This window comes from Crinia signifera, chromosome 1 (genome assembly GCF_055691185.1).
Source record: "Crinia signifera chromosome 1, ASM5569118v1, whole genome shotgun sequence".
NCBI lineage: Eukaryota > Metazoa > Chordata > Amphibia > Anura > Myobatrachidae > Crinia > Crinia signifera.
In genome coordinates, this window is record NC_139217.1 from 470590335 (window position 1) to 470662423 (window position 72089).

At 49.7% G+C, this 72089-nt stretch overlaps 1 protein-coding gene and 3 non-coding genes across 9 annotated transcripts; all 4 read right to left on the bottom strand.

Moving 5' to 3' along the window:
- Positions 1-14186: 14186 nt before the first annotated feature.
- UBAP2 (ubiquitin associated protein 2) lies at positions 14187-58947 on the bottom strand. 6 transcript variants are annotated; one of them, XM_083155381.1, is made up of 28 exons: positions 58706-58947; positions 43891-44024; positions 42818-42895; positions 40489-40599; positions 40207-40360; positions 40053-40130; positions 39246-39303; positions 39063-39166; positions 38401-38453; positions 38074-38141; positions 37064-37253; positions 36606-36813; positions 35558-35847; positions 33680-33849; positions 31705-31915; positions 30210-30249; positions 28305-28494; positions 27971-28037; positions 25351-25543; positions 24408-24499; positions 22293-22343; positions 22031-22109; positions 18934-19148; positions 17424-17523; positions 17226-17348; positions 15836-15903; positions 15564-15755; positions 14187-14949 (listed from the first exon to the last, which is right to left on the bottom strand). In XM_083155381.1, the coding sequence occupies exons 2-28, from the start codon at positions 43981-43983 to the stop codon at positions 14854-14856; spliced, it is 3372 nt and encodes a 1123-aa protein (XP_083011507.1). In that variant the 5' UTR covers positions 43984-44024; positions 58706-58947; the 3' UTR covers positions 14187-14853. The 6 variants fall into 6 exon arrangements, with proteins under 6 accessions (XP_083011507.1, XP_083011509.1, XP_083011510.1 ...); XM_083155383.1 differs by having other exon boundaries at positions 22293-22340; positions 58706-58946; XM_083155384.1 differs by having other exon boundaries at positions 17226-17333; positions 58706-58946.
- On the bottom strand, positions 30022-30100 carry LOC146045751 (small nucleolar RNA SNORD121A). The gene has a single exon (XR_014465584.1). It is a non-coding gene; the product is annotated as a small nucleolar RNA SNORD121A (small nucleolar RNA).
- Positions 35298-35377, bottom strand: LOC146045739 (small nucleolar RNA SNORD121A). The gene has a single exon (XR_014465579.1). It is a non-coding gene; the product is annotated as a small nucleolar RNA SNORD121A (small nucleolar RNA).
- On the bottom strand, positions 35938-36018 carry LOC146045735 (small nucleolar RNA SNORD121A). The gene has a single exon (XR_014465578.1). It is a non-coding gene; the product is annotated as a small nucleolar RNA SNORD121A (small nucleolar RNA).
- Positions 58948-72089: the final 13142 nt, after the last annotated feature.

A 72089-nucleotide genomic window follows, 5' to 3' on the forward strand; every position in this document is an offset into this window, starting at 1 on the left:
TACATGTTATATATAAGTTCGCCAGTGGATGTCGCCTTTTCTGTGTTTTTAACACATTTGTGTGACAGGTAAGGTGGCCCCTCTTAGCTCTGGGCCCCATAGCAGCTGCCCCCCCTGCACCTATGGTAGTTACACCCCTGTATATAACACATGTAACTGTGACAGGGAAGGTGGCCCCTCTCAGCTCTGGCCCCATAGCAGCTGTACTCCCTGCACCTATGGTAGCTACACCCCTGTATATAACACATGGAACTGTGACAGGGAAGGTGGCCCCTCTCAGCGCTAGGCCCCATAGCAGCTGCACCCCCTGCACCTATGGTAGCTACACCCCTGTATATAACACATGTTACTGTGACAGGGAAGGTGGCCCCTCTCAGCTCTTGATCCCCATTGCAGCTGCACTCCCTGCACCTATGGTAGCTACACCCCTGTATATAACACATGTAACTGTGACAGGGAAGGTGGCCCCTCTCAGCTCTGGGACCCATAGCAGCTGCACCCCCTGCACCTATGGTAGTTACACCCTGTATAGAACACATGTAACTGTGACAGGGAAGGTGGCCCCTCTCAGCTCTGGGACCCATAGCAGCTGCACCCCCTGCACCCATGTTAGCTACATCCCTGTATATAACACATGTAACTGTGACAGGGAAGGTGGCCCCTCTCAGCTCTGGCCCCATAACAGCTACACTCCCTGCACCATTGGTAGCTACACCTCTGTATATAACACATGTAACTGTGACAGGGAAGGTGGCCCCTCTCAGCTCTGGGCCCCATAGCAGCTGCACCCCCTGCACCTATGTCATCAGAATCTCACTAACCTCTCGGAGTGTAAGATTATACCATCATCCTTATCTCCCTATACTGACATTCAATGGAGTGCTGCTGACAATGGTTGAGCCCCTGGAGGACGATGAGCATAGAAGATATTTTATGGTAATCTACATTCTCTCCCTCAAGCTCTAAGTGACAGTTAATTAATTGTGTGATGTATAATGAGATATCTGATTCCTGACTTCATTACATAAATAGTGCAGTGTCTGCTATCGCCCAATGGTGAAATGCTGCCCCCTGGTGGCTGCAGTGGCAATACTGTTGTTTCACATCTATCCTTGTCTTAGTGGAGCTTGTGATCTCTATTCCCTACAACACAGACAGGTTTATATTTCATCAGATGCCAATTAACAAATCAGTATTTTTTTGTGGAGGGCAGGGGTGGGTGTATGGAAACTTCAGGAGAACATACAAACTCCATACAGAAAGAGCAATGGTTAGGATTTGAGGATTTATACAGACCTAATCACTGCTCTGCTAAATTGCAGAGCCCTGAGATCCGTTATACGCAGCCCAGACAGAGTGAAATCCCGCCCTGTGTAAGCCTGCACGTTGCTTAGCACGGCTTGCGAAAATTAGCTGGAATGGTGATAAGCAGCCACTTCCCATGGAATAATTCCCCAGTGTGTGCAGTCTGTACGTAGCCGAGGACTTACTCAGCAGCTGTAATAGAAACTAGAGATGGGTCGGTCGTGAATGAAACGGATCTTTTCAATGGTTCCTTTTAAAGAGACTGTAAGCCATTGGTCACTAAAAGGTGAATGGTCATTCTTCAGTTCAGTTTTGTTTTCATTGCATTTGCCTGAGCACAGCAATGCCACACATGGTAGCTTAGAGGAACTGTACTGACTGACTGTCTGTAGTTCATCCAGCTCCGCAAAGTCCAATCCAAACTATGGCCCTTATTCTGGTTGGTGCGGATATTCCCGCTTGCGTACGGGCCGCCGATGTTTATCTTCTGCGCATGTGCAGAGGTCACTCTGCGCATGTGCAGGCGATTTCGCCGCAAGGATTCTCTATACGCCGCACAGGGGGCGTAGAGGGGCGTGAGGGGCTACTTATCCTCATTACCCTATGCATACGCCCCGCGTTTCATGGGCGTTCCCATGCAAACGCGGGGCGTATGCATGGTAATGAGGCCGTGACGCGTGGGTACGGGGCGGGCATCTGACATCGCCGGATGTCAGCTGCCCGCCCCCATACAAGATTTCACACGGACAAGTGTCCGTGTGGTCTTGTGTTGCGGGACCTGGTGGAGCGTGCGGCCCTGCATTCGATGTTCGGCGACCATCGAATGCAGGGGCTGCTCCCACCATGGAGGAGGCGTATCCCCGTCCAATTTCATGCGGATCGCCACATATCCGCGTACGGACGGCCGTGGCGATCCGTATGGAAGGCGGGGATTCGCCTGCACGGTCGGAGCCGCATATGCGGCTCCGGCCGCACCAACCAGAATAAGGGCCTATGTCTGAGCTCAGCACTGCCACCAGCAGTGCACATGGTTTTGTCCATCTAAGAAGGATTTTGTCAGAAAGAGTGAACTATAATAACCCCCTATGTCACTTCCTATATCATTAATATTAAACAAGGTGGGTCCCAGTATTGAACCTTGGGGACTCCACTTTGGACCTTACCCCAGCTGGAATGTATACCATTTACCACCACTCTCTGTCCCTGATTGTGCAACCAGTTTTCAAATCAATTACAAATTGTATCTCCTAACTCTAAATTACCTAGTTTCATTAATAACCTTTTATGAGGCACTGTGTCAAAAGCTTTAGCGAAACTAAGCAGTATTACATCAACAGATTTCCCTAAGTCCAGCCCCCAACTGACTTCCTCATAGAAGCTAATTAAATTGGTCTGACATTATCTATTTTTGACGAACCCTTGTTGAGACTTACTTATCACTTTCTCCTGTTCTAAGAAATTTTGGATACTATCTCTTATTATTCCTTCTAATATTTTCCCCACAATAGATGAATGGCTGACCAGTCTATAATTCTCAGGGTTAGTTTTGCTACCTTTCTTCCATATTTGTACTATGTTAGCTATGCGCAGTCCTTTAGTACCATCCCTGAGTTTATTGATTCCTCGAATATCAGATATAATGGTAGTGCTATGACAGAACTCAATTATTTTAGTATCCTAGGGTGTATTTCATCCGGGCCAGGAGATTTGTTACTATTTAGGTTCCGTAATCTATTTTGGACTATTTCCTCACTCAATCAAGAGTCAAGCATTTTAATCTGTGGGAGATCTTCTGAAGATTCTTCCCTTGTAAATACCGAAGCAAAAAAATTAATTGAATAATTCCGCTTTCTCTTTTCCTTCTATTACCAGGGTACCCTGCTTATTTTTAAGTGGGCCAATATTTTCCTTCCTTAACGGTTTCCCGTTTATATAACTGTATAATTTTTTGGGATTAGATTTGCTATCTGTGGTTATTTCACTTTCAGTCTCTTATTTTGCCATCTTGAATTCTTATCACATTCATTATATGCGCCAAATGATTTGGTTGTCCCATCTTGTTTAAACGCTTTGAATGTCCTCCTTTTTTTAGCTATTTCAAATTTGACTTTGCTGTTAAGCCACATAGGTTTCCTTCTGACATTTGTTCTTTTATTTACCCTAGGAATAAATTTATCAGTGCCCTCCTGCAGTATTTGTTTAAAAGTCTGCCACCTTTTAGAAGTATCCATACCTCTAAATAATTCCTTCCTGTTTATATACTTTAAGGACCAAATTTAGCTTTTCTGAAATTTAAGGACCTAGTTGCTCTATATAATTATCTTTGTTAAAATGTAAATCAAATGTGATCATATTGTAATCACTGTTCCCCAATGTCTCCCTATGGTTATGTTATACCTTTGATAAAGCTGTATTCTCCAAACAGCGAAACGTGTCAGGAGTCCATTCTGGACCGGATACTCATGCTTTAAAGCTTCTACCAGGATCTGGCTGTACCTGCAGTTACCAACTCCACACTTTGGAATCACTTGGCTTACTCCATCTGCCTACCACTTGTGAGCAATTTGGTTCATCTGTTGGCTTCCATTGCTTCCAGCTTGGATTACAATTACAACCCATCCTTCCCATTTGGCCGTACAGATCTAAGGACATTGCTACTATGCTATCCCGAGGGATTGAAGTCCTCTAGCGGCGCTGGGTAACTATTAGCCCTACTGGGGCATTGTAACTGATCTGCAATGTGCTGCAACTTGCACCAATGGTTTACTATCCACAGATTTGGAATTGAGACGGGACAGTCAGTACATTTTTCCCTGTACAAAGTCATCAATCTGGTCCAGACCCACTCATTAGTGGTTCAGCCATATTAATTTTTAATATATATATATATATATATATATATATATATATATACATACTATTCTTAAACGTATGTGTTTTCTTTTTATATGTGTATTTTAATGTTGTTATTAAATCTATAAACCCTTCATCAAACAAGCGCCACTTCTTTGTATTTTCTCTTTTGTGCAATTGGGATTGACAACCCCATTTTTAAGTGGCAGCTATTAGTGGAACACCCCTGGTGGCGCCTACTTTAGCTATCTAGGTAGCTTCCCCCTCGTTTTGGTGGTTATGTTAGTAAGAATGTCCCCATTGTTGCTTATCAAGAGATCCAGGATATTGTTATTTCTTCTTTGAGATCCATGGTTCCCACAGGGTGACATCAGGGGTTGTAGGCGGATCCAGAGAATCGTGGCACCAATCAGCAAAGGTTTCAAATATTCCCAGGATGCCTGGTCCCCCTTCCAGTTGATCATCCAACCATGGGAGGTCAGGTTGCAGGTTTCAAAGATTCCCAGGATGCCTGGTCCCTCTTCCAGTTGATCATCCAACCATGGGAGGTCAGGTTGCTCCTGGGTCTGGGATAGCAGAAGGAGGTTGTCCAAGTGAGGGTTAATGCAAACTCCCTGCTGGAAAAGCGTTGTTGCCATGGCTGCCATCACCTTTGTGAATACATGTGGTGCCTTGGACAGGCCGAATGGAAGAGACCAGAACTGAAAAACAGGGATTTTGTACTTACCGTAAATCCTTTTCTCCGAGTCCACAGGTGTCACTGGAGTTACACTGGGGAATAGAAGGCGACCACAGGGAGCATGGGCACTTTAAAATAATTAATCAGTGTGACCAACTCCTCCCCTTCTACTTCCCCTCCCAGGCAGTCATAAAGATCGTGCCCGAAAGGGAGCAGAAAGATATAACACACATCCGAGAGGAGGTTCATCACAACATAACATCATTCAATACAAATAGTAGAAAAAGAATGTATATATATGAAAAAACAAACAAACACCCAGAGTCAAACCAGACAAGACAGGTGTGTAATAACCATGTTTAAAAAACCCTGACAAGGGAAAACTCCAGAGGTTACCCAATAGGAACCTAACACTGAACATAACAGGTGGAGAACAGCGCTGAGGCGGGCGTCCAGTGACACCTGTGGACTCGGAGAAAAGGATTTACGGTAAGTACAAAATCCCTGTTTCTCCTTCATCCACTAGGTGTCACTGGAGTTACACTGGGGACGTCCCAGAGCTTTCAACCTGGGTGGGTGAGCGCTGAGATCCCCTTAAAACAGAGCGGCCAAACTGAGAAGCTGGTGCCGCAAAGGTATCAAACCTATAAAATCGCACAAAAGTGTGCCGACCTGACCATGTCGCAGCACGACAGAGCTGTTGCAGGGAGACCCCACGGGCAGCCGCCCATGAAGGACCCACCGATCTGGTGGAGTGCGCGTCTATGTTAGTGGGAGGCGTCTGAGCCTCAGCAAGGTATGCCTGACGAATAGTCAGACGGATCCATCTGGCCAGCGTCTGTTTTGAAGCTGGCCATCCACGACGCACTGGGTCGTAGGTAACAACAAGACATCCGTCTTGCGAAGAGAAGCCGTGCGAGAGACATAAATCCGCAGGGCCCTCACCACATCCAAAGACCTATCCCCAGGTGAAGCCTCTGTGAATGCTGGAACCACTATGGGTTGGTTCACGTGGAACGCTGAGACCACCTTTGGAAGGAAAGAAAGACTGGTACGGAGCTCCGCTCTGTCCGGATGAAACTGGAGGAACGGTGAGCGACAAGAAAGCGCACCCAATTCCGAGACACGTCTGGCCGAGGCCAGAGCCAAAAGAAGAACCACCTTCCAGGTGAGATATCGAAGATCCACCTCTTCTAAAGGCTCAAATATTGATGACTTCAAATATCTGAGGACCAACTCTAGGTCCCAGGGAGCCGTAGGCGGACGAATAGGGGGCTGAAGCCTCAGCACCCCCTGGAAAAAAGTGTGGATTTCCGGAATGAGAGCTATACGTTTCTGGAAAAAAACTGAGAGTGCTGAAACCTGCACCTTTAGTGTATTCAGCCTAAGTCCAGAGTTTAACCCCTCCTGTAAAAACAGGAGAAGTCGAGCCTTCTTGAACAGAGTAGAGGACACTCTGCGTCTTTCGCACCACGCCACATAGGATCTCCAAATCCGATGATAGTGTCTGGAGGTGACTTCCTTCCTGGCCCTCATCATTGTGGGTATCACCGCCCTAGGGATACCTGCACGTCTCAAGATGGACCTCTCAGCAGCCACGCCGTCAAATGTAGACGTCCTAAATCTGGGTAGATGAAGGGACCCTGACTGAGGAGGTCCTCCTGATGAGGCAGCGGCCACGGCTCGTCGATTAGAAGATCCGTCAGGTTGGTGTACCACGAGCGCCGGGGCCAATCCGGCGCTATCAGAAGCGCTGTTACCCCCTCCCTGCGAATGCGCTGTAACACCCGAGGGATCAGCGGAAAGGGAGGGAAGAGGTAAACGAACTGGAACGGCCAAGGAGCGACCAGAGCGTCTACCCCTGCGGCCTGAGGATCTCGAGTCCGCGCAAAGTATGCTGGGAGCTGGAAGTTGTGGCGGGACGCCATCAGATCCACCTGAGGACACCCCCAACGATGTATAAGGGACTGAAATACCTGAGGCTTGAGGCACCACTCCCCCTGGTGGGCATGCTGCCGACTTAGAAAGTCGGCCTCCCAATTGTCTACTCCGGGGATGAACACCGCTGACAAGGCCTGAGCATGGTTCTGAGCCCAGAGGATGATCCTGCTTACTTCCTTCATCGCCGCCTTGCTCCGAGTGCCGCCTTGCTTGTTTATGTAGGCGACGGCTGTGGCGTTGTCGGACTGAACTCTGATTGCTCTGCTCCGCAGTGGGTGTCCCGCCTGCAGAAGAGCATAGTAGACTGCTCTGAGTTCCAGCACATTGATGGAGAGTAAGCTCTCCTGCCTCGTCCATAAACCCTGGAACTGGTGTTCCAGCGTTACCGCCCCCCAGCCTCGAAGGCTGGCGTCTGTGGTGAGGAGAGTCCACTCCCATATGCCGAACCTCCTGCCCCTTAGCAGGTTTTCGGAGTTGAGCCACCACAGCAGAGACAGACGGGCTCGAGGAGACAGGGTCACCCGCTGCTGAAGATGCAGGTGAGACCCTGACCACTGGCGAAGGAGAGACAACTGGAATTGGCGCGAGTGGAAGCGGCCATATTGTACCGCCTCGAAGGAGGACACCATCTTCCCCAAGAGTCTGGTGCAAAGGTGCACCGTTACCTGTGGCCGTCGCAAGACCGACCTGACCAGGACCTGCAGGGACTGAACTTTGTCGGATGGTAGAAAAACCTTCATCTGCTGGGTGTCCAGAATCATCCCCAAAAAGAGAAGACGTTGAGACGGCTGTAGCTGAGACTTTGCAAAGTTCAGAATCCACCCATGACTGATGAGAGTCTCCTGGGTGAGCCGTATGTTGGACAACAGGGCCTCCTTCGAACGATTCTTCAGGAGAAGATCGTCCAAGTAGGGGATGATGGTAATCCCCTGAGCCCTGAGGACCTCCATCATCACAGCCATCACCTTGGTGAAGACCCTGGGGGCCGATGAGAGACCGAACGGCAGGGCCTGGAACTGCCAGTGTTGTTCCTGTATAGCGAACCGGAGGAAGGCCTGGTGAGGGGGCCAGATGGGGATGTGCAGGTATGCATCCCTGATATCCAAGGATACCAGGAACTCTCCCTGTTCCAGTCCCTGAATCACCGACTGCAGGGACTCCATCTTGAATTTGACCGCTTGTAAAAACGGATTCAAATCCTTTAGATTTAGTATAGGCCTTACCGAGCCATCCGGCTTCGGCACAAGGAACAGACTGGAGTAGTATCCCTGAGTACGCTGATCCTCGGGTACTGGAATCACAACTCCCGTTGTCCGCAGCTTGTTGATTGCTGACAACAGAAGTTGCGCCTTGTCTCCTGAGACTGGGAGACCGGTCTTGAAAAACCTGTTTGGAGGGACTAACCTGAAATGGATTTTGTAACCCTGGGTTACCAGATCCCTTACCCACGAGTCCTGACAAGACTGCAGCCAGATGTGACAGAAGGACAGCAGTCGAGCCCCGACTCTGGGATCCCCCAGATGGGACCGTGGACAGTCATGCGGTTGGCTTGGAGGACTTGGGCTCCTGGACAGCTGCCGAGGCGCCTCTGCCTCGTCCTCTGGAGCCTCTAGATGGAGCTCCGCCTCTGGAACGACCTCTGAATCTGGTCGTAGGCCGAAAGGACCGAAAGGAGGGCCTTTGAGGGGTCCTGCGTGTAGTTGGAGGAGCCGCTGAGGGAAGGAAGTGGGACTTACCTCCCGTTGCTTGGGAGATCCACTTGTCGAGCTCTGGCCCGAAAAGAACCTCCCCATTGAACGCCAGGGCCTCCACAGCACGCTTGGACTCTGCGTCCGCCTGCCATTGGCGTAACCAGAGAGCTCTGCGAGCTGATATGGATAAGGCCGAAACCTTGGCTGCAATCATGCAGACGTCAGAAGAGGCCTCTATTAAATAGTTTGATGCCTCCTGGATCTGTTCAGCCAGCTGAACAATAGAAGAAGGGTCAGAGCCCTCACGGACCTCTGTTAGGATCTGAGAAGCCCACACCCCCATGGCTTTATTTACCCAGCACCCGACCTGGGCCGGACGCTGAATAATACCAGCGGCTGAAAAAATGTTCTTAAGGGTTACCTCCAACTTACGGTCAGAAGTATCCTTAAGAGTGGTTGCACCCGGCACCGGGAGAACCATCTTTTTAGACAGTCGTGAGACTGAAGAGTCCACTACTGGAGGTATCTCAACCCTCTTTCTACCCTCTGGTGGAAGAGGATAAGCAGCCAGAAACCTCTGAGGTACCTGGAATTTTTTATCAGGATGATTCCAAGCCTGCAATATATGTTCATCCAACTCCTCCGCTGGGGGGAAGGTGGGTGACTGCCTTTGTCTCTTTCCAAAGAAGGAAGGACGAGCAGGAATGTCTGTGTCATCTGACACCTTGCAGGCGACCTTAACCATATGTATAAGGTCCTCCAGACCTGGAGTGGCTGAGGCCGGCTCTTGTGTAACTAACACCTGATCCTCAGGTTCCACATCATCATCATCATCATCATAATTATCTGGAAGAGCATATTCGCCCTCCTCCAGATCAGGCATATCATCATACTCCCCAGAATCCCCAGAGGGCTGTAATACCCTTTTCCTGAGTAAGGTAGGGGGATCTTGCCTAGAAGATGAAGCAATGGCGCCCTCTGCTGGTGTTAAGGCCTTTGTTAAACTCTGCACAGCAGAAGTCAGGGAAGCCTGTTGAGTTCTGGAAGTTTCTCTGTCCTTTTGAGTTGCAGAGAGCTCGCAAGCTAAATGAGACATCACATCAGCTAATTGTGATGCCCAAACAGGGGTATGAACGGGGGACTCTGGAGCTGGGGGTAAAGCAGCGCATTTATCACATACAGAGTCTCCCTCCTTAGAAGGTGTAAATTTTACAGCACACTTCTTGCAAGTAACCCTCTTGGAGCTACCCCCTGCCATGGTTCAACAGAACACCCAGCAATCACCACACACTACCAGACTGATCACAGATAGTAGGTATAGGATAGGCAGCAATATATATGCTGGAAGGGAGAGACAGTGAAAGTAAAGAGCTGTCACAGAGCTTTGTACAACGCTATGGCATATACCCAGGAGCGCTATAGCTCTAAGTTTGAGACACAGCCCAAACTGTCTCCACCTAGCTCTAATCCCCACTGTAACTCACAGACCGGATAGAGCGTTCAGCAGGACGGTCACCAGGGGACAGGAATCGCCCAACTGCAGTCAGGATAGATCTGCAGCGCAACTGTGGAGCCTCCAGCAGCGTGTTCAAACGGCGCCAAATGTCCAAGATGGCCGCCGCGACTTGCAGGAACGCTGGGGTATGCCAAGGCCTGCTGGGAAGTACCGCGCGGTAACTCCGCCCCCCGCCTGGCAGCTCCGTCACCCATAATGGCGCCAGGTTTAAAAAACCCTCTGCTGCACCGCCGTTTGTGTCCCTGACCTTCCTCTAATAGGAAGGCAGGGTAATACTCACAGTGCTGCAGCCATGCCGTCGGCGGTGGGGCTGGGGGAGGATCGGGTGCACGCTGCGTGAGAGCGGCGCCCGTTACAGCTCCAGAGACGGTGGTCTCTGTCAGCCAGGGAGCCGGGCGCAAACCCTTAAGCAGCAGCCGGCTCCCTCCGGCAGGCTCCCACGTCGCAGGCAGATAGTAGCAGCAACTATCTGCCTGTCCTCAAAGGCAAAACTTGCTGCTTTATGCCCTAATTACAAAAAGCCCAGGAGATGAGCCAAATGTGACCTGCTCCCTTTTGGGCACGATCTAAGACTGCCTGGGAGGGGAAGTAGAAGGGGAGGAGTTGGTCACACTGATTAATTATTTTAAAGTGCCCATGCTCCCTGTGGTCGCCTTCTATTCCCCAGTGTAACTCCAGTGACACCTAGTGGATGAAGGAGAAATACAGTGTCCCACCTCAAAATCAAAGAAACTGCTGGTGGATCGGAATATGGGCGTAGGCGATTGTATATAGAGAGAGGCCATGAAGATCCCCGGATCCAATGATTGGAGTATGGATCTGAGAGACTCCATTTTGAACTTTGGCACTCGCAAGAACAGATTCAACTGTTTGATGTTGAGAATGAGTCTGAAGGATCCATTGGGCTTCTTGACCAAGAATAGGTTAAAACAAAAGCTCCTTTCCCTTTGAGGGACAGGCACTGGGGACATTACTGCCTCTTGTAAAAGGGAGGTGATGGCAGAAGCCTTGATATCAGCCGCTAGCAGACCTATGATGACGAATTGGGTCAGGGACACCTCCAAAAGGACAGGGTGTAATCCTCTGAGACAATTTGTAACACGAGTCGGTTATGGTAGAGCTCCAGACACTGGCAAAGTCCAAAAGATGACCACCTACTCTTGGCAGTTCCCCAGGTAGAACTCTGACACCAGGCAAAGGGCTTGTCTGTTTGTTGTGGAGCTTAGCGTTTTCCCAACCAAGCCTGTCTGGGTTTGGTCTTTTGGGTCTTTGGGAAGGAGGACTGAAATCTCTGGGATGCCTGACCTCTAGCTTTGCCCTGAGGCTGAAAGGACTGTTGCCTAGCCCTGGTAGTCCCGGACAGCATAAAGGCCGTCTTAGAATCTGCAATGGTTGCCACTATTTTGTCAAGCTCTGGGCCAAAGAGTATGGCTCCCGAAAATAGAAGAGACCCTAAGGCCCGTTTAGATTCATGATCAGCCTTCCAAGAGCGAAGCCACAAGGCTCTGCGTGCTGCCAATGAGGAAGCAGATACCAATATTGGCAAACACCCCATATCCATCGAGGCCTCGCTGATGTACATACTGGACTCCCTGATATTGTCCACCAAGGTTACAAGATTAGAGAGACAGGCCCCAGACTGCAAACCTTCCAGGAGGCCGTCATGTAATGTAATTTGGCATTGCCAAACCTCTAAGTAAATGGCATTAAAACCCCTCACTTCTTGTTTTCCACCACAGCTTAGTTGAGGCGCAACTGTGCATGGAGATAGACATGCACAAACATCAGACAAGTAAATACAAACCAACCATACAGTCGATGTTACAATTCCGAGCCAAATCAGTGTAGAGTTTAGGTTTTTTGTTATTTATAGGTTTTTCTTCAAAATGGATCAGGAGGAACAAGAAGGGCAACATATTTTATCTTTCTTAAAGGAATCGGATCAAGAAAAAAAGTGACCATTCAACAGAAAGTTTACTTGCCCCGAACATGTTCCGTACTGCAGCAAGTGTGCCGAAATGCTGCAAGATCGTGATTAGTATAAAGGTGGCCATACACACGCAGATTTATCTGCAGACCTGTCTGGTTGGAACAAAAACATGGTTATGGATGAGAGCAAATGACAGTTGACCATTTGCTGGAAAACTGACAAACTGTCACTCATCCATGACCATGTTTTTGTTCCAACCAGCCAGATCTGGAGATAAATCTTACTAGTGTATGGGCACCTTAAGACTTTGCAATTATTTCCCAAAAATTACATATTCACTTACACTAAAATGTAACATTGATGTAAAAAAGTTGAGTTATCTATTTAATAACAGTGAGACTAAGGATGTCTATTTTTGTTCATTATTTTCAGTTTTTCATAATTAGTCAAATAAAGTTCCTACGAAAACTTTTAAGTTTGACATAAACGTATTTAATTTTTATATTTTTTAAAGTGTTTAAAGTCTTTTAACTAAAATATACCAATGAATTTACTTAACTGAAAAATATAATAAATGTGGTGATAAATATTTCAGGGTCATTTTGACCCACCTGACTACAGATGTAACAACTTTCTACCATATTGATGCCTGGTTAAGAACAGTGCCACTTTCTTATCTACTGGGTCTTTAAAGGTTACATCTGGAATAGGCAGGGTGGTAGACTTGACCAACCTGGCTATATGGGCATCCACAGGTGGAGACAATTCCCATGCTTTCCTATCCTATGCAAGGGTTTAGAAGGAATCAATATGCTTGGCTACCAGAAACTTTCTATTTGGGTGTTTCCATGTCTCCCAATCAGCTAGTTGAGGAGATGGGTGAAACACTGCAGGGTTCTTTCGGTTTAAAAAGTTGCACCTCTAAAATAGGAGGTGGCACCTCTGGTCTGCTTCCTTAATGTGTGTACCAATTTAATAAGGGCATCCACTCTAGCTTATGTCATATGATCTTATAAGTTAGTGGACATGTCATGCTTCTAGGCTTCAGACCAACTCCGACTGGGATTACTCTATCTGAAGATATTGAAGACTCAGACATCATTAGAGGGGGTAGTTAACACTCCACCGCCAGACGTTAATACATCTGGTCTATGTCCCGTTCTGCTTTGCCTCTCTAATAAGCACCGCTATAATACATCTACCTCCCGGGAGGGACATTTGTTCCCAAGGTGGGAAACCTGGGTCAGGACACAGCCAAGGGATGCTCAGGAACGACTGAGTGCAACTGCCAGGTCCAATGTGCTTCCTGAGGACAGGGGAGGGTATGAGGGAGGAGGAGCCTCAGGCTGCATGTCTTTAGAAGTTAACTCATTGGTGCTGTAATTGGTGGACCTTCCTGGACCCATCATACCCCTAGCCTAGTCCCAGCATCCACAATGGGCTGAAATGATTGCAGATTCACCTACTCGCCATCACTGGTGCTCCTTCAACCAGCACAGACTGTACTGTAGCCCAGATCACAACTCTTTGGTTTAGTGCTGGGAGTATTCCTGTCCGTTACCAATGTGCCCACTGTTATATCTCCTCATTAATGCAGTCTAGAGAAATTAAAGTGCTGCCGGTCCTCCTGACGTAGTTCTGGCTTTACCAGCGGCATCTTTCACCGGCGTTTGACTATTCTCATAATATAAACAATTCCGTGAAAAATGTCCCAACCAGCAGCTCCAGTCTAACGTTTGACTGGTCAGGACACAGCACCAAAGCACGGTGCTTTGGTGCTGTGTCCTGACCAGTCAAACTTTGGTCTGGAGCTGCTGGTTGGGACATTTTTCACGGAATTGTTTATATTATGATATATGTAGCGTATAATAACCCTGCTCTGGTCATACGTGCGTAATAAGCGTTCAGGGTAAGTAGTGTAAGATGCAACGCATCATTTAAGAAACAGCTGAAGTGGGCGAGGTCCAAGAGTTAGGCAGAAAAAACAACTTAAAAAAACATGTCGACCTTTTGACCATGTCTAATAATAGTGATTGACCTATTGTCTACTTTATTACTGTCAACCTGCCGACTGCATCCTGACACACAATGGGGTCATATCAGAGATGATGAATGAGAAAAGGATGACCCCAGGAAGGAAAGGAGAACAGAACGCGCAGGTGAAGAGCAGATGTCTTCCATACAACCCAAGAGTAGAGTCCAATAGATATAATAATAATAAAAAAAAAAAAAAAAAAATAGTAAAAATAAATAAAAATGTAAAAATACAGATTAACTGCAGATGATCCTTAGGTTTTATTTAAAATAAAAAAATAAAAATGTGATGTTATGATAGTGACAACGGACAGACGTGTACGGGGACAACAGTTCTTTAATATAAACGCTCTGGTTCCAAATTAATTTCTCTTGATGAGTGATGAAAAAAATATTTATATATATAATAAAATAAGGAGAAAAAGGAAAAAAACAAAAAGAGCAGGAGACAGGAACGTAGCGACTGACCTTCCTGCCGGTAACATTTATCGGACTTAAATAAGAGGCTTTTCAGATTTTCTTTTTAAAAATGGCACTTTTCTTACAAACCAGTGTGTGTAAAACAGAAAGAAAACTATATATATATATTATATTTTGCACAGATGCGGGTGTGAAATTCAGACGCCCCCTTCAAAAAAAAAAAAAAAAAAAAAAGAAAGACTGCAAAATGCAGAAAACCACATTTAGGCTTCTATTACATTTACAAATACATACATAAATATATTACATACACCAGCAAACCAAAAGAAAGCGGGTAAGTGTCACACTAAGGATGTGTTCGCAGACTGTTCCCGCACAGACATTTTGGCTGATCACAGTTGTTTCTTCTGTAAAGTATTCAAATTGATGGTGGGGTCCGGGAATGCGCGCCAGGATACTCCTCCCTCTGTTGCTGTGAAATGCGTCAGTTTGTCCAGTATGGGGAACTGGTGTAGGCGGTCTTGTTTGCCTGAGTCTTCTGCTGCATGGAGTTTGGTTGGTTGCGCTGACCAGATCCACCCTGCAAGAGACGGGGAAAGAGACTTCAGAAAAGAAAATAACCAACGTTCGTCTCGTAATGGTGCGAGGAGGAAGAGAGGTGGCGGGGCAAAGAGGAAGAGGTGGCGGGGTGAGGAGGAAGAGAGGTGGTGGGGGAGGAGAACCCTCCGTCTACTAGAGCTGCGCTACTGAAGCGATATGCCATAAACTTGTAACCCAATCTATTTACGAGTGGTTCCATATAATAAGCACATTTCCTACAAAAAGGCAGTACAACACTAACAATTAAATCATTATCCTATCACAGATATGTCCTTTTAATTATCTTCTGTGATAACGCTTGGCATAGTGGGGTGTGTACTCCGCCTAGGAATACACTACAATGGGAATCTGGCCACCATCTGTAGCAGAACAAAGACACGCCGGCACTACAGTCACACGGAGTGCATGCAGTTTGTATAACGCGACTAGCTAATTAGTTAATAATCTTTCATAGACGGAAGGATAATGAGATTTATCTATGGTCACAAGCCACAGGATTCCTATTCACGATTAGACATAAGTGAAGCCCGAAAAAAATCGGCATTAAGTTCCCAAACTAATCCCAGTAAATGAGGAGAGCGGGAGAAGGCTCACCTGTCCGTCCTGCTGAAGATGGTGATGGAGCAGCTGGGAGTGAGGTTGTTGATGAGCAGGCAAAATATGCAGGAAAGGAGCTGGTGCGTATCCCGCAGCGGCACCAGGGTTTAAAGGCCCGGTGGATCCGAGAGCAGAGGGAAGGCTGAAGGGAGGCGGTGTGGCTGCATGGAATCCCTGCTTGTCAAACGCCTGGAAAACGGGACAGATGGCAGAGATTAGTTCAGCCCTAGAGCTGGAAATAGGACAGCGAGATCATCACAGACACCTACCTGAGTCTTGTTGTAGACTGAACCGCTGATATCGGGTACCCCGCTGTTACTGGAACTCACGGACACCCCTGCGCAGAGACAGAAATAGCATTATGCACAACACTGGAAGTAGCCGTCTGTTTAATTACAGATAATACCAGCCATAATTAGTTTTGTATGGAAATGGGTGACCAAAAAAACTTCTAGAATTAGGGTGTAATTTTCCACAGCCCAGCAAGGCAAGTGCAGCCCCTTTTTCTCCATGGCTTCTTCTCAGTTTTTTGAGTAACAAAAAAACATGTGAACCATAAAAACCGTGTAGACAGAAGTCCTGTATCTCCTAAGTGACCAGGTATTCGTCCTCACAGCCCAATTGAAACAAATCCAATGGCAAGTTTCCAAAACAAAAAGTTGCTCTGCAAGCCTCATGTCTGATGACCGACTGCAAGACGAGGACACTACTAGAAGATGGAACCAATAAACCTGCAACCCAGGGAAGTACGACCTAGTGAGACGGACAGGTGGGGGGTCTAGAACGTGGTTGAGAAAAGGATTCCAGGGCTGTAGGATGAAGATGGTGCCAGATCTGCCTCCATGGTGGTATCTCCACAACCCTGATACAACACCGATGGCTGATCTTGGGACAGATTAGGGCAGCGATGGCTAACCTGACACTCCAGCTGTTGGTGAAATACACAACCAAGCACACTATCTCCCCGTCCACTGGGATGGTAACGTATGAACAAGGTAAATGTCTGTATTTTGACCGTGTCAGATTTTGATTTTCTAGGTCCAGGAACAGTCGTAAAAAACGGTCCCATGGTTGGCAAGACTACGTTGATCCTCAGATCAGGATGTGTAGACAGACAAACTTGTGGCCCAAGAAGTCTATTATTTAACCATTCCCAAGTGGCTTCCTTCAGCAACCAAATCACATCCAGCCTGGAACTGGGGGATTTTAGATCCAACGTAGTAGAAGTCTTTTTGTATTCCAAATGGAGAAGCTGCAACTCCTTTGGCCGATGACCACTACATCCGGAAGCCTATGTACAAGACGTGTAACGGCTTCTGACAAACCAGGACAGGAAGAGAAAGTCCAGAGGAAGTTCTGCCATCCATGTCCTGCAGCATATGAAATGAGGTGGAGAACCCCAGGATCAGCCAGACTAGGCATCACCCCAGAGATGTAGCATTGGCTCTGAGCACATAGGCCACTCTACAGATTTTGCAGTTGCCTTCTTTGAAGCCCAGAAGGAAATTGATGCCCTTGAGGAGCTTGTTTGGAACTCTGGCTGAGCTTCCTTTGCCGAGTATTCACAGACAACGCACTTGATGAACGATAGCACTGTCTCCAGTAACAGTACATGTTTTCTAGAGGTTCCTTACGTCAGAGGAAAGCAGAATCGCTTACCTTTGCCTGGTCCGGTACCGGCAGACTTGCTTTGTGATTGGGCTGACCCGCTGTACCCTCCCTTACTGTAATCGCCAGCCGTCGTCCCCTGGGCCAGATCATCGTATCCTATTGGAAAATGGACTAATCACATACACATGATGTAGACCAATCTGCGACGTACCCAGTATGTAAGGCAGCTGACCGATAGATCGTTACCTGCACCGTAGCTGTGCTGCCCGTATCCCCCGGCCTGCTGGAAGGGTGTGGACGCTGTGTTCAGATTAACCCCATGCTGCTTGGCTGATGCAGGAGGTACCTAGAAGAGACCAAATGAAAACAAATGTAAACCTCATAAATAATGTCCAAGAAACAATAGGACATCAAAGCAAAAGGGGAAATATTTTGTAAAAATGTATGTTTAGGACAAGCGAATCTCTGAATCGGTGGAATATCACTAGTGCCAGATCAATAAACCTGCTACAGTTTTGCTATTTGGCCAGGCTAAAATGGTTGCAGGGCATGCTGGAATGTGTAGTTCAACAGCTGGAGTGCCAAAGGTTCCCCATCCCTGCTCTGGGGCATACAGATGGAGGCCATTCGCCCAACTGTGGACCTCAGATACAGTTGCTGCTATTATACAACAATGGGGCAGATGTATCATAGCAGCGCTTATCGCGTCGCTATGATACTTCCTGCTTCGCCTCAATAGCGAGGCGAAGCAGGAAGGGACATCGACAAGATGAATTAGCATCTTGTCTGCCGAAGCGGGGGAGCGTTAACTCCCCCCTTCGGCGATGTCCCTTTCTGGAGATAGCGCATCAGTTAATACTGATGCGCTATCTCCTGTCCCCCGGCCGGCCGCACTGGGCATGCGCGGGATCTCGCTGTTCACGCGAGATCCTCAGCGCAGCCCAGACCTAACAGCAGGGACAGCGCTGTCCCTGCTGTTTAGATAGGGCTTCGCCAGCCTGATGCTGGCGAAGCCAAAGCAGGCTTCGTGCGGAACGGTCAGCGATGCTGACCGTTCATACATTCGGCCTGCTATCATTTTGATAGCAGCGCCGATATGGACAGGGGCGCATAGCGCCCCTGTCGTTTACCGCATCTCACCTCCTTCATACATGGGGGAGAAGCGGTATCAGTGCACATAACGTGCGCTGATACCCCTTCTCCCCCATAACGACCCTTCATACATCTGCCCCACTGTCCTGTAATTCAGCCACATTAATTGCATTCTTTCCTCTCTTCCTGCTGCACGCCACTGGCAACTGGCTTGTGTCCAACCACCAACTGCCACTTGTCGCCCTTGAGCAGAACTAGGGGACTTAGGTCTCGACAGAGACCGCACAGCAGGTTGAGAGTGCGCTACAAGAATGGCGTACTCACACTGGTCTAGAACCGCAAACGGTATGCGGTCATTAGGTCAAAGTGAATAGGTGGAGCACCATTTGTCGGCAGGCGGAAGTTGGACACGTGAAAAAGGTCGTTGTGGTCAAAAGGTTGAAACAAGCTAAAGGTTGCCATGAGTTTTTCATGATAATAAATAAAAAAACATGAAAAACTCATGCTGACCTTTCGACCGTGTCAATCTAATCATGTGTAGACACATTGAGAGTCAACCTTATGCTTGTTGACCTAATGATCGACACCCAATGGAGAGAGCATTGATCTGATGTTCAGGCCACCGGTACCCATCCTTAGAGTGATGGTGCCTTTCCGTACTTACAAACATGGTGGGTCCATACTGGAAAGCACTTGGTACGCCTGGTACGCCAGCGTAGTAAGGTAATCCTGTGTAACTGTAGCCCGGCGGCAGGGTTGGGTTCAGGAATGGCTGCTGAGCCGTGTGGTGCGTCTGCGTCTGGTTCTGCTGAGGCTGGGCTAGCGTGGTGGCCGGGGCCGGAGAGGCAGATTCACCGCGGCTAAACTTGGCTACATCACCTGCAACGATACAATAAGACCTGTAACAGGAGAAGGCACATCCAGCACACGGAGTAACAGGAGAAGGCACATCCAGCACACAGAGTAACAGGAGAAGGCACATCCAGCACACAGAGTAACAGGAGATGGCACATCCAGCACACAGAGTAACAGGAGAAGGCACATCCAGCACACAGAGTAACAGGAGAAGGCACATCCAGCACACAGAGTAACAGGAGAAGGCACATCCAGCACACAGAGTAACAGGAGAAGGCACATCCAGCACACGTAGTAACAGGAGAAGGCACATCCAGCACACGTAGTAACAGGAGAAGGCACATCCAGCACACGTAGTAACAGGAGAAGGCACATCCAGCACACGGAGTAACAGGAGAAGGCACATCCAGCACACGGAGTAACAGGAGAAGGCACATCCAGCACACGGAGTAACAGGAGAAGGCACATCCAGCACACGGAGTAACAGGAGAAGGCACATCCAGCACACGGAGTAACAGGAGAAGGCACAGGAGAAGGCACATCCAGCACACAGAGTAACAGGAGAAGGCACATCCAGCACACAGAGTAACAGGAGAAGGCACATCCAGCACACAGAGTAACAGGAGAAGGCACATCCAGCACACAGAGTAACAGGAGAAGGCACATCCAGCACACAGAGTAACAGGAGAAGGCACATCCAGCACACGGAGTAACAGGAGAAGGCACATCCAGCACACGGAGTAACAGGAGAAGGCACATCCAGCACACGGAGTAACAGGAGAAGGCACATCCAGCACACAGAGTAACAGGAGAAGGCACATCCAGCACACAGAGTAACAGGAGAAGGCACATCCAGCACACAGAGTAACAGGAGAAGGCACATCCAGCACACAGAGTAACAGGAGAAGGCACATCCAGCACACAGTAACAGGAGAAGGCACATCCAGCACACAGAGTAACAGGAGAAGGCACATCCAGCACACAGTAACAGGAGAAGGCACATCCAGCACACGGAGTAACAGGAGAAGGCACATCCAGCACACAGAGTAACAGGAGAATGCACATCCAGCACACAGAGTAACAGGAGAAGGCACATCCAGCACACAGTAACAGGAGAAGGCACATCCAGCACACAGAGTAACAGGAGAAGGCACATCCAGCACACAGAGTAACAGGAGAAGGCACATCCAGCACACAGTAACAGGAGAAGGCACATCCAGCACACGGAGTAACAGGAGAATGCACATCCAGCACACAGAGTAACAGGAGAAGGCACATCCAGCACACAGAGTAACAGGAGAAGGCACAGCCAGCACACAGAGTAACAGGAGAAGGCACATCCAGCACACAGAGTAACAGGAGAAGACACATCCAGCACACAGAGTAACAGGAGAAGACACATCCAGCACACAGAGTAACAGGAGAAGGCACATCCAGCACACAGAGTAACAGGAGAAGGCACATCCAGCACACAGTAACAGGAGAAGGCACATCCAGCACACAGAGTAACAGGAGAAGGCACATCCAGCACACAGTAACAGGAGAAGGCACATCCAGCACACGGAGTAACAGGAGAAGGCACATCCAGCACACAGAGTAACAGGAGAAGGCACATCCAGCACACAGAGTAACAGGAGAAGACACATCCAGCACACAGAGTAACAGGAGAAGGCACATCCAGCACACAGAGTAACAGGAGAAGGCACATCCAGCACACAGAGTAACAGGAGAAGGCACATCCAGCACACAGAGTAACAGGAGAAGGCACATCCAGCACACAGTAACAGGAGAAGGCACATCCAGCACACGGAGTAACAGGAGAAGGCACATCCAGCACACAGAGTAACAGGAGAAGGCACATCCAGCACACGGAGTAACAGGAGAAGGCACATCCAGCACACGGAGTAACAGGAGAAGGCACATCCAGCACACAGAGTAACAGGAGAAGACACATCCAGCACACAGAGTAACAGGAGAAGGCACATCCAGCACACAGAGTAACAGGAGAAGGCACATCCAGCACACAGAGTAACAGGAGAAGGCACATCCAGCACACAGAGTAACAGGAGAAGACACATCCAGCACACAGAGTAACAGGAGAAGGCACATCCAGCACACGGAGTAACAGGAGGTCTACGGCAGCTGCTGGCTCGCGCCAGACAGGACGAAGGACGGGAAGTTTCATCGTAAAGAAAAATATTTTCTGCTCAACCTGGAGAATGACCATTAGATGCCAACAAATCTCCATCCTCTCCAAATCTTTCCAATTCACTAAAGGTCTACATAAACTACACGGGGAGACGTGAGAACAGAATCACTAAGATCTACATAAACTACACGGGGAGACGTGAGAACAGAATCACTAAGATCTACATAAACTACACAGGGAGACATGAGAATAGAATCACTAAGATCTACATAAACTACACGGGGAGACGTGAGAAGAGAATCACTAAGATCTACATAAACTACACGGGGAGACGTAATAAGAGAATCACTAAGATCTACATAAACTACACGGGGAGATGTGACAAGAGAATCACTAAGATCTACATAAACTACACGGGGAGACGTGAGAAGAGAATCACATAGCTGTAAAATAAAGAGAACCACTAAGCGTTTAGCTCGAGTTCCATCCACCAAACCAGGCGAGTGTTGAACAATGACAGCATCACCTGGCGCTGCTAATAATGGGGCTTTAGGCAGTGCCCTAGGCAGTGCCCTGGGCACTGTGCGTACAAGACCCTCCCTAAAATGACCACTGATAGAGGTCAGATGGTAACTACATTATAATACACATAAGAATAGCAAGCTGGTTGCTTGCTGGTGCAGATAGAAGGCTCGGGTGATAAAGGGGAGAGAAGGGAACGGGATGTCCACAAATCTAAATTGTGACACCAACCAACCTGAGTATGGGTTGCTTGCAAGACCTCCGTCTCTGCCGGTCAGAGTCGCCGGTGCGGGAAATGTGATTCCGTAGTAATCCTATGGAAACAGAGCGGATTATGCAGCTTCATACAAGCACTGAGGACATGTAAACAGAGCATGATAAATCTGAGACGTGTCACCAGCACACGCTAAGGGTTCCCATTCACAGGGACTCAAAGCAGACTAGCAGCATCACAAACTCCGCATGCGGACCCAAGACCCCCACATCATAGTACTCACCATTGGTAATCTGGACTGAAGCATTTGGAGATCATCATACCCGTAAATCTGCTTAAAGGGAACAAGGGGAAATAAATCAGGAAAAATATACAGAACAGGTAAAAGCATTAGCGCTACCAAAAATGGTAGTGTGAGGCCAACGCACGGGACAACCTGAACGGCAACTGCACATCACGCCTATTTCCACAGCTACCCACGCGTTTCACATTCATGCTTATACAACAAATGCAGATAATTTCATCCTGAAACCACTCTACACCGAGGGCTCATGTACTCCAACCACCACACGTAGCGCCTTCCAGCCCTCACCCTCCCACAATGCACAATACTGTGGCACACTACACCGGAGGAGCATGTACTCCAACCATCACACGTAGCGCCTTCCAGCCCTCACCCTCCCACAATGCACAATACTGCGGCACACTACACCGAGGGCTCATGTTCTTCAACCACCATGCGTAGTGCCTTCCAGCCCTCACTCTCCCACAATGCACAATACTGCGGCACACTACACCGGAGGATCATGTACTCCAACCACCACACGTAGCGCCTTCCAGTCCTCACCCTCCCACAATGCACAATACTGCGGCACACTACACCGAAGGCCCATGTACTCCAACCACCATGCGTAGCGCCTTTCAGCCCGCAACCTCCGACAACGCAGAATATTACGGCACACTACACCGAAGGCCCATGTACTCCAACTACCATGCGTAGCGCCTTCCAGCCCTCGCCCAATGCACAATACTGCGGCACACTACAGTGAAGGCCCATGTACTCCAACCACCACACGTAGCGCCTTCCAGCCCTCACTCTCCCACAATGGACAATACTGAGGCACACTACAGTGAAGGCCCATGTACTCCAACCACCACACGTAGCGCCTTCCAGCCCTCACTCTCCCACAATGCTGCGGCACACTACACCGAAGGCCCATGTACTCCAACCACTACACAGAGCGCATTCGAGCCAGCACCCTCCCACAATGCACAATACTGCGGCACACTACACCGAAGGCCCATGTACTCCAACCACCACACGTAGCGCCTTCCAGCGCTCACCCTCCCACAATAGTGAGGCACACTACACCGGAGGATCATGTACACCAACCACCATGCGTAGCGCCTTTGAGCCTGCATCCTCCCACAATGCACAACATTGCGGCACACTACACGGAAGGCCCATGTACTCCAACCACCATGCGTAGCGCCTTTCAGCCCTCGCCCAATGCACAATACTGCGGCACACTACCCTGAAGGCCCATATACTCCAACCACCACACGTAGCGCCTTCCAGCCCTCACTCTCCCACAATGGACAATACTGAGGCACACTACAGTGAAGGCCCATGTACTCCAACCGGGATGCAGTTAATATCCCGGCGGTCGGGATCCCGGCGTTCAGTATCCCGACGCCGGAATCCCGACCGCCGAAATGCCGACACATTCTCCCTCCTGGGGTGTCCACGACACCCCTGGAGGGAGAATAAATTAGTGTGCCGAGCGTAGCGAGGCACCGGGCCCGCAAGGGGGGGCGATCCACGTCCCCCCCTTGTCGGCATTTTGGCTGTCGGGATTCCGGCGTCGGGATTCTGTACGCCGGGATCCAATACTGAATCCCATTCAACCACCACACGTAGCGCCTTCCAGCCCTCACTCTCCCACAATGCACAATACTGCGGCACACTACACCGAAGGCCCATGTACTCCAACCACCATGCGTAGCGCCTTCCAGCCCTCGCCCAATGCACAATACTGCGGCACACTACAGTGAAGGCCCATGTACTCCAACCACCACACGTAGCGCCTTCCAGCCCTCACTCTCCCACAATGCACAATACTGAGGCACACTACAGTGAAGGCCCATGTACTCCAACCACCACACGTAGCGCCTTCCAGCCCTCACTCTCCCACAATGCACAATACTGCGGCACACTACACCGAAGGCCCATGTACTCCAACCACCACACGTAGCGCCTTCCAGCCTGCACCTTCCCATAATACTGCGGCACACTACACCGAAGGCTCATGTACTCCAACCACCATGCGTAGCGCCTTCCAGCCCTCACCCTCCCACAATGCACAACAACACTGCGGCACACAACGCCTGGGCTTACTGGGTATGCGGGCAGCAGGCCTCCGGGTCCCACAATGTACTGGTTGTGTAACAGAGGCGGAACACCCTGGGGGAGGTTCGGAGGAGCTTTTCCTGGAAAATATAATGAAACAGAAGTGGAGAATGAAGAACACAACCAAAAGGAGATCACACAGGAATATACGGGCTTTCCTGCAGCCCGGTCATTTACAAGGTACCAAAAACATTAGTGCCAGTTACGAGCTCCGCACACGTATGTATTTCCTACTCCCCATGTTTACACACACACACGTATACTTAAACAAACCCTTTGATGTAAGATAAGGAGAAACAAGGATTTCTCAGTGACCATTGTAGGCTAGGTTCAGGCAACGGAGAACCACAAGTCACAGCATGCACTGCCCAAAGAGAGAGAAACTAAATACAAATATGAAAGCGACAGATGAACGGAAGCTGGAAAATGATGCCGGACTTAGATTCCGGTCGATTGGTTGGCAGTAATAAGGGCAGTAGGGCAACACATAGCCAGGCTTTAGGTCAACTTGAGTTTTCATGATTTATTTTCTTTTTAAACTGACTTGTTCTCACTTAACGATCCAAGTGGGCATAGATTATAATAGTGCGTAAAGTACAGCGAGGCACCGTGCCCGAAGCATGGCGAGCACTGGGATCCATGCGAGGGGACATGGTACATACATACAGTGTTCATAACGGCAGATTTTGCTAGACACCCATTTTTTATTTTCTAACAACAAAGCACGTCTACCTTTTTCCGTGACGATCATTTACAAGCCAATTTTTTGTTGCCCTTTTGACAATGTCTATTGGCTGTCGACCAATAGCGGTGGACGTAACACTCCCAACCCCTAAGAATTGCACCGCTGCAGAGGTTACAGTAGATTTACTCACAGTATTGCAGTAATGTTACACCTGTCCCCAGCATACGGCGTGGCTGCCGCTCTCACCTGAAGACACTAGCGGAGCAGCCCGGGTGCTGGCGGCAGGCACACTGACAATCGGGACGCCCAGACCCAAGCTGTTTGTAGTGTTGATGCTGCCGGCCATGCTTACAATGGAAGAGGTGCTGGTCACAGACGTAGGCGCTGTAGAGTAGGCTGTACTGGGCTGGTGGGATACCGTGTTTTCCACATTCGTGTGCTACGGAGGACAAGTTTCAGACATGAAGGTGTAACGCAGGATTTACAAACTGCTCACAGCTGCGGGAATATCACCCACCCGCTCTGATTTCTTGGTTTACATTGTAGCACTGAACTCTCAGTCCCCAACACAGACAGAACCGGGCTTCTAATGGTCACTAGGGGAATGTGGGGCCAGCCCACTTGGTGGCGAGAACTCTCACATGTAACATGCGGCTACGGCTGGCAGAGGGCATCCCAGGGTGACTGGCACAGGAAGAACAGAACGCTGCCACTGCTGGGGATCTGCTTTTCCTTAATCTGGATTAACATATTTAGAATTTCTGGAAGCTGTAGCCTGATATAATCGTTTTTTCAATCTATGAAAACTAAAATGTAATTTTGCTGCATTATATATTCCGCCATTATTACTGAAACAAATGAATGCATAACTAAAAGTCAACATGAGAGCTTAAATATTGATTGTATTAAATATTGGAACCCTTGCCCAGGAATAGGATGGCACAGACAGCAATCACCACTAACGGGCAATCCACAGTGTTCGCACATACAAGCACATTTTTACTTGACAATGACGGCAGGGAGTAATTTACTATAAAGGACCGGGCTAAATCAGGGGTGGTCAAACCTGTCCATAAGATCTACCAATAGTTACTGTGTCTCAGGCCACCTGCGGATCTAAGGTGGTCTGGGGAATGTTCCTATAGAAGGGTTTGAGCGCTAGGGACAAGTGTGCTGCTTACAGATGGCTGCCTTCTGGTAGAGGGATGCCACCATCAAATCGAGGAATACAAAATGAAAAGAACCAGTGGGCGCCTTCTGTACACTAAAACAATTTATTACACAAATAACACAAAAACATAAAACAATAATTTGCATGCATGCAATACCTCAATAAAAAGGAGATTAAAAAACCATTTCACTGCATTTGCATATTGGTGTAACTAATAGTTACCAGTTCCTGGTTAGGTAGGTAAGTCCGCTGGGTGTGGACAGATGTTTCAGTCTCGTACAATAATAGTGTGGGCAATGATTTGTAAATCCTTCCAGGTGGAATCGGGGTTTACAGGACAAGTGCACAGCGGCAGGTATGGCAAGAGGTGTCAGTACCTTGTTAATACTCGGCACGGTCTCCTTCAATCATGAGGACATGCGCAAGATTGCCTGATGTGTATGCTGAGCCAGATACCTTGTGCTGTTGATCGCTTCTCCAGGGGCTATGCCGGGCAGCAGTCCGACTTTGGGCTAGGGTGAGCGGTGCTCCGACACGTCTGGAGCAAACCAACACTTGTATGTGCTGCCATATGTAGCGCAGACCTCCTCTGTAGGCAGCGGCTGCACGTGTGTACAGTGAGGACCAGGCTGCCGGGGGTATGAATCAGTCAGACGGCAGGCGGATACTGTTGGTCGAGTGCCGTAGTGTGCCCCGCAGATCCTCAACTGTCAATCCTCATCAATGGACTCCTCACAAAGACGCGATTCGCCGCGCTCAGGCGGCTTTGTCAATTTTAGGAAAAATTTACAAAAATAGACAAAGCCGCCTGAGCGCGGCGAAACGTGTCTTTGTGAGGAGTCCATTGATGAGGATTGACAGTTGAGGATCTGCGGGGCACACTACGGCACTCAACCAACAGTATCCGCCTGCCGTCTGACTGATTCATACCCCCGGATGCCTGGTCCTCACTGTACACACGTGCAGCCGCTGCCTACAGAGGAGGTCTGCGCTACATACGGCAGCACATACAAGTGTTGGTTTGCTCCAGACGTGTCGGAGCACCGCTCACCCCAGCCCAAAGTCGGACTGCTGCCCGGCATAGCGCCTGGAGAAGCGCTCAACAGCACAAGGTATCTGGCTCAGCATACACATCAGGCAATCTTGCGCATGTCCCAATGATTGAAGGAGACAGTGCCGAGTATTAACAAGGTACTGACACCTCTTGCCATACCTGCCACTGTGCACTTGTCCTGTAAACCCCGATTCCACGTGGAAAGATTTACAAATCATTGCCCACACTATTATTGTGCGAGACTGAAACATCTGTCCACACCCAGCGGACTTACCTACCTAACCAGGAACTGGTAACTATTAGTTACACCAATATGCAAATGCAGTGAAATGGTTTTTTAATCTCCTTTTTATTGAGGTATTGCAGCATGCAAATGATTGTTTTATGTTTTTGTGTTATTTGTGTAATAAATTGTTTTAGCGTACAGAAGGCGCCCACTGGTTCTTTTCTTTTTGTATCGGTCTGGGGAATGTGACAGTAATGACAACATCTGTGCACCAGCTGGGGAGTCTGAGAAACCTGGACCGTTGGTAGATCTCGAGGACTGGTCTGGCCACCTCTGCACTAATGGTAACTAGATTGTGATTGGTTTCAACACCTTGGTAGGACTGAAAGTACGAGTGACTGAAGGACGCACTTACCGTGTGAGAAACGGCTGAGGACAATACAGACGCTGTAGGAAGGCTGTTTTGGTGCCCGGACAAAGTGCTAGGAAGAGAAGAAGAAACCGCCTGTGAATATTACATAAGAAACACGCGCAATATAGTCATCTGCGTACACGGTGGTCTTCTGCAATGTACAAGTGCTGTGCTCAAGAAAGGGACTCAATCAGATATGTGCCCGGATAGGAAACAGTCTTTCTGGGATCACCACAGAGGGTCAGGGGTCACAAGCACCGCAGAGGGTTCAGTTTACATTGCACCAGACACTACTCTTATTCCAGCTGCACATCCTAAAACACCCTCCACCCCATACCTGTTGAGCTGTGCCAGAGAGCTGCTTGAGAGGTCACTCGGCTGCGGTAAGCTGGACAGCGAGACGGCCGATGAGTGCTGAGACACTGTCGGGAGGAGAGAGGATGCAGTGGAAGCCGGACTGGACAGAGATCCCACAGAAGGAAGGCTCTGGGAATTCTCAGACTTCACAGAAGAGATGGAAGGAGTAGCTGGAGGGAGGAGAGAGCCATCACATACCACACTGCGCTTGCGAATGTTACTACTAGTATTGGCTTGGTTGCACAGTGAGGTAAATTCCTAACTCTGTGCGTTCTTTCACTTAACCTTTGAATGAAGTCTAGCATCTCTGGGAAAAGTCACACAGTATTTTTACATCTTCAGTTTAAATCAATTGTAATTCTTTTGTATTTTTTATTCAAAAATGGTCTACACTGAATGTTGATGCTCTTATTTTAAAGTGGCTAACGACTGGATCGGCTGCTAGTGCTAGGGCTGTGGAGCCTGACTAGACATTGGACTTTAAGGGTTAATGACGACTTACGAGTGACTATTGTATGGTGCCATTGTCTGAGCAGGGCATGTTAGTTCTCCGTAGATTTGCAGAGAAACGTTGGCATTCTAATTGGTTGCTTCATGGTTGAGTTACGTGGCAAACCGTCCACCTCAATGTGCTCTGGAAAGTGTGACAGTTGGGGAACTCTCCCTGTGCACCTGCTAGATCAGGGGTAGCCAACTCCAGTCCACGAGAGCTACCAACTGTTAATGTTTTCCAGGTCTCCTCACAGAATCGTAAGGGAAGTATTTAGCTCCACCTGTGGATCTTTTAAAATGTGTCAGTCAGTAATGAGTGCACCTGTGAGGTGAGCTGGAAAACATGAACTGTTGGTAGCTCTTGAGGACTGGAGTTGGCTACCACTGTGCTAGGTGATCTGCTTGGTGGACTGTAAACGGTTATTTGCAGTCACCCAATTAGCAGGGAAACTTTTCAAATCCAACTGCTAAGGGGGAAAAAAACGTTCCGACCAGCAAAACTGTGCTCGGTTGAAACATAATGGACATTGTGATTTGAATGGGAACAGTCACCACAGTGCAATCTATGCAATACATTTGTTTTTTATAATGTCTAGTTAAATGGACAAGGGGTCATAAAGGGTAATGTAGGCATTCCCAACCACGGTCCTCAAGGCACATCAACAGTGCAGGTTTTGTAGATATCCAGGCTTAAGAACAGGTCACTTAATTAGTACCTGAGTGATTCTGATTAATCCATCTGTGCTGAAGCCTGGATATCACTAAAGCAGCCCATACACGGTCCGTTTAACGGATCCGTTTGGGACTTAAACAGCACACATCGTGTCGGATCGCATCCCTACTGCATGCAGTGTGCATGCACTGCGATCCGATACGATGTGTACCTAGTACAAAAAGTATGTGCAGCACATACTTTTTGTACCGTACTATGTGATGCGCGGGAGCGCGCATCACATAGTACAGAACGGAGCCGGACACAACGGAGCGTGTATGGGCTCCTTAAAACCTGTCTATTGTCTGCAGTAGGCCATGGCTACTTCCAAGCAGTAATTGGGAGCAATAAGGTTTCCTTACTGATTCACAAACAAATGCATCAGGAATACAAACACTGCGCTACAGCTGACGCAGCCACCATAGAGAGGAGATTCTCATAGAGAAGTTCTAGGCCGCTCCCGGGGGATTAGGAGCCACAGGATTGGGACTGGCACAACAAGACTCAGTAATAGGTTTTCCGCACAACAATTAGGATATGTGCTTGGATTAATGCATCATTGTCTTGTTGAGTGCAGTCCTCTCCTCAGCGGGCTGACACACGTGATACACACAGGGGGAAGACGCACACAGCAATGCAGCGGGCTAACATACATTACCACCAATGGTCACATGTACTTACTGTTCAGGGACACTTGTGCCCGAATTCCACTGTGTCCGTTCTGTAATACAATAACATCAGTCATCAACTGCACGGTCTGTACTAAACCGACTGGATTAATTAGAACAAGCTGCACACAACAACAGTCATTTCAGTGTCCAATATTTCCTAACCACTGCCAAGGTGAGAAAACAGAACAGTGGTGTCGCCTTGTTTCTCTATAACTGGTTCCATCCATACTAAACAACCGTGGTAGATGCATGGCCTAGTAATCTAACACATGTGGCCCAAACACTTTCCACATAAGACGCATGAATGAGGAGGGCAGTGTGACCGGAATATATATATTCACACAAACACAAATTGAAATGCGCAAATGAAAGTGACAGTCTTTCCTCTCGTGGAACTACAAGTCCCAGAGTGTAGGAAGGGAAACCTTTCAGCTCTTCCCTTGCACTAGAGTCCGTGATTAGGGCCGGCTGCTTCTTATTACCCACAGAGGGCTCCTGGATCCACAGGAAGAAATGTGTCTAGAACAATAGAAAGAAGCGCTCCATAGTGCAGTTATCCCAGTAAAAAGATTTATTCTTTAAAAAGTTTCCACGGTTTGGACAATAAAGGTCACGTACCACATCAGGCGGTATCGATACCGCACATTGACAGCATAGGATACAGTATTCCACTGTTTGATGAGCGGTTACACTCTCCTGTCCGTCTCCGTCAGTCTCAATCGTTTGAAAGATGCTAGGCCACGCCCCTCGTACGAAGTGACGAAACGCGTAGGGACTTCGTCCAAAGTGACGAAATGCGTAGGTGCGTGGCCTAGCGTCTTTCAAACGATTGAGACTGACGGAGATAGACAGGAGAGTGTAACCGCTCCATCAAACAGTGGAATACTGTATCCTATGCTGTCAATGTGCGGTATCGATACCGCCTGATGTGGTACGTGACCTTTATTGTCCAAACCGTGGAAACTTTTTAAAGAATAAATCTTTTTACTGGGATAACTGCACTACGGAGCGCTTCTTTCTATTGTTCTAGAATATATATATATATATATATATATATATATATATATATATATATATATATATATATATATATATATATATATATATATATATATATATATATATAAGTTGCGTGTAGGGAACGCACACCACTCCTCAAGTAATTCTGAGTGCCAGGTCGTAATTAGATACATACATTACATACACACACACACACACACACACACACACACACACAACACACACACACACACACACACACACACTTGGCAGCTATTGACCAGCTGCCGATGTCCATCCCTCCTGAGGGCCCAGCATCAAACACAGGGTAACACTTAAGCAGAGGTACACCCCTAAACTATCTAAACCCGTAACCATAAAGGGCAGACTGGATGTGGTTATTATCTGCCGTCACATCCCATGTAACGTCCTCACAGGTACGGTGGGATGGACACAACAGGATACATGTTACATATATTCCTACAATAAAGGCAAACTGCTCTTACAGCGACTGGCACCACCTCGGGGGCCGGCAAGGAGCTTTGGTATCCTATTCTGCTGTGCACAGACGTCTGGTCGTAAGAGGAGGCGGCGGCGATGGTCACTGGGCTGGTGCTCTGCGAGGAGCTGCTGTGGCTGGAAGTGGTGATTACCGGCGAGGTGTAGCTAGGCTCCGGCACGGTATTGGATATTGGCAGAGAGGTATTCAGGGCGTCACTGGAATGACAGACCAGAAAGGTGAGTGATATGCTTTCACCGCTGTTACGTAGGAGGGTGTAGAGGCGAACGTCTGCAATGATTTAGCCACCTTCACTTTGTCTCCTGAAAAAGCTAAACAATTTGTTCGGGGCAGACAAGTGACAGCGGATCGGAGGTCTGATGACTATTATTACCCAACACACTTTTGTAAGCCTTTAAAGCATGCTCACTTCCCTGAAGGGAAAAAACCCTTATCTGGCATAGTCACCTGTGATGCACTGCCCCAAATCCCCCGGAGGAAGAGGGAGACCCCCTCCTCTGGCTGCCCCGATCCCCCAGAGGAAGAGGGAGACCCCCTCCTCTGGCTGCCCCGATCTCCCGGAGGAAGAGGGGAGACCGCCTCCGCTGGCTGCCCCGATCTCCCGGAGGAAGAGGGAGACCCCCTCCTCTGGCTGCCCCGATCTCCCGGAGGAAGAGGGAGACCCCCTCCTCTGGCTGCCCCGATCTCCCGGAGGAAGAGGGAGACCCCCTCCTCTGGCTGCCCCGATCTCCCGGAGGAAGAGGGAGACCCCCTCCTCTGGCTGCCCCGATCTCCCGGAGGAAGAGGGGAGACAGCCTCCGCTGGCTGCCCCGATCTCCCGGAGGAAGAGGGGAGACCGCCTCCGCTGGCTGCCCCGATCTCCCGGAGGAAGAGGGAGACCCCCTCCTCTGGCTGCCCCGATCTCCCGGAGGAAGAGGGAGACCCCCTCCTCTGGCTGCCCCGATCTCCCGGAGGAAGAGGGAGACCCCCTCCTCTGGCTGCCCCGATCTCCCGGAGGAAGAGGGAGACCCCCTCCTCTGGCTGCCCCGATCTCCCGGAGGAAGAGGGAGACCCCCTCCTCTGGCTGCCCCGATCTCCCGGAGGAAGAGGGAGACCCCCTCCTCTGGCTGCCCCGATCTCCCGGAGGAAGAGGGAGACCGCCTCCGCTGACTGCCCCGATCCCCCGGAGGAAGAGGGAGACCGCCTCCGCTGGCTGCCCCGATCCCCCGGAGGAAGAGGGAGACCGCCTCCGCTGGCTGCCCCGATCTCCCGGAGGAAGAGGGAGACCCCCTCCTCTGGCTGCCCCGATCTCCCGGAGGAAGAGGGAGACCCCCTCCTCTGGCTGCCCCGATCTCCCGGAGGAAGAGGGAGACCCCCTCCTCTGGCTGCCCCGATCTCCCGGAGGAAGAGGGAGACCCCCTCCTCTGGCTGCCCCGATCTCCCGGAGGAAGAGGGAGACCCCCTCCTCTGGCTGCCCCGATCTCCCGGAGGAAGAGGGAGACCCCCTCCTCTGGCTGCCCCGATCTCCCGGAGGAAGAGGGAGACCCCCTCCTCTGGCTGCCCCGATCTCCCGGAGGAAGAGGGAGACCCCCTCCGCTGGCTGCCCCGATCCCCCGGAGGAAGAGGGAGACCGCCTCCGCTGGCTGCCCCGATCCCCCGGAGGAAGAGGGAGACCGCCTCCGCTGGCTGCCCCGATCCCCCGGAGGAAGAGGGAGACCCCCTCCTCTGGCTGCCCCGATCTCCCGGAGGAAGTGGGAGACCTCCTCCTCTGGCTGCCCCGATCTCCCGGAGGAAGAGGGAGACCCCCTCCTCTGGCTGCCCCGATCCCCCGGAGGAAGGAGGGAGACCTCCTCCTCTGGCTAAAACAAATACCATCAACATATTACTGACAGAAAGCAGTCAGTGGAAATAACAGCGGTAGTATTGTCTGACACACCAGGAACATACTGCCACCATGTGGCCCAATGTGGCACTCCACTCACCTTATGGTTTTTGAATACATGTTGTTGGGTGCCTGACTGGAGTTATCGGGACTTGTGTTTGAGCCGAACTCTGGCAGGCTGGGTTCTGAACCAAACTCCAGGGCTCCGAACTGCACATTTAACCCTGTGATTTCGGCGGATCCTGGCATCTCTACAGCAGAAGCGGGAATCTGCAAAGACATTGCACACGTTAATGCTGACTGGATACACAAGGGTTTCCTGTGGCAGGAAAGTAGGGATCACTCATGTGGGTTACACTACTTCGTAAGTAAGTTTAATTTATATAGTGCACTTTTTTCAACAGGACTCAAGGCGCTTAAAAGGAGTTCTCCACCCAATTCTTCCTACCCAGTGCTTGTGTATAAACCATTGTCATATGATACACTAGCCACACTTTTATACCAAACCTACAGTGACTATAAGAGGGCGGAGAACACTGGAAAGGTGCAACAGGCTGCAGCCGGTGTGGTTCGTAGGTTGTCAATTTCTACCTTGTAACACATGGGCGCCAATTAGTGTATAGCTTCTCTCGCCATACTTATAGAGCAAGGCACTTTACCATTCCCAATTATAGCCCACATTGATGGTAAGAAATGACTAAGTTCCAAAAATGTTGAAATATTGACCATGCTGACAGATAGCAGTTAACCTAAAGTTCGGATACCGGTTCTGCATCAAAACTTCCGGAGAACAGCGGGCTGACCTCGGATCCAATATGGAAATCCTTGCTAAAGAGCGAGTGTTCAGAAACGCATTTCTTATTCTGATCGCTTCTAACAGAGCCGTGGTTGTGCAGAGTTACCACAGAGGACAGCACGGTACCCCGGCTAACAGCGGTGACCAGCATTCTAGGCCACTATACGCTGGAATTGGCCATTCAGCTACACAGAACAGAACGGAACCACCTTGACGGATTACCAGCATAGCCCCGGGACATCATCGCACCAAGGTAGAAGCACAATTACCAACAAAGGGTTGGGATCATTGGGTCTACAGCAAATTGGTCGACAAGCCTTAGGTCAACAGGGTCTACTTGAAAAAAAAATTCACTTTTTTTTTTTTACCCGAAAGTCAACACAGTCGACATGGACACAGTTTGAAGTGCACCGCATCCCCTCGCTATGTTTCGGGTACGGTACCTCGCTGCGCTCGGCACACTATTTTATTCTCCCACCACGCCCTAGTGGATGGTAGGGCATGAAATACTGCCTGTCGGCTCAAAAACAGTGAAAAAACACATGTCGACCTTTTGGCTGTCGACCTAGACCCATGTCGACGTAACGGTGTTGACCAACTTGCTGTAGACCCAATGACCGTGTCCCGCAACAAATGGGGAAATAAATAACAAAGGCGATTTATAAACAGTTGGAGAACGATGAAGTAGAGCGCGAAAGCACCAGTTGTTTCCCCACCCCCCTCCCAAACAGTCTGTAAAATGCTTATACCCCCTTTCACACCACACAAATAGCCTGCGTCGATCCCGGGTTGTTGCCAGGACAGCGTGCGGTGGTAGAGGACCATTTAGAATATCACCGGTCCAGCAACCAGACATGGGATAAAGGCAGTGTTATCCCCAATTTACACCTCTGGACTCTCCTGGGTAAAATAAATCGGGCGTATCCGGATCACTCAGAACTACTGTCCTCCACATAGAATTCAGATATGTGCTTGGAAAGGAAACATCACTGTGTTCCGAATAGCCCATTCTATGATAATGGCCCAGAGCAGAGGTCGCCAGGAAATGCAGTATCAATAATATACAACGTGAATGAATTGCTCTGACTGTGCAAAGTAAGAGAATACATTTATAACACAAATGCAGAATAAAAATCAATGCAGAATAAGGAATACACAAAGCATTGTTCTTAACGAGCTGACCTTTGAAGTGGGTGGTATCCTCCGTTTCTGGGGCTTGAGATGTTTCTGCTGCTGCTGCTGCTGCGTTTGCTGGGCGGACATTGCCTGGGAGTCCAGGGACAGGCTGGGGAGCTGCAGAATTTTGCTGACATTGGTGGAGCTGTCCACTGGAGGAGAGGTTTCCCGCAGCTTCATCTGGGGGGAGAAGGTCTCCAGTCCGGGAGGTGGGGCCGGCACAGACTGCATCGGGTGCTGCTGCCGCTGAGCGAGCTGACTCAGTACCGGCGAGGGTTCAGGCTGGGATTTAAAATCTGAATTGGGGGACATAGGACAAGTGGTTTCTTAAGGGGGGTTTTAACATTTCGGCGGAGGGTTTAAGAAATCCTAGCACCGCCGAGGACATTCAGAGAACTCAGATCTGCTGCTTTCCACACAGAATTCAGATATGTGCTTGGAAATGAAGACATCACCGTCCTCTGAAAAGGCCAGGAAATAAAAACGCAGGGATAAAAATAAAGAAATACTACACACTTGGTGCAAATCCGTTCAGCTCATTACACCAGTGGTTGGTTTTAAACCTCAGCAGTTTCATATGTAGCCTGGAAGCAGTTTTGTTTCTTAAAGGTAATGAAGACTGCACAGACATTCCACGTCTCTGGTCCCTGTGAGAGTAGGGCTGGCCATCGACCAATGACAATTCTGTCATCGATGGTTTCCTGCCGATGTACAAAAGTTTTGCCATCAATGAGGGAGAACCAGATGGTTTCCCACCACCATTGTCAAGCTTAAACAAATAGTTTTTTCTTTGTTTTTCCCCTGCGCCTGACTCGCTAGTGTCTCCTCGCGCCGCCTGACCTGTCCCGGTGACCGGCTGCAGACACCCTCAGTGCCGGGTCGAGGTCACGCACTGAGCTGTGGTGCTGCAGCAGTGCTGGTGTCTATCAGACACCCGGCGCTGCTACATATTGTAAAAAATTATGAAATCCTAAAATAAAATAAGGCTGCCTAGAGGCTACTCTAACCCTACACCCCAGCGTCAGACCCGAGTCTCCTGAATCTGGATCCTTACCGAACTGAGCGAGGGCCGATGACTGTGGCGCAGAAGGCTTTATGTCCCAGGAAGAGGAGGCCGTTGTGTTACTGCCAGGCTGCTGAGAATTTTGCGATGTGAATTGCCCCAGTCCCGGACCCTTTAGCTGCTCCAGTATCTGGGAACCAGCAGAATTTGTCAGTTTTGAAGACCCAAGCTCGCCAAAGCCAGACCCAAGGACAGATGACTACAGGAGAAGAAAAACAAAAACTGCATCAGACGAGAACATAAAAATCAAGCCAGGGTGGGCTACAAGCGGCCTTAATTCTACCACAACATGGACTAGATGCTATGAATCGTCACATCCAACATATAAAGTGATGTTAGGCACTGAACGGCACGCTTTCTGTAATGCATGGTGGGGAGGCCGGACAATAATACTCTAAGTTCCGTGACCACATCAGACAGACTGGTAAAGCAGCCGCTGTGTGACGTACCAGGCTCTGAGTAGTGTAGCTGCTGACGGCACTGGTGCTGCTGGCTGCCGGTGTGATCTGGGAGCTGTGCTGAGAGTTTGTGAACACCAGGGCCTGCCCAAAGTTCTGCTGCTGAGTGGAGCCATCGTAAGCCACAGAATCCGTTTCGCTGCCTGACTGCGGCTTCTGGAGTAAGGCTACCAAGTCAATGCTGAAAGCACAAGATAATGGATGTTGAAAGGGGCAGATCCTTCTGCTGTCAGTCGTGACCAGTGGTACAAGTATATACTTTGTATTCAGAACAATCCCCTATTACATATCATAGTGGACGCCCTTGAACTGTAATAACTGTATAGTGTGGCGAGCGCAGCGAGCACGAAGCGTGGCGAGCCCCGCGAGGGGGCGCGGAATACGAGCCCGAAGCGTGGCGAGCCCCGCGAGGGGATGCGGATTGTTTAACATGTATTCCGCGGGGCTCGCCACGCTTCGGGCTCGTATTCCTCGTCCGCTCGCCACGCTTCGGGCTCGGTGGTTCGCTGCGCTCGCCACACTATATAAAATCAACTCCACGCCGACGTGGATAGTGGGGGTATGAAAAGGTTGGAGGACGCGTACCGCCTCACTTCGGGTTGGCGTTGATGGTGGGGTGGCGTTAACAATGCAGGGGCATTTGGGCTAATACACCTAATGGGAGCATTTAACATTGCCCCTAATGTGAAATCGGGTGTCAGGGACCATTTGGAACCATTTCACATTGATTCCTGTGGAAAAATCATGTTGATCGCATCGCATGCGCGATTTGGTTGCATGCGATCGGCGCGATTTTACCGCAAAATCGCGTCCATCGCATTGCATGCCTTAAGTTAAGTCATGCAATTTTCAACATTGAGCGCCCAGATAATACACAAGTACCGAGGATTGTATCCATCATGCCCCAGAGGTGCACAGGAACATAGAGGAAATTCCTTATTACAATGTCACACAGAGCACAGCTTGCACAACAGAGAACGTAACACCCCACCCAAGCTTACCTCTGTCCTGGAGTGATGTGGTTCTCTGAGGGAACAGAGGACGCAGTGAAAACCTTTGTTTCAGAAAGCTGCAGGAGAGAGGAACATGCTGTAGAAGGTGATTCTTATAAAGATGCTCAGGTATTTGGAAATTATATCTAGAACAACACAGTGTTACATTCAGGTAATTGGTAGTGCAACAAAATAATGCCGGAACGTGGGCAGTAATAATAGGAGGACAAGAGCGCTTTCCGGGGTACAGCGTAGCTCGCCACACACGTCCATTACAGCATTACGGGTGGTATAAGCACAGGTGCGGAGACAAAAATATTATTAAATATAACTCACATCTTCATTCCAGTCCTCTGCGGTCCATTCTTCAATAGAATTTCTCCATGTGCCTAAACAGAAATAAAAGGTTTCCTAGTATTAGAAAAAAATGAAATTTCTATAGGAAGCATAGTTGGCGTAGGGGTAAGTATTGCTGCCCTCACTTAAATACTGGAGATTCCTACCAAGGTACAGCGCAGTGGTTGTACATTTTCCCATGTTTTTTAGGTTTCTTTCCAAAATTCAAACATATACTGGTAGGAGAAATGGATTCAAATTGTAAAATAACTACTCCCATTGTGTATCTGTGTGATAGGAAGAATAGATGGTAAGCTCAAAGGGGCAGGAAATGATGTGAATAGCTAAATAATGTGAAAAAAAAGAGGAAATGCAGCAGTGACGCATCTGTATTTGAAAATGCTGCCGTTACCTATGAGACGGCAAGACTGCTCAATGATGGATCACAATATACAAATCCAGGCCTTAATCGGCTGCGTGCTGGAATTGAGAGGACAGGTCACTGGGCTTATTTAGAACCATATGAACACTAGAGGGTCTTTTAGACCCAACCAGTTTATACTACAGACCAACCCGCAACAGGGCGAGAGCACAAATGGAGGTGACCTCACCATAACCGATCAGAGACAAGGAACAGGCCAATCTGGTGATTCCACACTTACCAGTTCCATCGCCTCCATCGCTCTGACCAGCCTCCCACACCTCAGGTTTCCCCCCAAAGCCATCATTAGCGTTGGGTTCTGTGTAGTCTGCAGGGTTGAATATCCTGGAACAGCAATTAATCTTTTTCAACACACTGAGGTTCAACAAGGAAGCCTATGAGAAGCTGCGGATCAGCGACCTACCCCATGCCTTGTGCAGAGAATCTTCCCGCTCCCCTGCCTCGGCCACGGCCACCAAATCCTGGAACAGCATTTAAAGCGGATCAATGAAACTTCGGAAACTCATTTAAATTAGACTTTTTTTTTTTTTTTTTTAAGCCAGCTCAATTAGTGCCCCCTTATTTGGAGAGACGTCCTCCTGGACTTGATTCCAAGTAAGTAAAAAAGTCTTAGCGCTGTGACATTTTTCCCCACCCTGAAATGCCCGGTTCTGCTATCCTGCCAGTGACCTCATGCCCCTATTCTTCTAGTGACCTGGGAAATGCCCGGTTCTGCCATCCTGCCAGTGACCTGGCCAAAGGGAGATCAGGCTGCCAAGGGGAAAGTTGTGTTGTTGTTTTTTTGTGTTTTCACGGTGATAACGATATAGGCATTGCTGCCGGACAAGAAAACACTGAATGATATTCAGCGACATCACCCAGACCCTCGCTGACGATATAGTCAGATCTAATTGCATGCTCAGACGACAGACGGGGTGTGTGTGTGTGAGAGGTTCTTTGAAAAAAGTCATAGAGTGTGTAGCTAACTTTACAGTTTGCAGACCCCCCATGACAGATTGTAATGGCTGTTTCTCTGTGATGGGGGTGAACCACAGCAATATATATATATATATATATATATATATATATATATATATATATATATATATATATATATATATATATAGTAAATTGACAGGGCCCCAAGGCCCGTTACATGTTGCATGGTACACAAACTATACGGAACATGGATCATCAGTACCCATCCCGTCTCAGTATTCCGTTCACGTACCTCGCCCCCGGCCACGCCTTCCACGGTCCGCCGCTCTTTCCCCGGGACCATTGTCCACTCCATTTTCTTCTGCCCTAACTGCAGGAAACAAACACCGTTACTAAGCTGCACACATTGGGGGGACCTGATAAGTAACCAGACAATGGCAGCTTACACTCTCTTCCTCTGCTCCCTCCACGGCCTCGTCTGTTGGAAGTGCCGCGACCGCGGCTCATTTCTCGGTCTCCTCTCTTCTCACGGTTCTCTTTGTTTTCGGAGCTTTCTTTGCCGATGCTTTTCTTCTTGCCCCCAACAGTCTCCCAGGACGTCTACATGGAGCACAGAAAGTGCGTAATAGACTTTCAATTAGAGAACTCTAATAAAAGGCATTGCCAATGGTCACATCCTGCTAATACCGGGATAACCGTCTATTCATACATACAGCCGCCCATCTCACCGTGTCAGAGTTTCCTTCCAGTAGTATATTAATGGCCCTGTTCACATCTCCATTGCAGTCATGTAGAGCCACTATGCACTCGTCCTGGTTCTTCCCCGTCACCTCCATTAGCTGCAGACAGTGACATCACAAGAGATGAACAAGGAGAACAACAATGGCTATTTAATTACAAAGACAGCTTTATATTCGGTTTCATTTGCTAGTCCAATCACACATATGCGGACCACTGGTGGGAGTCCCAGATTGGGGAAAGGGGTTGGAATTATTCTTGGGGGTGGGGTATGACCAGCAGCATATTCGCCAATCAAATCAGCTGCCGTGCATCTGTTTTCGAGGTCATGTGTTATTACATGGGATGGCCAAACCCCTTGGCATTGCACACTTCTGTCCAAGGCATGTCCAAACTGTTGCCTTCCAGCTGTTGTGAAACTACATATCCCAGCATGCCTTGCCATAGTTTCAGCATTCCCTAATAGCAAACCGTGGCAAGGCATGATGGGACTTGTAGTTTCACAACAGCTGGAGGGCCATAGTTTGGACATGTCTGAAGGCCTTTTCCATTATATGTATTTTACATGTGTAAGCAAGCAACGTTTTATTGCTGCCCTGTCAATGAGTGTTGGGACATTTTTTTATTATTAATAAACACTAATCCTAAATATACAAACGGGATCGGTTGCTCCTGGTTACCATAGGAGACGGCACTTGTAGACTTGTATAACCAAGATACAAGACCATGTGGTCACAGGACACAACTGCTCTGAATGGCCATGGGCCGCACAGGCCAGGAAGACCTCCGCGCATCGGGAGAGTGCGCAGTTTCTGACCCAGGCACAGTAGATCAGGGGTCCTCAAACTATTTTTCTCTGAAACCCCTGCAGAAGGCCATCACATGTGTAGTCACCAGACAGCACATACATGGCAACATTGTGGAGACACAAAATGATGGGAGGAGTCTAACATAACAGACAATTCAACAGATTTTTTAGACTCCTTGAATCACTGACTGAGATGACAAGTCATCAGCCTGATGGTCAGCAACATGGAGTCGCGACCCCACTTTGAGAAGGTCAGGACCCACAGTTTGAGAACCGCTGCAGTAGATTAATCTTATAGGACGAATCAGATCTACCACACAATATACTGATTTTCAGCCAGCCAGGCTTATTCACAGCATAAAAGTATCCAGGAGAGTATCCACGCGCTGAAGCAAGGCTGCTTCGTCCAGATACAGGTGAAGAGTCCAGGTCCCCTTACAAAAGCGCTAGAAGGGTAGAAACACCAGAAGAACAACCTCCCGAACAGCCTATAGCTGGAAAGCTAGAAAGGGATGTTCAATTTTCTGTAGATGGACAAAACCATGTTGCACTGCAGGTGGGGAAGATGTAATAGGTGCAGAGTTAGATTTAAGGGGAGTTACATCCTTTCTGTGCAGGGTAAATACTGGCTGCTTTATTCTTACACTGCAATGTAGTGTCTGTCTGAGAAACACTGCCATCTCTTGGCAGCGAGTGAAACTACATCTCTTTCTCTCACACATGCATAGACACTGGGGCATTCACACGGTAGCAGACTAGCTTTTGAAGCATTTGCATTGTGCGATCTTACTTGGTGCACAAGGCAATTTAACCCCCCCTACCCACCCCCCCCCCACCCAGTAGACTTGTGGACTGGGACGTGTACTGTATACATGTTACTAACCCGGGAAAGCAGCTGGATTGCAGATTAGACACATGGAATCTAGCAGACGGCCACACTACACACATCTGTTTACAGAGACCCAACACTGACATTATCTATCAAAACAGCCAGATGTACTAAGCCTGGAGAGGTGATCAAGTGGAAGGCTATAATGTAGCACCAATCAGCTCCTAAAAGTCATTTTTTTCAAACCCAGCCTGTAACTTTACAGTAAGGAGATAACTGGCTACTGCGTTATCACTTCCCCAGGGTTAATATACCGGCCCCAATAATGTACACCCTTCCGCCCAAGGAGCACTAAAGCCTTATAAGACATGAACTGTTCTTTTTGCCTTTACACATTTTTTTTCCCCCAAAAGGAACCAGCTCTGCTGACCGTCTCCATGTCCGAAACTACAGTCACACCCACAGGAAAGGGCCTTTTCTGTGGCTGGCTTTAGAGGCAGCTGAGCCACAGCCATCAGTCGCTGGGCTCCAATCCCACACTGGCACATGGTAACGGTGGGGAACGGACAGGCTGCCCTGTAAATAAAGAGACTGCAGCTGTCCACCACCCACCCTTGCACAGCACCATCTGTCACACAGTCTGCCCCTCCTCCTCAGTGACAGAGACACAGGCTGCGCTTACCTGTTTCACTTTGTCCTCGAAGTCTGCATCATTTTTATCATAGATCATCTGTGCGAGGCGAATCTGCTCAGCCGTTGCCTAGGGAACAAAAACGTACGTCATGAGTGCTCACGTCTAGGTGTGATGGCCACAGCGCTGTGCGCAAGTGACATCACCAGTTTGTGCTTTGCCAGTTGGGTAACAACTCTTGACACACTGGGAATGGTTTCTTTATATAAACCAATTTAGGCAAAGAGAAAGGCAACCAGAGCGAAGGACGTTCTATTTCTGCTGCACTATTGAGTTAAGGTGGCCATACACAGGTCTGACTTGTCTGAAGGGCAGCTCCCCCCCCCCCCCCCCCTCCCTATAGCATGCAATTTATCTAAAATGTAGCTGCCGGGGAGTTCAAGGGAATGGGCCTCCAAGACCCCCTGCTAATCCTTCCCCGCCGCTGGCAGCCAGAGAAAGGTCAGCTGGGAGCAGGCAGCAGTAGCGGTGGGCAGGAGATTTCTAAACTCTCATTCAAATCCATGGCTGCCCATTGATTTTAATGGGAGATTTAAAAATCTCCTGCCCACCCGCCACTATCACTGCCTTTTGCCCGCCGGCCTCTCTCTGGCTGCCAGCGGTGGGTGGGTGTGTGTGTGGAGGACAGGCTGACATGACAGGCACGGCTGTCCGAAATAGAGTATACAGAGAGCGCCTCTTTTGCCCTGGCACTTCCGTTTGCCCCACTCTGCAGACTAAAGGTGGGCCACACACACCTAGTTACGGCAATTATCGGATGCGATTCATCGTGGAGGCCACTGATGGGTCAGAATCTGATTTATCTTATGTGCTGTACATAGGTTCTCCAGGATCCGATCCACACAGGAACTCGCATGATCGTATCCGACCTCATGTCAAACACCTCCGAGTTGGCCAGTTTTCAGCCGATATATAGGCCAGATCCGTCAGAATCGGATAAAAACAAGCCAAATGGGACCTGTGTATGGGGGGACCTTCAGCAATGACCATACCTGCTGCCAACAAGGTGATGGGACAGACAGAATCACCTCTTACTGGGGTGCTGTGGTGCCTCCAGTACCTACCTGTACCTGTTTCTGTGGTTGTGTCTGTGGAGTTGGAATCTGTGTTTTTTCCCGAGTACCCCGGGTACGTTCATTTCCCACCGAAGTCATCATATACAGTATATACAAAACAATGTATGTACAAAATAGAAAATCTGTAAGAGAAAGCGAGAGATTAATGGTAAAATGACTTCTATTTACTACCATTTATGAATATAGTCCATTGCGCTTCCCAACACGCGCATATAACGCAAGTGGTATCATGTGACCACTCTGCCGTGCCATGTGTAAGCAGTGCTGGCAACGGCATTCGTGGGGCAACAGAGAAGGCACCGACTGAATTACGTGCAGCAGATGCTGCCTATTGTATACACTCAATCATTTCCAGATAAACCATTCAAAACAAACAAAATTGAAAAAATACCACAAAAGCACCACTTACATGTGATCTTCCAAAAACCAACACCTAGTCCAAAACAAGACACCTATGGTGTTCTAACCACTCCTATCACTGACGGATACAACCTATTACACTGGAGGTAATCTTTGGTGCTCTGTAAGGTTTATAAAAGGCCCTACAATGGCTCTCCATGCTCCATCATGGATATAAAGGGTCCAGCTATGGTGCTTCATCAGGTGCTACTCTAGGCTATATCATTATGATGGGCTCAACTGTGATACGCCATTCCCTCCCATGTCTAGGATGGGACCAGCTGTGGTACGCCGTTCCCTACCATGTCTAGGATGGGACCAGCTGTGGTACGCCATTCCCTTCCAAGTCTAGGATGGGACCAGCTGTTGTACGCCATTCCCTCCCATGTCTAGGATGGGACCAGCTGTGGTACGCCATTCCCTCCCATGTCTAGGATGGGACCAGCTGTGGTACGCCATTCCCTACCATGTCTAGGATGAGACCAGCTGTGGTACGCCATTCCCTACCATGTCTAGGATGGGACCAGCTGTGGTACGCCATTCCCTTCCATGTCTAGGATGGGACCAGCTGTGGTACGCCATTCCCTCCCATGTCTAGGATGGGACCAGCTGTGGTACGCCATTCCCTTCCATGTCTAGGATGGGACCAGCTGTGGTACGCCATTCCCTCCCATGTCTAGGATGGGACCAGCTGTGGTACGCCATTCCCTTCCATGCCTAGGATGGGACCAGCTGTGGTACGCCATTCCCTCCCATGTCTAGGATGGGACCAGCTGTGGTACGCCATTCCCTCCTATGTCTAGGATGGGACCAGCTGTGGTACGCCATTCCCTTCCATGTCTAGTATGGGGCCAGCTGTGGTACGCCATTCCCTACCATGTCTAGGATGGGGCCAGCTGTGGTACACCGTTCTCTCCCATGTCTAGGATGGGACCAGCTGTGGTATGCCGTTCTCTCTCATGTCTAGGATGGGACCAGCTGTGGTACACCGTTCTCTCTCATGTCTAGGATGGGACCAGCTGTCATACGCCATTCCCTACCATGTCTAGGATGGGGCCAGCTGTGGTACGCCATTCCCTACCATGTCTAGGATGGGACCAGCTGTGGTACGCCATTCCCTCCCATGTCTAGGATGGGACCAGCTGTGGTACGCCATTCCCTTCCATGTCTAGGATGGGACCAGCTGTGGTACGCCATTCCCTCCCATGTCTAGGATGGGACCAGCTGTGGTACGCCATTCCCTCCTATGTCTAGGATGGGACCAGCTGTGGTACGCCATTCCCTTCCATGTCTAGTATGGGGCCAGCTGTGGTACGCCATTCCCTACCATGTCTAGGATGGGGCCAGCTGTGGTACACCGTTCTCTCCCATGTCTAGGATGGGACCAGCTGTGGTACGCCGTTCTCTCTCATGTCTAGGATGGGACCAGCTGTGGTACACCGTTCTCTCTCATGTCTAGGATGGGACCAGCTGTCATACGCCATTCCCTACCATGTCTAGGATGGGGCCAGCTGTGGTACGCCATTCCCTACCATGTCTAGGATGAGACCAGCTGTGGTGCGCTATTCTCTCCCATGTCTAGGATGGGACCAGCTGTGGTACGCCGTTCTCTCTCATGTCTAGGATGGGACCAGCTGTGGTACGCCGTTCTCTCTCATGTCTAGGATGGGACCAGCTGTGGTACACCGTTCTCTCTCATGTCTAGGATGGGACCAGCTGTGGTACGCCGTTCTCTCTCATGTCTAGGATGGGACCAGCTGTGGTACGCCGTTCTCTCTCATGTCTAGGATGGGACCAGCTGTCGTACGCCATTCCCTACCATGTCAAGGAAGGGACCAGCTGTCGTACGCTAACAAGTGGTTTATTATTAAACTAATTGGAAAGAAAAGGTGCCTAAAGCCTTGCCTGCCACATACACAACTGCGGAGGTGACATTACTACCCAATGGGAATTCGCTATTATTATCCACTACAAAATCCCGGAGGACTGCCGCCAAAGGCACATCTACACCTTGGACATAAAATGTCTCTTAGAACAATGTTAGATACGTTTGTGCAGAGTAAACCAAACTGCTCTCCTGGCTTTCACCAAGCAGTGTCTATGGAGAGCGCTGCAGGCAGAACAGCAGGCTCCCACTGACTCAAGGAAATAGTCACAGGAGCTGCTTTTTTCTTTTGCACCAAACACCCATAACTTAAGTAAAAAACAAATACATACTGGCCATCTATATTAACTAATGTAAATTGAGATATTATTAGGGCATTTTCCAGAGTTGCGGCAGCTTCTGCAGGAATGGTTCCTATAAGGCCACCCCCTGTACCACCCCAAAATCTCACTACCTTATTTACAGGATGGTAAGCATTACTGCCTCACAGCGCTCAGTTCATGAGTTCGATTCCCACCATGGCCCTAACTGTGTGCAGTTTATATGTTCTTCCCGGGCTTACGTGGGTTTCCTCCGGGTACTCCGGTTTCATCCCACAATACAAAAATATACTAGGTCAATTGGCTAGCAACAAAATGACTGTCTGTGTGTGCGTGTACATGTGGTAGGGAATATAGATTGTAAGCTCCACTGGGGTAGGGACTGATGCGAGTGTTCAAATATTCTCTGTACAGCGCTGCAGAATACGCGTGCGCTATATAAATAACTGGTAATAAAATAAATACATTCTGGGAATGAGTCTGGTCGGCAGAAAGCCGGTGAGCACAGGGATCACTTGGATCCGTTGTTACTGCTCAGCCATAGGTAATCGGTTATAGTGGCAGGGGTCAGTAGCAGTTCACAGCTGACAGCTCTGAGGAGACAGTGAAAGATTCCGCACATTGCACAAGGAGACAGTGAGCATTGCGATCCCCCCACCAACCCCACGAAATAGGAGGAAATATTAATGGCCCCCACAGCAAGCTAACCCACCCGAAAAAAAGAGGGGCACATTCCCTGGCATACACAAGGTGGTTTGCAGACCTGTTACCACTTAGGTTTTTTTCTTTCTTTCTTTACCCCTGTGTTTGAGTAAAAGCTTATTTGCCCTCAGATGAACAGGAACATACCAATCTCTAGCCTGCTGCGAGGGTCTCACTGTCCCCAGCATTCCTGGAACCGGCTTATGAGGGTGACGTATGTACTAATTATAGCCAGTCCAATGGCTTCGCACAACAGACACTTTCAGTAGACAACACAGGTGCATCTCACAGTAGAACGCAGCAAAGGTGCGTGCACACACACACGCACACACTACAGCAGCCTTACTAAACATTAGGTAACCCAGGGACTGACCGCTGTCCTGCCAGCACAGGCACCCTGGGACTAGTACTGGGCAGCTCAGTCTTCATGCACATTACAACTGAACTGATTACAGCTGTGCATGTAATACAGAACGCAACAGTCACACTCAGGGCAGCCGAAACAGCCTACGGGGGATTTCTTCCATGACCTGATCAGCCAACAGCAGCTGCAATCAGACGAGATCCCTTTTAGACATAACTTTTGCCTGAAAGAACACAGGCAATGGATATTTGGCTTACAGCGACCGAAGTGGCTTTCAAAGAGACTTCGTGAAGTATCAGCAGTGGAACTGGCTTTTCTATTGGCCAAAACATTAACATTGCGAGCGACCAAGTTTTGTTATCAGTATCTGACATATGCTGCATTGGGTGGACGCAAAATCCAATACCGGCCTGTAGGTCTCATCAAGTCCAGCGAGACAGGAGTGGTCAGCAGATAATAATATTATATAGTACAAACCAAGGTCTCAAAATGTTGCCGTTATTTCCCAAATTAGACAAGAAAGTGCCGTACACATTATAGCACTCTGCATTTACGTATGGAAATCCAGAACGGGATGCACTCACCTATTCAATGCTGCCGTTAACAGCAGCATTGAAGGCTGTCCGATACGACTTTTTAAAGGTGGATCTGTTTTCTCAGAAAGAGCAGTGGATTGATGAATTTCTCAACAATCCGCGTCCGTTTCTGACAACTTACGGACATTCTGATAATCGACAGCCGGAACATTACATTCTGACTGTCAAGTTAATGTCTGATCTGACAAAAACACGGGATTCTGACTGTGGGGAGGTTCCTGGATCGAATATCCCTTAATTGTCCAAACAAATATAACACTTTAATATTGTTTCACACACCTACAAAATAAGCCTGTGTACGCTAACAAATGTATATTCTCTTTCCCTGACACACGAGGCGGACGTGAGGTGCGGTTATGAGATATAAAATCATCAGCTATAGATCGAATAGGAAACTTCCCAAAGCGTCTCTTCCTGCCAAACAATTTCCATCTGAATATGTAAATTCCCAGAGACATATCGCTGGGCGCTCCTCCGGTGACAGCCCCGGAGCACAGAGCCTCTCGTACAGAACACGCGGAAGCAGCTTCTAGTAACACATTGCTTTCTATGTGAAGGGATTACACTGATTGACAAGGCCACAAGCATTCGTCTGTACAATGGTACACAGCAGCCATAAAACACTTTGCATACGGCCACAATGTAGGCGCAGTGACATATACCAGGCGGACAGACCTAACCAGAGGACACATCACACAGACAAATACTCAGCAGGTTTGCATAGGATGATTGGTTTCATGTTAACAAATAAAACAGGCCGCACACAGAGAAAAACTGGATACAGATAGAACTAAACTAATGGCCTGATTCAGAAGGACTCGCTAAGCAGTGTAAATTGCTTAGCGAGCCCTCTAACACCGCCCGCTGGGTGAGCAAATGCCCGTTCCCCACCACAGCGCGAATAGATGTTAACATATAAACAGCCATTTATACGGGGGCAAAAATCATTCAACCAACTTATATTTGCGGCTCAAAGAACGCGGCGGCCGGCTAAGGTCCTGCAATGTCAGTTGCCCACCCCTGGCAGGCACTGGCCCATCCGCTCACCCTTGGGAACGCCTCCAGCCACACCGTGCCCCCGCCCCCGTGTGAACGCCTTGGCAGAGACATCTCCGAAGGCATCTGCACAGCGGCCCTGCATTAGCCTATGCACAGTGCCAAAAGCCTGGTGCAAATACGCCGGGGACCGACCGTACCTGAATCAAGTCCTAGGTTTTTATACCTAGCTGGCCAGAGTTATGGCAGAAATTGTTGACGCTAAGTCGACATTGAAATTGTCCAAATGAGTTTTTTAGGCTTTATGGAGACAATGCGGAATCCAACATGGATGGTAAACTGTGGACATAAAAAAAAACAAAAAAAAAACACCTTTTGACTGTCAACCATGTTAATGAAGAACTATGGGCCATATACCATTGCCAGACAGTGACCTAAGCACAGAATACTTCTGTGTAGTGCTCAGGCCTCACAGAATAACCACACGCAGGATCAGATACAACCGAACACATTTACAACCCCCCGCTATCATTTGGACGCTGCTGCGGTTTCGCAGTCTGTACAGGCCCGCACGCGCTGCATCCGGTGACCAATCGGATCCAATGTGACCTCACTGGGCGCAGTGCTGCAAAGGCTGTACACATGAATATAAAAGAAAGGCCTGGCAGCAGACAAACAGGTGATATTGGCAAGGGTTAAACCACAGCGCCAAGTTCATTGAAGAGCAAAGCTGTCGTTATACAAGACAAAAGTAAAAATAGTGCAACAAAGGTAAGGATCAAGCGAAACAAAGGAAGCTGGCAGAAACTCAACGCGGGCCTGTTCTACGAGACGGAAAACAATCACAGGCCGACCTGTACTAACCACAGGAGTGCAAACACTCAGTCCAATCTGGCAGTGGGATCCTTACCCCGCACAAGAAGCGGTACTTCAAAAAAGGGAGCTGACCTTTTGCCTAGAGAACATAAGATTAGGCCATCTCCCTTTCCAGCCCCTTTAGCCTGCACGGTGGGCCTCATTCACTAGCATCCTCTGCAGAGGGAAATAAACATATATACGGGACTGCAGTGCTGATGGGGTAAGAATACATTTCACTGGGGAACCGTGGAGCTCCTCAAATAGGCAAGAAGCTATCCCCTCCTCCTATGCCCGAAATATGAGCACGTTTCACAAGTGACTGTTCACATATGTTTAAACGGAAAAAGTCCTTCTAACTGCTGCTCAGATCCAATTTCTCCTCTAAACGAGCAGCTGCCTCCCCACCCAGCCTGACCTCAATCTCAGACCGACTACCCCCAACCCCCCCCAGTCACTGCCAGGCAGAACCCTGTGTAACTAGCTCACCAGTTGCATTTACAATGACGCGGACGGCATAAGCTTTACATATGTAGAATCTAAGGTATCTATAACGTCCCATAAAATGCCTTGGGTTTGCCTATGTAGCACAGAATTAAGCTTATGTAACATCGCCTCGATCTGATTGGCCTAAAGAAATCAGGGGCACAAATAAACCTCAGACACAGGGGAATTATTTGTGGGCCATCCCGATCTCGCACCACCCTAGGGTCGCAAGCACTTTTGCGCAAATGTAACGTTCTGCCGCGCAAATTGCAGTTACCGCAGCATTTTGAGGCAAATAATTACACCACATCACGCACCCTCCGTCCGCACTTGATTAGGTCGACACAGGGTTAGAAGGTCGACAATGGCAAGGTCAACAGCCAAAAAGTCGACATGAGTTTTTCACTTTTTTTTTGTGAGCAGACAGCCAGGATTTCATGCCCAACAATCCACTAGGGTGTGGGGGGAGAATATAAGTTTGCCAAACACAGCAAGCCACTGTGCCCGAAACATGCTGTACACTGACCGTTCTTGGGACAAAAATTTTGAAAAATTCATGTCCACCTTAATGCTTGTGTCAACCAGCCAACCCTGTGACCCATACCCCCCTCACAGCGACTAGAACTGCAAATCCACCCCCTGCCCGCTCACTAAACTTGGCCAATTAATGTAGCTGGCTTAGGGGGGAAATGACCAAAAGCGGTCTCCACCAGTCTCCATCCACAATCACAGCTAGCTTCAGGTGAGTGACAGTAGATCCATAGGGTCAGGTGGATAACAGAAGAGAATGGTTATGCCAACAAGAGTAACACCAGCTCTTATATACAGATTACTGAAATTACTGTAACAACCATACTAGGAGGACACAATAGAGGCTTAGGCCACATGGTCACGGATTTAACATTTTTGCTGCCAACAATCAGCATATGCCATCTGGCGTCTATTCCACAGTGGCATCATGTACCTACTTATCACCAGCGGGAAATACAAATCCCTGGTATTATATTTCAAGACTTAGCTAGTTAGTTAAAAGTGGGCATATGTCAATTGTACTATGTGTGTTTTTAATGACCAAACCAAGATATTAGGACCAGTTTAACCTTTATAAGAACCAGCTACACACATACAGTACACGTCCTCAGTACACCGTGAGATGCCTCATACATCCAGCCTCAGTACACCGTGCAGCGTGATATACCTCATACATCCAGCCTCAGTACACCGTGCGATACCTCATACATCCAGCCTCAGTACACCGTGCAGCGTGATATACCTCATACATCCAGCCGCAGTACACCGTGCAGCGTGATATACCTCATATATACAGCCTCAGTACACCGTGCAGCGTGATATACCTCATACATCCAGCCGCAGTACACCGTGCAGCGTGATATACCTCATACATCCAGCTTCAGTACACCGTGCAGCGTGATATACCTCATACATCCAGCCTCAGTACACCATGCAGCGTGATATACCTCATACATCCAGCCTCAGTACACCGTGTAGCGTGATATACCTCATATATACAGCCTCAGTACACCGTGCAGCGTGATATACCTCATACATCCAGCCTCAGTACACCGTGCAGCGTGATATACCTCATATATACAGCCTCAGTACACCGTGCAGCGTGATATACCTCATACATCCAGCCTCAGTACACCATGCAGCGTGATATACCTCATACATCCAGCCTCAGTACACCATGCAGCGTGATATACCTCATACATCCAGCCTCAGTACACCATGCAGCGTGATATACCTCATACATCCAGCCTCAGTACACCGTGCAGCGTGATATACCTCATACACCCAGCCTCAGTACACCGTGCAGCGTGATATACCTCATACATCCAGCCTCAGTACACCGTGCAGCATGATATACCTCATACATCCAGCCTCAGTACACCGTGCAGCGTGATATACCTCATACATCCAGCCTCAGTACACCGTGCAGCATGATATACCTCATACATCCAGCCTCAGTACACCGTGCAGCATGATATACCTCATACATCCAGCCTCAGTACACCGTGCAGCGTGATATACCTCATACATCCAGCCTCAGTACACCGTGCAGCATGATATACCTCATACATCCAGCCTCAGTACACCGTGCAGTGTGATATACCTCATACATCCAGCCTCAGTACACCGTGCAGCGTGATATACCTCATACATCCAGCCTCAGTACACCGTGCAGCATGATATACCTCATACATCCAGCCTCAGTACACCGTGCAGCGTGATATACCTCATACATCCAGCCTCAGTACACCGTGCAGCGTGATATACCTCATACATCCAGCCTCAGTACACCGTGCAGCATGATATACCTCATACATCCAGCCTCAGTACACCGTGCAGTGTGATATACCTCATACATCCAACCTCAGTACACCGTGCAGCGTGATATACCTCATACATCCAGCCTCAGTACACCGTGCAGCGTGATATACCTCATACATCCAGCCTCAGTACACTGTGCAGCGTGATATGCCTCAGTACACCGTGCAGTGTGATATACCTCATACATCCAGCCTCAGTACACCGTGCAGCGTGATATACCTCATACATCCAGCCTCAGTACACTATGCAGCGTGATATACCTCATACATCCAACCTCAGTACACCATGCAGTGCTTGAGTGAGCCAGACTAGGTCAAATGAGGAGGCTGTGGAAAATGAACATTTGTCTACTGAAGAACAGAACTTGTATTGGAAAAAAGAAGTGCTACTATATTGTAGCACTTCATGTACAGATCAGAGACTCTGGGGTAGATGTATGAAGCAGTGACAAGGGAGGAGAAGTGCCTGGTACTTTATCACCGGCCAATCAGCTCCTGACTGTCCCTTTTTAAACCCAGTCTGTAACTTAACAGTCAGGAGCTGATTGTCCGATGATAAAGTACCAGGCACTGTATCACTTCTCCATACATCTATCCCTCAGTCACAAACAGATATACACATTTAAGTCTCCTTCGGAGTCACATCGCCTTGCGAATAAGGCGCCTTTTTGACAAACTAGATGCAAAAGATGGAGATTTCACGCTACTTTGCGTTTGGCACGACTGCAGCAAATATATACAGATGGGTCTTTTACCATCTTTGCAGGGGATGGCGCTGGCGTCGCCAGCCGCCATCCCCCGCCAGCGCCATGGCGATCGTGAGAAGGGGACGCGTGCGCACGAGAGGCGCGCGCGTCCCCTTCCGACGGCGCTTCCATACGTTTCCCCAGGTCCCCGCCGGCGGTAACCCGGGGTCCCCGCCGACTGCCCGCACCCCCCACTAAGCCCCCCTAACCCTGTCCGTCTCCCTGAGGCGGAGACGGACAGGGTTTCCGTCGCGCTAGCGACGGAGACTGAGACGCGCGTGCGCGTGAGACGCACGCGCGTCTCAGTTTTCTCGCTGGCAAGGCTGCTGGCGGGTCGCCAGCGCGTACGTTCTGGCGACCCGCCAGCAAGGATGAAAGACATAACATACTGTATATCCCTTGGGTCCATACAATACTCAAACATTACCAGCAACCTAATCTTGGCCCTAGTCTCTCACAGGGGCAGTGGACAGAAGGCTGCATCTGTGTGAAATAAAAAGATGCCAGTTGTTAGATGTACCAGTCTGACATGGAGACCGCGGGCAGGCTGTATCTGGTGCTCAGCCTGAGCGCTGGCAGGAAACATTCCCAATTAACCACACAAGTAGGTGCCACACTGGAGAAGGCTAAGCCGACAGAAGCCTGCTGGTCTCAGAGGCTGAAAGGGGACCGCTCTCATTTACTAATATGACCGACAGGGACATGATAAATATTGGAGAGGACAGGCTGTGCTGTGCCCCAATGGCCTATTAATATTTGCAACGCAGACATTTCCAGGCACTTATAATTTGGAGACTGGTATCTAATAGTACTGGGAAGGAAGCTGTAACTGCAGCGGATTGTCAGGCCAGGCACATGCACTAAGCTTCAAAAGTGATAAAAAACAACAACCAATCAGCTCCCGCCTGACATTTTTCAAACACAGTCTGTGACCTGGCAGGTAGGAGCTGATTGGCTGGCTGTTTATCACTCTCCATTTTATCACTTTTGAAGTTTAGCGCATCTGGCCCACAGACACTAGTAACTTGCTGGAGCTTATCCAATACAGAGTGATGAACTTCATTATATGATAAATACTAGGAACAAACAACTTCACTGGTTACAAGAGTGCGCAATACAGGATTAACCCACACAAATCATGGTGCCCCATTTGAAAAATAAACCTCATGTATGTTAAGAATGCCCCATGTGTACAGTAATCCCCCCAGCTGGTGAGGAGCACCCCGTGTGTACAGTAATCCCCCAGCAGGTGAGGAGCGCCCCGTGTGTACAGCAATCCCCCCAGCAGGTGAGGAGCGCCCCATGTGTACAGTCATCCCCCAGCAGGTGAGGAGTGCCCCATGTGTACAGCAATCCCCCAGCAGGTGAGGAGTGCCCCATGTGTACAGCAATCCCCCAGCAGGTGAGGAGTGCCCCATGTGTACAGCAATCCCCCAGCAGGTGAGGAGTGCCCCATGTGTACAGCAATCCCCCAGCAGGTGAGGAGTGCCCCATGTGTACAGTCATCCCCCAGCAGGTGAGGAGTGCCCCATGTGTACAGTCATCCCCCAGCAGGTGAGGAGTGCCCCATGTGTACAGTCATCCCCCAGCAGGTGAGGAGTGCCCCATGTGTACAGTCATCCCCCAGCAGGTGAGGAGTGCCCCATGTGTACAGTCATCCCCCAGCAGGTGAGGAGTGCCCCATGTGTACAGTCATCCCCCAGCAGGTGAGGAGTGCCCCGTGTGCACAGTAATCCCCTGCAGGTGAGGAGTGCCCCGTGTGTACAGTAACTCCCCCAGCAGGTGAGGAGTGCCCCGTGTGTACAGCAATCCCCCAGCAGGTGAGGAGTGCCCCGTGTGTACAGCAATCCCCCAGCAGGTGAGGAGTGCCCCATGTGTACAGCAATCCCCCAGCAGGTGAGGAGTGCCCCATGTGTACAGCAATCCCCCAGCAGGTGAGAAGTGCCCCATGTGTACAGTCATCCCCCAGCAGGTGAGGAGTGTCCCATGTGTACAATCATCCCCCAGCAGGTGAGGAGTGCCCCGTGCGCACAGTCATCCCCTGCAGGTGAGGAGTGCCCCGTGTGTACAGTAACTCCCCCAGCAGGTGAGGAGCGCCCCATGTGTACAGTCACCCCCCAGCAGTTGAGGAGCGCCCCGTGTGTACAGCAACCCCCCAGCAGGTGAGGAGTGCCCGTGTGTACAGTAACTCCCCCAGCAGGTGAGGAGTGCCCCATGTGTACAGTAACTCCCCCAGCAGGTGAGGAGTGCCCCGTGTGTACAGTAACTCCCCCAGCAGGTGAGGAGTGCCCCATGTGTACAGTCATCCCCCAGCAGGTGAGGAGTGCCCTGTGTGCGCAGTAATCCCCTGCAGGTGAGGAGTGCCCCGTGTGCACAGTAATCCCCTGCAGGTGAGAAGTGCCCCATGTGCACAGTAATCCCCTGCAGGTGAGGAGTGCCCTGTGTGCACAGTAATCCCCTGCTGGTGAGGAGTGCTCAGTGTATACAGTAATTCCCTGCAGGTGAGAAGCGCTCCGTGTGAACATTTACCCCCTGCAGGTGAGGAGTGCCCAATGTGTACAGTAATCCCCTGCTGGTGAGGAGTGCTCTGTGTGTGCAGTAATCTCCTGGTAGGTGAGGAGTGCCCCCTGTGCACAGTAATCACCTGCAGGTGAGGAGTGCCACCTGTGCACAGTAATCCCCTGCAGGTGAGGAGTGCCCCGTGTGTACAGTAATCCCCTGCTGGTGAGGAGTGCTCCGTGTATACAGTAATTCCCTGCAGGTGAGGAGCGCTCCGTGTGTACATTTACCCCCTGCAGGTGAGGAGTGCCCAATGTGTACAGTAATCCCCTGCTGGTGAGGAGTACTCTGTGTGTACAGTAATCTCCTGGTAGGTGAGGAGTGCCCCGTGTGTACAGTCACCTCCTGGTAGGTGAGGATTGCTCCGTGTGTACAGTAATCCCCTGCAGGTGAGCGCTCCGTGTGTACATTTACCCCGTGCAGGTGAGCAGTATTCGATGTGTACAGTAATTCCCCGGTAGGTGAGTGTTCCATGTGTTCAGTAACCAACACAGTAGGTGTGTACCCACACGGTAGGAGAGGAGTTCCCCATGTGTGAAAATAATGCCCCCCCACACCATATGAAAGACATGTGATCAGCTTTCTACACAGGACTACTACATGTACATGCTCATTTCATACAATGGGGTACATGTGTGAGATCATCCTCAGATGGGAGGATGTGTGCTGTGATAATATGGTATAAGGTAAGGGTGTACAGGGTCAAAATGTATAAAGTAATCCATGTAAATTATAGGTGGATGTTTTAGGTTTACAATCATGTCTGGCAAATAGTGAACACTGGGTACCCCCCTACCCATGTGTACATGGATAGGATGTATACAGTCCCCCCATGTGGACAGGGTTAGGATTTATACAATCCCCCACCCTCCCATGTGTACAGGAATAGGATGTATACAGCGCACCACCCATGTGTACAGGGATAGGATGTATACAATCCCCCGTCCTCCCACGTGTACAGGGATAGGATGTATGCAATCCCCCGTCCTCCCACGTGTACAGGGATAGGATGTATACAGCTCCCCCCCCCCCCATGCGTACAGGGACAGGATGCATACAGCTTCCCCCCCCCCCCGTGCGTACAGGGACAGGATGCGTACAGGACTCCCCCCCATGCATACAGGGACAGGATGCATACAGCTTCCCCCCCCCCCCCCCATGCGTACAGGGACAGGATGCGTACAGGACTCTCCCCCCCCATGCGTACAGGGACAGGATGTATACAGGACTCCCCCCCCCCCATGTGTACAGGGACAGGATGTATACAGGACTCCCCCCCCATGCGTACAGGGACAGGATGTATACAGGACTTCCCCCCCCCCCCATGCGTACAGGGACAGGATGTATACAGGACTCCCCCCCCCCCCCCCATGCGTACAGGGACAGGATGTATACAGGACTCCCCCCCCCATGCGTACAGGGACAGGATGTATACAGGACTCCCCCCCCCCATGTGTACAGGGATAGGATGTATACAATCCCCCGTCCTCCCACGTGTACAGGGATAGGATGTATACAATCCCCCATCCTCCCACGTGTACAGGGATAGGATGTATACAATCCCCCGTCCTCCCACGTGTACATGGATAGGATGTATACAGCTCCCCCCCATGCGTACAGGGACAGGATGTATACAGGACTCCCCCCCCCCATGCGTACAGGGACAGGATGTATACAGGACTCCCCCCCGTGTGTACAGGATGTATACAGGACTCCCCCCGTGTGTACAGGGACAGGATGTATACAGGACTCCCCCCCGTGTGTACAGGGACAGGATGTATACAGGACTCCCCCCCGTGTGTACAGGGACAGGATGTATACAGGACTCCCCCCCGTGTGTACAGGGACAGGATGTATACAGGACTCCCCCCCGTGTGTACAGGGGTAGGATGTATACAGGACTCCCCCCGTGTGTACAGGGGCAGGATGTATACAGGACTCCCCCCGTGTGTACAGGGACAGGATGTATACAGGACTCCCCCCGTGTGTACAGGGGTAGGATGTATACAGGACTCCCCCGTGTGTACAGGGACAGGATGTATACAGGACTCCGCAATGTATATATATAGCACAGCGGGGGCAGCGGCGGGATTGCGGCAGAGCGCAGACCCCCCTCCTCCGCCCTACTGCGCCGGCTCGGGACGCTCTCCTTTGTCCACTGAGGGGGAGCCGCCATCACTAGGCCGCAGCCCGCCCTGACCACCCGGCAGTGGCACTGCCCCTTGTGTGCGCGTTATCCCCTCCGCACCGGTCCCCCTCCTTGTGCCGGTGTGACCCCCTTCGCCGTTGCCGGTGGGCGGAGTCCCGGTGCTGCCCGGAGGGGAGGTCGTTTACCCAGCGCCCACATACGACGCCCCCGGGCCCCGGCCGACTCCTCTTACCTGCAGCACAATGCGCCTCACAAAGCAGCAGCAGTAGCGGGCGCCGTCACGTGACTCCTCCCTCACCCGCTCGCGTCACCTGCCCGCGCCGCCGTCATGTCCCCGGTGTGACGTCACCCGCCCGCGACGGGACCCCCCACACTCCCCCCTCCCTCATACTGACCGGCAGTACACCGCCGCTGCGTCCTCCTCTGCCGGCCGCAGCGCTTCGTCTCTTGCCTCCTGGAGGGGGGTGTCTGAGGAGGAGGGGGCGGCGCGTCCTGCCGACGTCACGGGCTGTGCTGGTTGTCAAGGGAGACGGGGCGCTGACAGACATGTCCCTCCCCTAGTGACGGGGCCTGCTGAGACTTGTAGTTCTGTTAGCAATAATATAGTGCATATCGTTCAGTGTGTACGAATGATAAAATGCGAGCTCCCGCGGGTCTTTCTCGTCTGTACGCGCGGTCAATTTTTCTTAGGGTTACCACCTTTTTGTTGAGAGATTCCCGGACAGTGGCCCGCCCCTTGACAAACCCACTGCCCCGCCCATGTCCCGCCCCCAGATCCGCCCTTTGACCCGCCTTATGTTGATTTTTTTTTAAACCTTTGCTTCAATTTCATTCTTGATTTTGCATACCATAAGGCCAGTTACATGTTACATCATACACAGTAATACCCATTACACGTTATGCCACACACCGTGATGCCCATTACATGTTACATCATACACAGTAATGCCCATTACACGATATGCCAGAACTGAAAAAGTTTTTTGGTAAGGAGGAACAATACAGACAGTGCGCGCCGAAGGCGCGCGTCAAAAATTCTCAACATAATGCTGATTACATGTCACACACCCATTACATAGTGTACAAAATGCCATAGTATACCACATGCCATAATGCCCATTACACGTCAAACAGCGTGATGCCCATTACACGTTACGCCATACACCGCAATGCCCATTACACAATATGCTAGGACTGAAAAAGTTTTTTGTAAAGGAGGAACAAAATAGACAGTGCGCGCGCCAAAAATTTTCAACATAATGGCGATTACACGTCACACACCCATTACATAGTGTACAAAATGCCATAGTATACCACATGTCATAATGCCCATTACACGTTATGCCACACACGATGATGCCCATTTCACATTATGCTTATTACTTGTTATGCCAGGACTCAATTTTTTCAGAAGATAGGGACAACACAGACACCACTGCCACTTTATAAACAAGCGGAGGGAGCCGGGCGGCCAGGGCGGGCAGACGGGGGACTCATTCCCGCCCTATGTATAGTCCAGGGAAGCCACCTGTCCGGACTCCGGACGCCGGTCTAAATTACCGGACTGTCTGGAGTAATTCCAGACGGGTGGTAACCCTACATCATCTGTGTGTGAAGCACCTTTCTCATCAGTTAACCTGACTACAAAAGCCATATGTCATATACACATATCATATTATACACATCATATATGTATTAGACACACACTGCATATAGTAAGGGCACACTATGTCCTGCACATACAAATTATACACACAACAAGCATATATTATATGCATGTCACATATGTATTAGATTACACTTGCACTACACATGTACAGCCCCCAGACCTGTGATGTAATTGGTCCATTTGTAGAGCACCCCTTCCATGGCTATGCTCAGTGCCGGCTCATCCTGCTGCTAGACTCCCGGACCCTGGGGCTGTGGGGCCGGCCGGCTACTCATGTCGGAGCCGGGGGATGCTCCAGCGTACATCCCGTACACCAGGGGTAGGCAAGTAATTTCATACGGGGTCCGTATTTTTCAAAGTATTTTAATCAAGGTCCAAAAATATATATATATATATATAAAATTTTCTGGACCTTGATTAAAATACTGTGAAATACTAAGTAGTAGTAGTACTCAGTACAATATCTATCTATCTATCTATCTTGTACTGAGTACTACATTGAAGAAACCCCCCTCCCACTGCAGCTAAGCCATTAAAAAAACAATACTGCCATGAGGAGCCCCATCCTATATTTAAACTTACTGGGGGCTTTCTTTCTTTTTTATAATTTCATCTTTATTAGAAAAAAGAACAACATTTTTTAATTTTTTCACAATCGACAACATTAATTCATATACAAACTAAACACATAAATATACAATCCTTGGCTAGAAAATCATGCAATTTGATGCAGAGAACTTTTAATCATAGCAGATACTAAGACAGTTTAGTAACACATTCTTTCTGATATTGATATAGAGAGGTAAGAGGGCTAATAACCTTACTGGGGGCTTTCATCATCGCGGCTGCTCCTGTCGGGTCCCCATGCCGCCACTGCTCCCACTGACTGGGCCTGCCTGGGTCTTCTTCTCCCAGCAATTCGGCAGTCTCATATGGCGCCGACTGATCTGCGCGCGGGTGCGCGGTGACATCACCCGCGCACCAGCCGCAATGCATCACTGGGAACGCTGGCGGCGGACAGAAAAGCGGATAGTTTAAACTCCTGAAACTAGCAGCTAGTTTCAGGAGTCTACACGGTCCGCTTTTCTATCCCTTGCGGTCCGGAGGTGGACCGCGGTCCGCCAGTTGCCTACCCCTGCCGTACACTGTGCTCCGTCCTCTCATCCAGACAGCCGCTGAGCGCCGCCGCCGCCTCCCCCTCCTCCCCCTCCTCCCCCTCGCCGCGCTTCCCGGTCACCCTGATGCCCGCATCACTTCCTGGGGCCGGGGTGACCAGGGTCATCGCGTGCAGGCCAGGCTGCCAGCCTGTGTGTGTGTGACTGCTGCAGTCACAGTGCTGTGCAGCGGAGGGAGCCGAACAGCCGGGGCGGGCAGACAGAGAAAGGGGGGGACAGACTCATTCCCGGACTAAGTATAGTCCGGGAAAGCCACCCGCCCGGACTCCGGACGCCGGTATAAATTACCGGACTGTCCGGAGTAATCCCGGACGGGTGGTAACCCTAATTTTTCTCTAGATTTATGTCTTGGGGGTCATTCAGACCTGATCGCTGAGCTGCTAATTTTTGCAGCCCTCCAATCGGGAAGTCGCCACCCAGCCACAGTGAAATTCTGCCTCATACAATGCTGCGATAAATGTCACAGCCCTGCGATTATCTGCAAATCCATTCGTATATGGAGGTTATAACATAGGAGGTTATTCAGAGCCATTATACGTCGGTGACCCGTACAGGCCGGTGCCATTGTACGTCGGTGACCCGTACAGCCCGGTGCCATTGTACGTCGGTGACCCGTACAGCCCGGTGCCATTGTACGTCGGTGACCCGTACAGCCCGGAGCCATTGTACGTCGGTGACCCGTACATCCCGGAGCCATTGTACGTCGGTGACCCGTACAGCCCGGAGCCATTGTACGTCGGTGACCCGTACAGCCCGGTGCCATTGTACGTCGGTGACCCGTACAGCCCGGAGCCATTGTACGTCGGTGACCCGTACAGCCCGGTGCCATTATACGCAGTCACCCGTACAGCCCGGTTTCATTATACGTCGGTGACCCGTACAGCCCGGTGCCATTGTACATCGGTGACCCGTACAGCACGGAGCCATTATACGTCGTGACCCGTACAGCACGGAGCCATTATACGTCGGTGACCCGTACAGCCCGGTGCCATTGTACGTCAGTGACCCGTACAGCCCGGAGCCATTATACGTCAGTGACCCGTACAGCCCGGTGCCATTGTACGTCGGTGACCCGTACAGCACGGAGCCATTATATGTCGGTGACCCGTACAGCACGGAGCCATTATACGTCGGTGACCCGTACAGCCCGGTGCCATTGTACGTTGGTGACCCGTATAGCCCGGTGCCATTGTACGTCGGTGACCCGTACAGCCCGGTGCCATTATACGCAGTGACCCGTACAGCCCGGTTTCATTATACGTCGGTGACCCGTACAGCCCGGTGCCATTGTACGTCGGTGACCCGTACAGCCCGGTGCCATTGTACGTCGGTGACCCGTACAGCCCGGTGCCATTGTACGTCGGTGACCCGTACAGCCCGGTGCCATTATACGCAGTGACCCGTACAGCCCGGTTTCATTATACGTCGGTGACCCGTACAGCCCGGTGCCATTGTACGTCGGTGACTCGTACAGCCCGGTGCCATTGTACGTCGGTGACCCGTACAGCCCGGTGCCATTGTACGTCGGTGACCCGTACAGCCCGGTGCCATTGTACGTCGGTGACCCGTACAGCCCGGAGCCATTGTACGTCGGTGACCCGTACATCCCGGAGCCATTGTACGTCGGTGACCCGTACAGCCCGGAGCCATTGTACGTCGGTGACCTGTACAGCCCGGTGCCATTGTACGTCGGTGACCCGTACAGCCCGGAGCCATTGTACGTCGGTGACCCGTACAGCCCGGTGCCATTATACGCAGTGACCCGTACAGCCCGGTTTCATTATACGTCGGTGACCCGTACAGCCCGGTGCCATTGTACGTCGGTGACCCGTACAGCACGGAGCCATTATACGTCGTGACCCGTACAGCACGGAGCCATTATACGTCGGTGACCCGTACAGCCCGGTGCCATTGTACGTCAGTGACCCGTACAGCCCGGAGCCATTATACGTCAGTGACCCGTACAGCCCGGTGCCATTGTACGTCGGTGACCCGTACAGCACGGAGCCATTATACGTCGGTGACCCGTACAGCACGGAGCCATTGTACGTCGGTGACCCGTACAGCCCGGTGCCATTATACGCAGTGACCCGTACAGCCCGGTTTCATTATACGTCGGTGACCCGTACAGCCCGGTGCCATTGTACGTCGGTGACCCGTACAGCCCGGTGCCATTGTACGTCGGTGACCCGTATAGCCCGGTGCCATTATACGTCGGTGACCCGTATAGCCCGGTGCCATTATACGCAGTGACCCGTACAGCCCGGTTTCATTATACGTCGGTGACCCGTACAGCCCGGTGCCATTGTACGTCGGTGACCCGTACAGCACGGAGCCATTATACGTCGTGACCCGTACAGCACGGAGCCATTATACGTCGGTGACCCGTACAGCCCGGTGCCATTGTACGTCGGTGACCCGTACAGCCCGGAGACATTATACGTCAGTGACCCGTACAGCCCGGAGCCATTATACGTCAGTGACCCGTACAGCCCGGTGCCATTATACGTCGGTGACCCGTACAGCACGGAGCCATTATACGTCGGTGACCCGTACAGCCCGGTGCCATTGTACGTCGGTGACCCGTACAGCCCGGAGACATTATACGTCAGTGACCCGTACAGCCCGGAGCCATTATACGTCAGTGACCCGTACAGCCCGGTGCCATTATACGTCGGTGACCCGTACAGGCCGGAGCCATTATACATCGGTGACCCGTACAGGCCGGAGCCATTATACGTCGGTGACCCGTACAGCCCGGTGCCATTATACGCAGTGACCCGTACAGCCCGGTGCCATTATACCTCAGTGACCCGTACAGCCCGGTTTCATTATACCTCAGTGACCCGTACAGCCCGGAGCCATTATACGTCAGTGACCCGTACAGCCCGGTGCCATTATACGTCAGTGACCCGTACAGCCCGGTGCCATTATACGTCAGTGACCCGTACACTCCGTTGCCATTATACGTCAGTGACCCGTACACTCCGTTGCCATTATATGTCAGCCCGGTCCCATTAGGTTGAGTTGTAGTTTTTTGAATAATCACAAAACTACAACTCCCAGCACAGGGCAAGGCCGCACTGCATACTGGGTCCCTCTCTATATAGTGAAGAGCTCATATTTTAAGGGTAGCCATCTCTGGGTCGCAGTGGCTGTGTGTGACGCCATGCTGTGGTGTGGCTTGTCCCGCAATTGGTCCAGACACGTCTGCGATGTTCGGTCCATGCCCCTGCAACACTGTGTCAACGCCCCTTACAATGCCCCATCACCTGAACTTGCTGCGGTCCCACTTGCTGCGGTTCTAAGGCTCATGCATGTATGTTACCGTGTGTGGATATGCACAGATTACCGAAAATCTTACAAATGGATCTGTGAATGCATCGCTGTCATTTTTGCAAGGGGCGGTTATTCTTTCTGTCTGGGCGGCGACTTTTTGATCGCAGGCAGCCGCTAACTGTTTCAGGCGGATCTCTTCACCTGGGGCAGGGGTGGGCGCAGGCCTAGACGCTATGAATATGGGCCTGATTCAGACCCGCTCGCTAAGCAGCGTTCTTTCCCTGATGAGAAAGCGGTCGGACGTGGCAGCACTGAGACGCAGGGATATTCACCGTACACGGCCAGATTCCAGCATATGGAAGGAAGCTGCCGCGGGCATAGGAAAAATCTGCCGCTGAGGCTCCTGTCTGAGAATCTGGCCCTGGTCCATACATTGCAGTGACAGCGACCTCTACATCAAGTTTGCCACTGTATTAAACCCTATAACTAATTAAGTGCCATTCTGATACTGTGATGTTTATCCAGGACATCTACAGGGTGACAGTGACTGGATTACGTTACCGATATAAGTGTCGACCCCGAGTTGCTCATTCTGTGAGGTCTCCGGTGAGCTGAAAGGTTCTGTGTCTCCATGGCAACGCTCGGAGCCAGTGCTGCCATGTATGAGAATTCCTCGCATGGCAACGCACTGACCTATCTTCTTCCTGCTCACAGAGGAGCACGGACATACAAGTGTGAGGGAATAGTTGTAGAAATGACAGGTCGCTGTCCTTCCTGGCACACCTTCGCCCTATTGGTTATTTATGAAACGGACAGTGGGTCGTGGGTCATGGCGCAGCTAATGCCGCCATAGCTAATCTCTTCATGTATGGATCAGTAATGATTATTTATTGGCTTTCTAGGCTAGAGGACGCTGCTCCAGAACAAATCTGTACCTACCAAAACTGGTGATCAGTGGACGGGTCAGTGGTGCAGAGAGAGGGGGGGGGAGTGGTTACTTCTTACCCAGGTCTGGGTCTGATGGAGGGGTCTCAGGTCCACTAGGTCGACAGGCTTAAGGTTGACAGGGTTGGAAGGTTGACACAAGCATTATGTCTACAATGGGAAGGTCGGCAGTCAAAAGGTTGACATTTTTCAAGTTTTTTGGCCCAAATTTACGTCGACGTGGACACCGTATCAGTGTACCACTGCGCTCGCCATGCTTCGGACACTATTATATTCTCCCTCCACGCCCTAGCAGATCGTAGGGTATGAAATGCTTATCGGCACATGTCAGCTCAACCTTCTCGTTGTCGACCTAATGCTTGTGTTGACCTTCCGCACCTGATGACAGAGCCTGATGTCCTCAAGCCCCACCCCCATTACAGTAATTGCTGTGAACCACGGGGCCTACACAGAGTAGGCAGGTTCATCATGTAAGCCCCGCCCCTCCACATAAGAACAGCAGATGTTGGTATTAGACAGGCGGAAGAGGAGGATGTTGGGTACATGGGCATGCGGGAGGCTAAAATCATTCGACGATCGCTCACCAGCAAATTCATTTTTTCCCCTTCGCTAATAAACGTCAGTTGACTGACTTTTATTCTGGCCGGAGATGTCCGAAATTGGGTCGGTGCCCTCAGCCGCCTGTCCCAAATGCCCAAAAAATGATGGGCTTTCCACCGGCTTCTGTCCACTGCCCACCCATCTTGGCGTGAACGCTTCGGCAAGTGTGGAACTCGCCAAACATCGGACTGGGGAACGATTTCGGCCAGCAACGAGCGCGTCTGAATTGACCCATTAGTCCCATAAACCTGGGCTCCGCACTCAGTGACATCACAAGCCTATAAATAGGAAATCAGGTCGTTCTAAACACTGGGATCTGATACTGGTCAGAGTCCTCTGGGTGTCTTCAGAGTTCCCTGGAGGACTGCAGTCCCTGGTGTAGTCCCGACTCCCATTCATCTGCAGCCGTGAAATATTTATGAGTTTATGAAACTTAAGTCTCTTATTTAATCAGTTGGCGCAATCGAAGGCCTCGGACGTTGCTAGGAAACAGGATTTAAGCGAAGACTTATGAGTTCCTTATTGCTTGGTAACAAGTCATTGTTATGGCCATAAAGATTTTCTCATCCCCGAGGGAACGCGATAGCCCTGTGTAAGAAGCTACAAAGCACATAGATTGCTGTGTGCCATTCTGTCACCAGATAATGGCACAGATCGGGCACCTCGGGGAGAAGGGCAGTGCCCATAGGCATGCAGCAAATAGCGGATTTGGGATAATCATGGGTTAATATAAGATAGATACTGTATCCCTGGACCATTGTAAATGTCAACAATATGAGTACGTACTCCACCCAGATAGCCTGAACTAGCAGCGGATAGGGTGAGTTCCCATTGGGCTGGTTGGCCGCCACATTTCTGGGATTTGCGTTCCACTGTGGAATGCTATGCACTTAGACGTGTCCGTGTTGACTGTGTCGACATTCGTGACTAAATTTTTTTTTAAAAACTCATGTCAGCCGTTTGACTGTTGACCTAGCAATTGTTGACCTTCCACCCCTATCTACCTAAGCCATGTTGACGGAATAACCCATACCCCAATAATGATGCCCCCTCTGTTACTGACATCCCAGTTCTCACCGTAACGTGTTGGGGTTATCCTGGCTGCCTATAAGATATATAAGATGGCAAATCATTTTCAAGATTGTCATACTGACTTATTTATTTATTTATAGCGTCTTATATAGCGCAGCAGATTCCGTTACAGTGTCTCTTATAGCGCAGCAGATTCCGTTACAGTGTCTTATATAGCGCAGCAGATTCCGTTACAGTGTCTTATATAGCGCAGCAGATTCCGTTACAGTGTCTTATATAGCGCAGCAGATTCCGTTACAGTGTCTTATATAGCGCAGCAGATTCTGTTACAGTGTCTTATATAGCGCAGCAGATTCTGTTACAGTGTCTTATATAGCGCAGCAGGTTCCGTTACAGCGTCTTATATAGCGCAGCAGATTCCGTTACAGTGTCTTATATAGCGCAGCAGATTCCGTTACAGTGTCTTATATAGCGCAGCAGATTCCGTTACAGCGTCTTATATAGTGCAGCAGATTCCGTTACAGTGTCTTATATAGCGCAGCAGATTCCGTTACAGCGTCTTATATAGCGCAGCAGATTCCGTTACAGTGTCTTATATAGCGCAGCAGATTCCGTTACAGTGTCTTATATAGCGCAGCAGATTGCGTTACAGTGTCTTATATAGCGCAGCAGATTCCGTTACAGTGTCTTATATAGCGCAGCAGATTCCGTTACAGCATCTTATATAGCGCAGCAGATTCCGTTACAGTGTCTTATATAGCGCAGCAGATTCCGTTACAGCATCTTATATAGCACAGCAGATTCCGTTACAGTGTCTTATATAGCGCAGCAGATTCCCGATACAGTGTCTCTTATAGCGCAGCAGATTCCGTTACAGTGTCTCTTATAGCGCAGCAGATTCCGTTACAGTGTCTTATATAGCGCAGCAGATTCCGTTACAGTGTCTTATATAGCGCAGCAGATTCCGTTACAGTGTCTTATATAGCGCAGCAGATTCCGTTACAGTGTCTTATATAGCGCAGCAGATTCCGTTACAGTGTCTTATATAGCGCAGCAGATTCCGTTACAGTGTCTTATATAGCGCAGCAGATTCCGTTACAGTGTCTTATATAGCGCAGCAGATTCTGTTACAGTGTCTTATATAGCGCAGCAGATTCCGTTACAGCATCTTATATAGCGCAGCAGATTCCGTTACAGCATCTTATATAGCGCAGCGGATTCCGTTACAGTGTCCTATATAGCGCGGCGGATTCCGTTACAGTCTTATATAGTGCAGCAGATTCCGTAACAGTGTCTTATATAGCGCAGCAGATTCCGTTAGTGTCTTATAGCGCAGCAGATTCCGTTACAGTGTCTCTTATAGCGCAGCAGATTCCGTTACAGTGTCTTATATAGCGCAGCAGATTCCGTTACAGTGTCTTATATAGCGCAGCAGATTCCGTTACAGTGTCTTATATAGCGCAGCAGATTCCGTTACAGTGTCTTATATAGCGCAGCAGATTCTGTTACAGTGTCTTATATAGCGCAGCAGATTCCGTTACAGCATCTTATATAGCGCAGCAGATTCCGTTACAGCATCTTATATAGCGCAGCGGATTCCGTTACAGTGTCCTATATAGCGCGGCGGATTCCGTTACAGTCTCTTATATAGCGCAGCAGATTCCGTTACAGTGTCTTATATAGCGCAGCAGATTCCGTTACAGTGTCTTATATAGCGCAGCAGGTTCCGTTACAGTGTATTATATAGCGCAGCAGATTCTGTTAGTGTCTAATATAGCGCAGCAGATTCCGTTACAGTGTCTTATATAGCACAGCAGATTCCGTTACAGTGTCTTATATAGCGCAGCAGATTCCATTACAGCGTGTTATATAGCGCAGCAGATTCCGTTACAGTGTCTTATATAGCGCAGCAGATTCCGTTACAGTGTCTTATATAGCGCAGCAGATTCCGTTACAGTGTCTTATATAGCGCAGCAGATTCTGTTACAGGTTCTTATATAGCGCAGCATATTCCGTTACAGTGTCTTATATAGGCCCTTATTCTGGTTGGTGCGGTAATATCCGTGTGCGTTCGTGCCGCTGATGTTTTGTGTCTGCGCATGTGCAGAGGCGTCTCTGCGCATGTGTGAACGGAACGCACATCCAAATTCCGCATGAAATGTGTACACTACGAACAGGGGGTGGAGAAGGGCGTGAAGGGCTATTTGGGCACATTACCATATTTTTACACCCCGCGTTTCATGGGCATTCCCATGAAAACGCTGGGCGTACGTATGGTAATGCGGTCGTGACGCACGTGTAGGGGACGGACATATGACATTGCCGGATGTCAGCTGCCCGCCCAGATCCCTGCTTTTGCACGGAGAAATGCCCGTGTGGTCTGAGGTTGCGGGAGCTGGCGGACCACTCGGCCCTGCATTCGATGTTCTGCGACCATCGAATGATGGGGGAGGTTCCCTGAGATGGAGGAGGTGTATTCATGAGAAATACACGTGCGGTCCGTTCGGACAGCTTCTTACCGCGTACGGACGGAGTTGGCGATCCGTATGGAAGGCGGGGTTTAGGACGCACGGTGCTGGCCGCATATTCGGATCCGGCCGCACCGATCAGAATAAGGGCCATAGTGCAGCAGATTCCGTTACAGAGTCTTATATAGCGCAGCAGATTCCGTTACAGTGTCTTATATAGCGCAGCAGGTTTCGTTACAGTGTCTTATATAGAGCAGCAGATTCCGTTACAGTGTCTTATATAGCGCAGCAGATTCCGTTACAGTGTCTTATATAGAGCAAAAAAAGTTGGGTGGGTTTGAGCAGCGCTAAAAGATGTATAATTAAATGAGTGAGATTGGTAGATCTAGTACAAAAGATAATTTTATTCTAAAATGGAAATAGCATGTAGCCAGAATATGTAAACTTATAAAAACAAAAATAAAATGTTCATGTCTCACCAACCAACCAAGGTAGTCGGGTAGTCTGGGGGTTCCCGCAAGTCTACAGATAACTGAGATGGTGTCCCAAGATGGGGTTGGTTGGAGGGAGGGAGGACCAGATAAGGTGTTAAGTAGCGGCCCAAGTTGGCTCGAATAACCGACTCCCTCCGCTAGGTGGAATGTAGCGGGCTGGTAACCTCTACCTCTACCTTCAACGGATGTTGGTGCCAAATGGGGTCAGAATCTGGTGCGGAAGGTGGTTCAGTGGTCTCAGAATCTCCAACCAGCTGAGGGCTTGTGGTGGCCTGGATGGTCTCGCAAGTTTGGACGGAGCTGTGGTGGTGTCCCCAATAGGGCCGCGGGGAGGGAGGACAAGATGGAATGTCCAGGAGTGGCCCCAGGTGGTTCAGATAACCGACTCCCTCAGCTTTGGATGGATTACAGCGGGTTGTTGTCCTCAACCTCTCCTTTGAGTGTCAAAATGTGGGTATCCAAATCGGACGGGGATCTGGGTGGGGAGTGAGCAGGTAGATGGTCCCAGATTCTCCAATGAATGGGTAAGTGATAGTGGGGAAGGTTGGTGAGAGAGTCCTGACCGGTTTCGCTGCTCCAGGCAGCTTTGTCAAAGGATAACTGGCTCTGGGAGCCATCTGGCTTTTATTCCCTGTAACATGGGTCATGTGACCAATCAATTAGAACAACCAATCTCGTATTTGAATAAAAAACACTTTAGAGTAGGAGGCAAATAGTTCTCTAATTATAGACAAATAAGGGGTAATACATTGCACACTGTTTATATAAATCTGAACATATTAGTATTGGAAGGTAGAGGACGGGGTTAAAAGAATACGTGGTATATAGGAGGGATATTTCCTGTTAGTACCCGGTCGTCATGGTGACCGTTCTGGCTGTTGCTATAACAGCCAATCTCTTTGCGAGGAGACATCTAATGATTCCGGGTCTTGTGGCTATAAGGTTGGGCTGTGGGGGTGAGGGGAGTGGCAGAAAGTGATGACATCGGCATATGACGTATTCCGTCCAATCTGTAGCCTGGTCCCGCGTCACGTGGGAGCGCTCATCACAGATAGAGCCAGGCACTGGGGGCGGAAGTCGTGACACTGCGTCACGTAAACGAAGCCTCTTGGTCAATAATGTGGGAGGGGTTCAGCTGTCCCCGTATCGCGCTCGTCACAGACAAAGCTAAGTTGTGTGGGCGGAGATCATGACGCTGTAACGCGTCATCCGTGCCTTTGGTTAGTAGTGTGGGAGGGGTCCCGCTGTACACATCATGTGGGACGGATCTGGCTTTCTTCATTGGAGGAGGCTTGTTGATGTTTACATACATGTTGTCATGGAGATCGGCACTATTAAAAGCAGTTTGGACGGAAAATGGATAGTATTGTTTACATTTGTACTAAAGAGAGATTGAATAGTAGTTTCCTTATGCTGGTTGTAGTGGTAAGGTGGTTGGTCTTCACTTTGATCGCTGGGCAATAATACCAGTAGCTTCATATATTAGAGGTAACGTAAGCTGTATTGTCCATAGGCACATCTGGTCACATATCTGGTCCTCCCTCCCTCCAACCCCATCTTGGGACACCATCTCAGTTATCTGTGGACTTGCGGGAACCCCCAGACTACCCGACTACCTTGGTTGGTTGGTGAGACATGAACATTTTATTTTTGTTTTTATAAGTTTACATATTCTGGCTACATGCTATTTCCATTTTAGAATAAAATTATCTTTTGTACTAGATCTACCAATCTCACTCATTTTATTATACATCTTTTAGTGCTGCTCAAACCCACCCAACTTTTTTTCTTTGTCTACCAGTACAGGACTAACTATCCTGTCACAGAGCAGCAGCTGGTTAAAACAACTCATATCAGGCGCACCTGACCTATAGTCACCTAGCGTGGCTTAGGTCACCCCCTCTACCCATATTGCATACAATCAGTTTTTCAAGGAGCTGCCGATATGAGCTGTTTTTCCCATTTTGATTCACGCCTGAGTAGGAGGCAAAACATTTTGGCACAATGGGACACAAATGATGACAATGTTGTTGAACCCGCACAGGACCTTAGGGACCAGTTTAATCAATTAGAAGACCTTATGACAGCAGAGTTGAGACACTGGCTTGACAGCTCGA

Bases quoted from the DNA above. Each gene is read 5' to 3' on its own strand.
- UBAP2 (XM_083155381.1), bottom strand. From the start codon at position 43,983: ATGATGACTTCGGTGGGAAATGAACGTACCCGGGGTACTCGGGAAAAA. The intron at 40,361-40,488 runs GTGAGATGGGCG...TGCTCCATGTAG, and splicing joins TGGAAGGAAACTCTGACACG to ACGTCCTGGGAGACTGTTGG. The intron at 25,544-27,970 runs GTAAGTGCGTCC...TGTCCTCCGTAG, and splicing joins CCTCAGCCGTTTCTCACACG to CACACGAATGTGGAAAACAC.